This window comes from Lolium rigidum, chromosome 4, assembly GCF_022539505.1.
Source record: "Lolium rigidum isolate FL_2022 chromosome 4, APGP_CSIRO_Lrig_0.1, whole genome shotgun sequence".
Classification (NCBI taxonomy): domain Eukaryota; kingdom Viridiplantae; phylum Streptophyta; class Magnoliopsida; order Poales; family Poaceae; genus Lolium; species Lolium rigidum.
The window spans coordinates 67,201,829-67,268,565 of NC_061511.1; the positions used below are offsets into that span (position 1 = coordinate 67,201,829).

Below are 66,737 nucleotides of genomic sequence, written 5' to 3' on the forward strand. Positions count from 1 at the left end.
ACGCATGAAGTATGCATAGTATCAAATCAATGAGAAAAAAGGGGACCAAATTACTTCTTGCTCAGTTGCTAGCTAGTAACTACCTAGGCAAGGCTTGATCAAGACCAAAGTGGAAACTAATTGCGTTCATAACAAATAGTACGGAACTAGACCAACGACACAAAATCAGTCAATCACAGTGGCTTGCCATAAGTACTAGCATAAGAACCTCTAACAACTAGGCTATATGCAAATACAGCCACGCTGAGACGAAAAAAAGGCCATTTTAAAAGTTTCCCATGCTTGGTATTCTTGAAGCCAAAATAGTTACCAAGCTTCACCTGAGGAGAGACACAAGTTAAATTCCAAACAGAAAAGGGCAGCAATAAGATGTTTAAACAAAACTTGGGATAAAAATCAATATGGTGAATAGCTGAATTACAATCTTGGAAGGAAAAATAATTTGTGAAGAATGAAAACTTGTCATAGTAGTTGCAATACCTACAAATTGGTACATGTAGTGCTAATGCTGCCTATAACTGTAGTGCTACTAGTATTCAGCAATTCAAAACACAAAATAATGGCAAAGGAAATTAAATTGTAACCAATAAAAGAAAAGGGCAGCCGTTCTATTTGAATGAATGAATAGGTCACACAACGTAAACTCTGAAACATCGGCACCAACAATTTTACATGACAATTTTCCAATAAATTGGACAAAAGGAATTGAATAGAAATAAGTCACAGCAAGGCATCTACGCATCAAGTATGCATGATATTAAATCAACGAAAAACAGAAGAGCTAATTATTGTTTGCTCGGTTGCCAGCAAGTAATGGCAACATACCAACCTAAAGTGAATATTTCAAGCATGGAGAATTTTCAATGAAAGCAAGACGACAGGCTTTGAGGTTTCCAGATGCTACAAAATGCACGTTAGCAGGCTCCCCCGACCTGCTCTGTACCCAGATGATCCGTGGATGGGCGGATGCCGATCTCAACCTGCTGCACCTCCTAGCGCTGCTGCTGCTGCAAGATGTGCTCGATAAGGCCACCGCTCCCATCTATCTATTAACAATTAATTGCAGGCAAAAAAATTGTGTTAGTATGAAGCTAAAGGCATGAAACTAGGATGATAATTAGCTGATACCCCCTATGTAAAATGAGAGCGCTAGTAATAAACATAAATGGGTATGTGTCGTGAAACCGCTGCCTATATATGCAATGCTATTTGCATGAGAACACTCACCTGGAAGGATGTTGCCGCTGCAGTTGATCGTTGGGGTTGTGCACGAACAACATGGTGTGGTGGCGCTTTGGTAGCGACGCGCAAGCCTGAGACACATATGAATATGATCAGAAGGGAATGTGTAAAATCCTGAAACAATTGGAGGGCACTGTTTGTTTGTTACCTTTCGGATGGCGTCGAGCTCGGTAAGTAGAACTTGGTAGACCTGGCCTTCACTGACACCATCCCTGTGAAAGGCAGACACCTTTAGTCCCAATGCTCAACAGCTCAAATATATGTTCACAAATTTTCAAAAGAAGCTTCTGCTAAGGAAAAAAAGAAAAACAAGTGAGAGTGCTAGAGCATGCTCAAGTATATCGTGAGATATTTTCTAATCAAACTTCGGTCTAGACACCATAGGGAAAACAAGCAAGCCAACATTACCAACAAGTTGTGTATATGGGATTCCCATTTTTCATCTTAGACAAATCTTATGTTCCCATCATAAAAGAAAACTCAAACAATGTCACCTTAACTCAGTAAAAACATGATTAACTAGTCAATTCCATTATAGCTGTCCACAATTCAAGTGATTGGCCAGCTTAGTGCTGGTATTTTTGCTTACAAAACAACATGAGTGTAAGTTTCCGCCATGAAGCATACATATATAACTTTTCTCTAGTTGATCTTTTGAAGGATATGAGAAAAACCTCCCTTCCAATGCATGCGACCGAATGTTTAATGTGCACTAAAGATGCATATGCAAATAAATGAGTGCAAGGATCCAGACGCGCATGATGATCTTACCTATACATGGGATACACGGAGAAATGAAAATTTATGAATGAACCGCAAAATTCATGAGTGCGGGATGGCGTTAGTGAGGCCAGGTAGGATGCACAAGAGATTGATATTTGTGTCATCACACCAGGCTCACTAGCGACACCCCGGAGTGTACGAGTGATCAACCAACCATCTAATCATCGACAAGTACAAAAACACCACCAAACCAGCAACCATGGTGACATAAGTCAAGATGCTCAAACACACATAGCATGCATGGAGCAGATGCTCCAAAGGGATTATTCATCACTTGGTAGTAACCAAGTGATGCTAGCAAGAGAGAGGCCAAGCCTGAGCTAGTCAATCCAGTAGAGATGGATATGCATAAGTAAGGAAGAACACATAGCCTATCCAAGTTAACCAGATAAAACCAACCTTGACAGCCAACTGAATCACCTAGCACCACCTAGCCTTTTAAAACCATCAGAAACAGTCCTTTTTCTTCAAAGGATACCACAGTGGCATTCATTTACATGATCCCCTACAGTGGATATCTCTAATTTCATCAAAGCCAACAAGAAAAAGAAATATATATCATTACTCAGTTGAGTTCAAAACAAAGCTAGGGTCCATAAGGGATTACTCATCACTTGGTAGTAACAAAGTGATGCTGGCAAGAGAGAGGCCAAGCCTGAGCTAGTCAATCCAGTAGAGATGGATATGCATAAGTAAGCAAGAGCACATAGCCAATCCATGTTAACCGAGATAAAACCAACCTTGACGACTAACCGAATAACCTAGCATCACCTAGTCTTTTAAACCATCGAAACTTCCCATTTTCTTCAAAGGATACCATAGTGGCATTCATTTACATGATTCCCTACCGTGAATATCTCTATTTGGATAACATAAGCAATCCACACCAAGTAAACAAGTCCTCATCACCTTATACGAGGTTCAAACTTTGGATTTGTTTCCAACAAAGGTTGGAAAACAAATCAAATCCATTTAGTTTAACTGAATCATCACCAACACATGGTTCATTAATAAGAAGTGACAAGCATAGCACCAATTAATCAAGCAATATAGCAAGCATCAAGTAACAAACATAGCACCAATTAATCAACTATAGCTCCATCGAGTAACAAGCATAGCAGCAATTAATCAAGCAATAGCAAGCATGACCTGCACATGACACTTTACTAAAGCCAAAGCTTCAAGTAAAGCAATCAAGGCTTTCATGCGAGTTCTTGACGAGCAACAATCGCAAGCAATGGGATCATAATTCAATCCCTGTGCACATACAAGGTGATAAGCGAGTTAATTACAATTGCATTAGACATCAATTGCAACCTGGCACATGTGAAGATTGAATCACCCAATGTCCAGAACCAAGCAATTGCATGGATTCGAGTTACCATAGCAAGACAATCAAAGTAGCGAGATAGCTTCACTTGGCTGCATAGAGGAGATACTGAGTAACAAACCAAGCCAGACAAAGGAGGGGAGAGAGTTCTCCCCCTCTCGCATAGAGGAGATACCGAGAAACAGAGCATCCGAGCATTTCATCGAGCACCTTGCTCGCGCGGGAGAGGAAGAGGGATGGGAGGGCAGAGGTGGAGCTCACCGAAAACGAGGGTGGAGGAGGAGTTTGACGACGATGGCGGGGGTGGAGGAGGTGGAGGACGCGGTGGCTCGGCCTCCTCCTTGATGCGGCGGCGCCGGACCCTCCTCCCCGCACGCCTTGGCCCCTCCTCCTCCACGCCGCGGCGGCATGTGCTGCCGGTGGCGGGGATGGGTGGAGCGTGGGGGCATGCGCCCCTCGCGGAGGAAGGCGGCGGCGACGGCGATGGCGACGGCGGACGACCATGGCGGCGCGCCTTGGTACGGATCGGAGGGGGAGAAGGGAGAGAGGCGGCGCGGCGGTAGAGGGGATGAGGGCGCGGGGAGGGGTACGGGGATAATATAAGTTCCCCTATTTCTGTGGCGCACCAGCTCAAGTGCGCCACAGAATCAACAACTTCTGTGGCGCACCAGAGCAAGTGCGCCACAGAAATTGCGCCACAGAAATACCTACGCTAATAATTGGGAGTGCCAGGATGTGGGCCCCACATAGTTTCTGTGGCGCAAGGTTCAACAATGCGCCACAAAAATAAGCTAGTTTTGTGGCGCACACAGCGCCACAAAATAAATTTCTGTGGCGCATTCAAAACGGTGCGCCACAGAACTAAGCTTCCCCTATAAGGGTTTTCCTACTAGTGGATATCTCGTCGTTGTGGTAGCTTGCTAGGAATTACAAGTCTGCGGAGATTCCGCATAAATGTCTTTTTCTACAAGCCATTATTGAGGCGATCTTGGATTCATAATTACTCTTGGTTTCTAAGCCTTCAACTTGTTTTTGGATCTTGTTGCTTCGTCTCTACTTGCTAGAGGTCGTCAGGGCAAACATATCAAACCACTTGCGGCTCCTTTCCATTTGGACTTCTCACTCGAGCCATAATAGAACTGCGTGTTGGTGGAGTAGTTGTGATGCTTCCGTGTCGATTGAGGTTGGCGAAATATCATGTCCCCCAGATTCTCAATTTCATGCCGTCGTGGATCTCTAGCACTCGCATAGGGGCAAGCGCATTTGCACTCATGGGATCTCATTATCTCCTCCTTCAGGATCTTCTTGTCGTGGTGTCGATGAGGTGATATGGGTGGAGTCACACCAATCAGATGGTCGCGAGGTGTGGTGATGTGAATGTACAGTTGCCCACTCGGCCGCAAGTCGCTCCATCTGGCGGCATCCTCCTCGCGTGCAGTCGACCGTCGTCTCATTCCGGCCATGCACACCTCCCCGTCCGCCCGTAGTCCGAGTAGCCGGAAGAGGTGCTCGCCCTGCACCGAGACCGTCATCTCGGCGTCTCCTACGAGGGCGGCGCGACCTCCGGCCAGCAATCGCAGAGGAGCGGCTTGGCGCCGACATCCGACGCATACAGATGGCTACCTTCGGCCAGCAGTTGTAGAGCACAACGACGGACGAAAAAGTGACTCGGCCATGCATGTGGAGTTGAAGCGCACGCGGTTTCATCTTCCACCACATGATGCAAATACTACGTTGGGTACGTACAGAGAAGAAGACCGCATGACGCACGATGCAGTAAAAATGCGCGCACGCGCGCCCGTCCAGCTAATCGATCCGTGCAGCCTGGGCATCACTTTCCCAACGACCCTCCAGGAAACGAGGAGAGAGACATGATCTTGTTTAATTCGCGCTGCCATTAATTAAGCTGACCAAGTTGGCCGCTCGGTCTGCTACCATGCGCATGCGCGCGGGATGGAGGGACCACACACGGAACGGAAGGTCCACGGGCCCTCCACGCCTTGTCCCCCAGCGCGACCACCTGCACCTCGGGATGCCACGTCGCGTCCCCGAGCGTGAGCACCTGCCACGGTCTCCAACCGTTCTTTGCTCCACGGGATGGCCCGCCTCGTCCCACCTCATCTCCTCCCTGCGGTGGCTCCCCACCAACAGGCAACAGGCCAGCGCCTCGCCGTTGGCTGGGTGGGTGTAGGTTGGTTGGGGGAGCGGCGGCGGTGTACGAGGACAAAGCGACCGTCTTGGCGGTGTACTGCTCCAGCTCCAGGTGCACGTGGAAAGACGACGGGGACGCGTGTGCACGAACGTGTCGAGCTCGCTCCATTTCATGCATGCAGTTGCGGCCGGCGCAATCTGTTTGTTGGCTGGGCCGGGAAGCTAAAAGCTTGCTGGGCCTCTACCAGAGAGAGTGGAGGGATTGTTTCCTGTGCGGGAGTCGCGAATGGGAAGTAGTGCGTCGTCCAGCAATAGTCCCACACCGCTAGCTGAAGAGCTCGAGCACCGGCTTAAAAGGAGCCGTGCCGGCGGCGACTGCGGACAGCCGGGCGCTGTCGCGGGCGCCTGTGACTCCTGCTTCACGGAGGGCGGAGCAGTTTGTGATCTGGATTTTGGGCTTGAGCCCCTGCATGATGACCCCATAACCTCGCGGTCTTTGTGATCTGGATTTTGGGCTTGAGCCCCTGCATGATGACCCCATAACCTCGCGGTCGTCGCCTTCCTCCGCATGGAGAAGGTGGCGTTGCTCTGTGTGCTTGTGGTCAAAAGCCCAGGCAAAATATATACTCTACTATCTACTATTTATCAGCTGAAAAATCCCGCGAGGTTGTTGGGTCTACACCAAAGTGGTGTTTGGTGGTGTAGGGGCTCGCTCATCAACCAGGTTACAAACTCTTTTTCTCTATCACATTTGTACCACAAAACCTGGTTTTTTATTTATTTAATACGTGACACAGATTTTGTTTTCTCTATCACATTTATAACACAAAGCTTGGTTTTTTTCATATAATACGTACTCCCTCTGATCCTGTTTAATTGACGAAGAGTTTGTGCGTATGTATATGTTTTCCACCGCCTAGCTTGTGACAATCTTATTCAACAGGAGAAAGTAGAAAAATATGATTTTTTATATAATACGTAGAAAATATAACTTTTTTTACTTTCAGCGTTTGGTTTTACACCCGCGCATGTCATGGAATCATTGGCTAATCTCCGCTGCAAGGCGTCGGTACCTCCCGGCGAGATTAAATTTGCCGCCTAAGAGCATCTCCAGTCGCGTCCCCCAAACCGTCCCCAAACCGCGCCGGATCGAGCGTTTGGGGGACGTGTTTTGTTCGTGCCGCGTTTGGGGGACGTCGCTCCCCAGCCGCGTCCCCCAAACGCCGCCCCCAATCGAAATTCAAATAGATGCATTCAAAAGAGATCGTTCCCGCCGATTCGTCGCGATCGCAGTAGCGGCGATCGATCAAAGTACCGAGCGCGCGATCATATTACGAGACCGGTGGTGCATGCAAATTAGAAGAAGGGGAAGGGGTTGGGCGACGGCGTCGTATCCCGAGTCGACGCAGGCCCGTCGAGCACGATGACCTCGTCGCGATATGCCCGTTGTCGTGCATGGTGCGTCTCGCTCCGTCGCCGACGCGAGGCCGACGCAGGTGTAGCGATAGAAGACGCGTCAGCCTGCTCTTGCCGCTGCCGCCGCTAATGCCGCTGCCGTGGCCGCCGCGTCCGCCGCCGCCATTTTGGCTTCGATGTCGTCGAGGATCCGGCCTTTGAAGAAGTTGTGCGCCGCTCGCGTCCGGGGAGACATTCCCTCTGTCGACGTTCTCGGCATGGGACATGTCGTCCTCGCATTTCTTGAGCTCCAGCCTTCTCCTCTTGCCTCTTGAGCAGCTCGGCCCACCTTTGGTCGGCCTTCTTGTTGCGGGAGATAAAGGTCGAGGAGACGTCGGCGAGGCATTTCGTGATCGACGCCTGCGTCTTCTCAGACGACGCAGCGTCGGCCAAGGCGGCCTTGGCAGCCTTGTTGCCAGTAGGACGCCCTGTCGAAGTTGCCAGCGGCGCGTCCAGATCAATGGCGTTGACCGGGTCCTGGCTCGCGCTGCTCGTACACCGGGGAGTAGAGGTTGTTGGGGTTGAAGCCGCCGTGTGGCAGCGCATCCTGGTAGTGCGGCGACAAGTTAGGCGTCACGCACCCGGGAGTGCCGGAGGGGCCGTCGTTGTAGTAGGCGGATGACGACGGAGAGAAGACTCCCGGAACGTACACCGGCACGTTCGTACTATATGGGCTCGCGTTGGTGGCGGCGATACACCCGGCCAATATGTGCTGGTGCTGGCGCGCCGCCAGCGCCTTCTTCTCCAGCTCCGCCGCCCTCCGTCCTTTCCGCTCCATCGTCGATAGCTTCCGGCGCAGGCAATGTTGCTGCCATTGATTGTCGGTCCATCCTTCAGGCTTCTTCTTCAAAGCCGGCGCCTTCCGCGGCCTCGCGAACGGCGCTGTCGCCCCTTTCGTCCCATTGCCCAGCGGCTTCTTGGCCGCTTTCTTCGTCATCTTTTTGGGGGCTGTCGGCGGCGTCATGTGGAGAGGTAGCGCCGGCGGGTGGACGGCGGGTGGACGGCGGGAGGGAGAAACAAATCGGCGGGATAGGAGAAATGAATCGACGGCGGGATATGTTTTGGGAGGCCTGAAATGCGCGGCGGTATAGGCGCGATTTGGCGGGAGCGGCGGGATTTGGCGGGAGAGTGAGACGAATTTTCCCTGTGCCGCTGACGGGTCGGGCCCGCGTCGGTTCGCCTCGCTTTTCGTTGTGTCCGGCGTCCCCGGTGCGTCCCCTGTGGGACGGGGACGGGCTCGGGGCGCCGGACACCGTATGGGGGCGCGCCGGACAAAAATGGGCTTTGGGGGACGCGGCTGGAACGGTTTTTTTGTCCGGCGTGCCCCAAATTCCTTTGGGGAACGCTTTGGGGAACGCGGCTGGAGATGCTCTAACTTTTTTCGATCATCGTCATTACTACTACACTCTTTGGTCTCTTTGATCTGAAAATACCCACGTATAGCTAGGCCAGCATCAAAATTTAAATGCCTATTAACGAAACTATAACAGCCACGTTTATTCAGCCAATTCGAACGTTTGATAGTTTTTTCTTTGGAAAATCTTGAGCGGATCGATCCGCACGTTTGCCTCCTCCCGTGAGGCAAAAGTAAAGTTGACATGGTATTTTCACGTTGAGTCCAGCAATTTCCTTATTTTCTTTTTTTTTTCAGAAAAAATCATGGCCCTTTTGATCGGCCAGGATCCAGTCGCGCTCGCGTTTCGGATTTCGAACGTTCGAACAATCTTCGTCCTGTTTTTTGTGCATGATGGGTAGCTTTAGTTAGTATAAGTTTATTCAACAAATGGTTAGTGGCATGTTACTAGTTGGTGCCCTAGGAGGACGGCTTATAGATCTTTAGCGCCAAAGAAGGAGGCAAGATCCCGCTGCAGGGTGGCGCCTAAGGGCTTGAGACGGATAGGAGAATCTTCTGAGGGATGTATACGAAAAACAGCTCTAAGTGTCTGTTTGGTACTAGTGTGAGAAGGGTGAGCACTAGGGTGTCTTTGGTGACGGGCTGATAGACGTTGCCGATTGCAGCGGCGAGGGACTTCGACGACATTCTTTCCCCCGAACTTGACTGCGGTAGCCTCGAGAGGGATGTCACACACCTTCTTGTTGTCCCGGAAGAGGTTCTCAAGTTTCGTCCATATTCCTGCAGCCTAGGACAAGGACAAGGAGGATGCCACAATGGTGAGAATCTCCATGGAGATGGAGCCATACATCCATGATTTAACCGTAAAGTCATCGCGAATCCAGTTGTAGTCGACGTTGCTGGAGGAGCCACCAACTACGTGAGCATTTATCTCGTACTTCCCTAGCGTGGTGAGGAAGAGCTCCCGCCAGAGCCCATAGTTGGAGTCGGCAAGAATGAGCACAATGGGGACGCGAGTGCGGATGCAGATGACATTGACAACATGAGTGGGAAGAGAATGCAACAACGTCATTCCCCTTCTTGAGGGTGGCCTGGCGACCGCGCTACTCTTGCATCTGGTGGTGGGGCTCCGATACCATGTAAAAAGGAAGAGCTGGAGAAATTGCCACACAACAAATCAAGGTGCTGGACTATCGGGTGCATGTACTTATATAGAGATAGTACATATTTACAAGGAAGGTTTTGGAAAACTTTAAACTAGCCAGCTACGAGTGCGCCATTATGCACATGAAGTTTGCTTGGCTTACGGTGGGTCAAACAACAGTAACTATCCCGTTCAATTAGCCAAAAGTGCTACTATTAATTATGGAGCCCTTTTATTTTTAAAAATAAACTTTATTTCAAATAATTTTGACAAAAAAACTTTTTTTAGGGAATAAAAAAATAACTGATTTTTTGAAGTTTGAAAAGATGAGCTTAGTGAAGCTCTGGTTCAAAATGACGCACTCGTTCAGTTAGGACATAATACTACCTAGTTCATGGTGAGCAGCCCACCGAAATCGTTAAAAAAAGGCCGACCTTCGCGAAGGGAAGGCAACTCGCTCCGCACGCGACAAGTAGCGCGCTGTGGTGCCAGAAAATTCCTGCGAAGTGGTCTCCCTGCTCGCCACGTGTCGCAAGGGGAAGCAAGGTGGGGATGGGTGAGGAGAGAGAAGACTGGGTTGTGTCAGTTTTTCCCTTTTTCCTCTAGATTCATTTTTTCAAAATGAAATATCTTGAGAACCGTAAGTCCAAATTGCTAACCGTTTTCATTTTGGAGATCCTCGCGTCGAGATCTTCAAAATTAGATCCCATGTTGATAGGTTTGGAGATACTTTTGTTTTCGTACTTCCAATAATATTATGATGTACCTGTGGTGTGTACATAACTGTACTCGTGTTTTAACTGATAAGTACTTCTATTTTTAGTGTATTTGGTGCAGTTTTTCCCTTTACTCGCTAACTGTACTCGCCCGTGTGCGGGACTGTACCTGCACTTACGCGCGATCATGTACACTGCTCGTGTGCGCCATCGTACTTATGTACATGTACTTGCTTGTGTTCACGATCATGCACTCGCTCGTATGCGCGTTTGTACCTGCTCGTCTGCGTGACTGTACTTATACTCGCTCGTGTGTTCAACTGTATTCGTGTGTTGTGCGTGACTGTAGCTGCTCGTGTGCACGACTGTACCTCCTCGTGTGCGCTGTATCTGCATTTCAGCTACGTGTGCGTGCCATCTGTACTTACTCGTGTGGCGATCGTACTCGCCTATGTATGCGATCGTATCTTTACCGTGTGCACGACTGTACCTGCCTATGTATGCGATCGTACTCTACTCGTGTGCGCGACTGTTTTTGTACTCGTTCGTGTGTGTATAATTATACTCCTATTTCCGATTTTACTTGCTAGCTAGTTTTCCCTTTGAATTTGATACAGTTTGCATCGTGCTGGATGCATGCCTACAGCCAAGCACGGCCAGGTGCGATTGGCAAGTACGCCGCGGCTCGGCACTCGCGGGAGACGTTCCGTACGATGCCACGCGTCGTACATACGTGGGCTAACCAGACCTTTAAGAAGGTCGACACATATGTGGAAATTCTTTGCCTGGGCCGGAAGCTAAACGCATGTTGGGGCTCCACTAGAGAGAGTAGTAGAACGGTGTAGTTGGGCCTCCTGTTTCCTGCGTGGAAGTAAGTAGGGAATGGGAGATAGCGCCGATAAATAGTCCCACATCGCTAGCCGAAAAACTGAGCGACCAGCTTAAAAGGAGCCGTGTCTGCGGCCACTCCGCCGAGCGCTGTCGTGGGCGCCTGTCACTCCAGCTGCGGAGGGCTAGGGAGTTTGTATTCTGGATTTTGCGCTTGAGCCCCTGCGAGATCGTTGTTTACTGCTCACGTCCGCGGCCGTGATAAGTAAGCTTTGATCTGGCACCAGACCAGATAGTCGCGGCATCCGCCTATCCTTCGGGACTGGGGGTGGGATGCCAGCTTCGGGGCCTGAAAACCTCCAAGCGGAAAGTTCCGCGTTGTCTGGCCTGGTGTGTCCACCGACTGTGGTGCGCAGGAGGTTCGCTCATCATCCAGCTTACCAACTTTTTTTTTTCTCCCGTCTCATTGTAGCAGGAGCTTAGCTTTTTTTAATTGTGTTAGAAGAATATTTATTCTCAGAAATTTAATTCGATCCCCGGGTGCATAATGCTGACTCTACAAAAAAAACATATTTCTAAGTGTCTAAAACTTGTGACATTCTTTGCTATAAAATAAGAGAAGGGTGCTGCCCATTTTACCGCATTATACACGTGGTTGACTATCTCGATTCTCGAGAAAAGTATAACCACCATTCTATGTTGAACAAGTGTGTGTTTTGCGTTCAAGAAAAGTATCATGGTTGTACCAATGTCGAATTTTACCCGTTCTGACCCCGACATTATTTAGTGGTGAATTGACTTGCCGGTTGCACTAGTAATTTACGAAGATTACACAATGTAAAGTAATATGATAAGGCTGGATAGTATGCACTTGGATTCTCCGACTAAAGTCAGAGTGACCGTAAGTCAGTGACAGTTGGGCACCCCACATACTCAAAGTCACCTAACTTAAAAGTCAAAGGATATGTGCTCGAGTTGTTCAATCGTAGTGGTGGTTAGCATTTATAAAGTCTCAAATTTACTATTTTAAAGTCTCAAATTTAGTCAAATCACATGCGTAAACTTATATATATATCTATGTGTATTTGATTAAAAATGTCTATTTTTGCTACTAGATTTTAAAAGTTAATTAATTCGAAAAAAAATTATATCTTCCAAACTACATATTAAACAAAACAAACATAATAATTGCCGTGACTATGTTCAAGAAATCGTTTATCTTAACTTATCGGTCGGCCTTAACATGAAGATTAATCGCTTATCCGCTGATTAATCGATTTTATCGGTCAGCCATTTATCGGCTTATTTTTATATAAATCCTAATTTTCGACACTAAATTTTCTATAATATGTTATGAAAAAAAATTGAGCATTGCACATAAGTATTACCTTGATTCCTTGCATTTGAATAAATAATAATGAAAATTTTGAGTTAATGCATAATTCTACAAAACCATATGACGAAAATATCGACAACCATACCAAATTTCATTAAAATTTCGCTAACAACCAGCCGAAATATCGGCCATGAGATTGAAAATCGGGCGAAATATCGGCTCTCGTGCAGAAAATCGGCCGAAATATCGGTGGAGCGATAAACTGGCCGATATGCTAAAATCTTATCGGTTACCACCGATTCACGATAAATCCAAATAAAAAACTCTTACTTTCGCAAAAAAAAAAATGCATGTGTTATTATATCGTCCAAAAGAAGATCTAGACACCGCCTCCAACAAGCCAGAGACCGCCAAAATCAACAACCTATATATACGCCTAGTGGCAAACTATGTACTACCCTAACTCGGGCGCCTCCCCTAGTCCATCTCCAGTTTGGGCGGTTTCTTAGGCATGCGTTATGCCACAGGGCCTCCTAGTCGGGCTTTCAAGCGTTTAAAAAACTTTGATCTAGTATTGCAAGCACAAAGACTTTGGCTGCTGATATTATTGACAACCTCGAGGAAATCGGCGTGCAATACCTGAATGTTCTGACGATACAAATCCGATGCTTGAATGAGTGCAACCTGAATATTCTGAAGTGTGATGCCGAGGGGTAGGTCTCCGCTCACAGTGTCCTATCCGGGACGATGGAGCAAAGCTATAAAGAATCAACGATGATCGATCAGTCGGGTGCGGATTGCTGAATCACGAATTGACACCCTTTTCCAAACATCGCTCAGGTTAGTTTAAGGCTACACTGCAAGGCGTGGGTAGCCCGTGGGGAAAATAAATTCGCCGCCAATATTTTTTCATAATTGTCAGTACTGCAACCTTCAGTTTGAAAATACAAACATATAGCCAGGCCGGCAAGGACACATTTTATATGCCTAGTAACCAATCTATGACGGCCGTGTGTATTCAGTCCATTCAGATGTTTGAGTCACGAAGTTAGCTGCCATTTCTATATATTTTCGCGCATGATTGATAGTGTTAGTGTTAGTTAATCTAAGGTTTTTCAATAGAGGGTTGGTATCATGTTACCATCACAAGTAGTAGTATATAATTTTCTACAAAATGGTACTGTACCATCATACTGCATATGGCGTGGTGATAAATTAAACTCGTTGCCATCGCAGCGTGAGCAGAGCACTGAGCACCATCAAGCTTCGCCGAGCTCCTGATCAGCCTAGCTTGGCAATGGACGCCGGATCCTCAAGTACGAGTGAGCCCCTGAATCATGCTGATTTGGTTAGCCGTGGTGATCGAGACGAAAGCGACAGCGGCTGGAGCGCCGGAAGCAGAAAGTCTTCGCGCGCCTCCTGTTGCCGCCAGCCTGGCACTCCTGCGGCTGGAGCGGAGACCAGACCGTTCATTTTCCAGTCGCGCGCGCGGCCAGCACGTGGATGTGAGCACCGTAAAATTATGGATATATGCCGTCACGCTCACGCGACTCGGTTGGGAGAAGAATTAATCCGCCCGAAATGTACGCTGTCGATTATGCGCAAACGGCGACCAACACGGAAGCGCGCGCTGGGAGAAGAATTAAGCGGTCCGTTCCTAGCTACATGCAAATAATGCACAGCTTCCTTTTCGTTTCCGTTCCGCGCCGATCGACTCTTTTGGCTTTCCTTCGCTCGCTAATTAAAACTGCTTACCTAATCTTCCTCAGCTCATTGCTAAAACCAGCACGAGACTCATCTCCTGAGTCAGTCAATTGTTTATCACTTTGTCCAAGCATGAGATGAGCACTTTACGGTGCATATATCAGCATGCCTAAGTACGTCCTCAAAATTCACCACCACCATTTTAATCCCAAGTTTCACTCTATATATCCTCTCCATTCAGGAAGCAATGACGGCATCTCCAGCATGCCGATACATCCGGTCCTAAGCTTTTCATTTCGGTCCGCGCGGACGGGCGCTGCAACCGGCGCAAGATTCAGTCCGTTCACCAAATTTGGGGAACCGATGCGTCGGCGCGGACAGCGAGAACGTCCTCCCGTGTCCGCCCGCGTGCATTTTAGGCCCGCATGGAAGCGGCCCAACAGTCTTCTACCTCTGGCTATCAATGGAAATACTCTGGCCGCCACCCGACGCCTGCGGTTCGCCTCGATCATCGATGGGCAAGAGCCCCACCATGTCCTCCCGCATGTGTCCGGTGGCGCGGCCGGCATGTGGCCCGTGTTGAGGTGATGTTCGACGGCGAGGGGCACATGTTCCTCCATAACATATGGAGCCGCTTCGCCCACTCGCACGCCATCGACGTCGGGCACTTCTTCGTCTTCAAGTACGACATCCAAGACGACTTCAGCATCAAGGTTTTCAACGAGACCATGTGCCGCCGCCACTACCACTACGACGAGGACAACTAGGCGACGCTAAGACGAAGACGAAGACGGTGTAGTTTCTACTATGTTTTTAAGTTCTATTTGCTTCAAGCTAATCTTCCAATATGTATGCAACATTTGATAAATGCAAGATGATTGGCCAGCACCGGACCAAATGGGTCGTGCTGCTACGCGCGTTGTCCGGGCCGTCCGGACCACGCGATACATCCAGTCCACGGGCCGATCTAAATGGATAGAAACAGACCGTTTGGGTCGGCCCGCTGGAGATAGATACCCTGAGGAAGAAGATGATGTATCTCTAACTAAAATGCATCTACATACATCTGTATCTAGGCAAAAGTGAGACACATATTTTTAGAAGAAGGGTAGTATATATATGATGAACTTATGACATGTGACACACGGTGGATTTTGACATCTAACTCACTGGTCACCTCACAGGGACATGCAATCGCGCATCCACCATTGCTTTCGGTGTTAGACTTTCATCTTTTGTCATCCTTAGTATTAGAATCGTCATAAAGTTTGCTTTCATATTGAATGCATTTGATATTATAGACGTTTCCTATATTTTTAGTCAAATTAAACTTGATGAAGTTTGATTTTGACTAAACCGAACTCAAACAAAATAGAAATGAAGGGAGTAGGGATAGTCGACCGAAGTTCTTTTGTTGTGCTTAGCTAGTCTACGGTGTCTTATTTTATTTCCCGGTCGATGAGTTACTCTGCTTGTTCTTGACATGTTGTTGGGGGTGGGTGGTGGTGGGGGAGGGGGTGTTTTTCTTCCCGCCCAACCTAATCAGACTAGCTAGCTAGTTTTTTGTTTTTCCGTCGGATAGCTAGCTACAATATTGTACTGCTAACTAGGTAGTAGCTATTTTGTACCGCAGCGGGAAATCATATGCCCGCCATGTCATCGATCCATGACATCTGCCCTTAGAGCATCTCCAGTCGCGTCCCCCAAACCGTCCCCCAAAAGTATTTGGGGCGCGCCGGACAAAAAAAGAGTTCCAGCCGCGTCCCCAAAGCCCATTTTTGTCCGGCGCGACCCGATACGGTGTCCGGCGCCCCGAGCCCGTCCCCTGTGGGACGCTCCGGGGACGCCGGACACAACGAAAAGCGAGGCCAACCGACGCGGGCCCGACCCGTCAGCGGCACGGAAGGCTAAAACCCCGTCGTCTACCTTTGGTCAAGCGACGTTAATGGCGTCCCTGTTTTCCCAGGCGACGCAGGGACGCGTCTCGTCGTGCATGGCCGCGTGGCCGTCCGCGCCGGAGTTATTGCGTGCAACCACCCGCTGCCGCCGCCTGTTTTAAGACGCCCTGCGGTTATCGCCGCTCATAATCCTTCTCGTCGCCGCCGCCTCCCCCTCCCGGATCCTCTCCTCGCCGCTCAAAAAATGTCGAGCTCGTCCTCCCGCAAGATCGCCGCGGCGAACGGCTTCGGACGCGGCAGCCTCACCGTGGCGGAGGCGTGGGCGCTGTACCACGCCCGGTATCCACTCCCGCCGGACATGCGGCTGCCAAGCAGCGGCGGCTGGAAGATGGCCGTGAACGGCATTGGCGTTCCGCCGCCGCCGAAGCCGAAGACGGACCAATGGAGGGACGCCATCAAGACCCGTCGGGCTCAACTCACCGCCGAGGAGCGGTTGGATCCGACGTGGGCGGTCAACGACAACGACGCCTGGTGGACGACGTACTTCCAGGCGAAGTACGACGTCGAGATGCACAACACCGACAACCTCGTCGGCGGCCCCAACAGCTGGAACAGGGAAGGCCGCGCCCTGTTCTGGGGAGTTCCGGGGCGCACCCTCGAGAACGTCATCCGCGGCCTCCGCAACGGCGCTCCAAGGCTGGATATGCCGTCGTCGCCGCCGTCTCCTCAATGGCAGCCGAGGAGGACGACGTACTCGTCCTCCTCGCACTCTTCTTCCTCGGGACCGGTGCGATCGACGCCGTCCTCGTCGTACCGGTAGGCGCCCTACACCGTCCCCAAACGGGAGGTCAAGGAGGAGCCGGCGACGCCCGTCAACACGAGGCGTGGCGGTAGCGGCAGCGGGCGGCAGCAAGGGAGGCGCGGCGGCGCCCTCCTCATCCCGAAGCCGGAGGTGAAGGAGGAGCCGGAGGAAGCGTCGCAGGCGGCGCTGCTGGCGGAGTACGAGCGGCAGCAGCGGCTCATCGGTATCAGTTAGCATTTCCGGGCATATCACTGGTACACCTTATAATACTATCTCTCTCTTGTTCCGCTCAACATAACCGTTCGCCCTTGGGGGTCTATGGAAGCAGTCGCCGCTCAGGAATCCGACTTGCTTCACTTTGATCTAGTGTTTGGCCGGGGGTAAACTTGCAGCCTTCGCCTTCACCGGCCTAAACTCCTGGTCAGAGCACGACATACACATGATGGCTAAGGGTGAGCAAACAGAACAGAGATAGAGATACAAGAACTTGTGCAATCCAGAGTAGCGATGCCTGCTTTTATAGGCAAAAATTCGACAGCAGAGTAGCGATGCCTGCTTCATTAAGGGACGCCACATCCATGAAGGGATTGTCTCCCTTCAGGAGATCATTCATGAGACTAAGTCTAAGAAACTCAGGGGAGTTTTCCTTAAGCTAGACTTTGAGAAAGCCTACGGTTGGGTGGATTGGATGTACCTGAGAGAGGTTCTTCTCAGGAAAGGCTTCGACCTAGGTTGGGTCCATCGTGTGATGAGTCTGGTCTCGAGGGGCCAGACGGCGATCACTATCAATGGCGAAGTTGGGAACTATTTTCGTAATGGTCGGGGAGTGCGTCAGGGTGACCCTCTCTCCCCTCTCCTCTTTGATTTCGCGGCCGAAGCCCTGGCTACCATCCTCGACGTGGCTTCAAGGTCTGGACACATCTCTGGGGTTATCCCGCATTTGCTTCTTGGGGGGTTACGCACCTGCAATACGCAGATGACACAATCATTATGATCCAACCGGATGCTCGCGCGATCGCGAACCTCAAATTCTTACTCCTCTGCTTTGAGAACATGTCTGGACGTCGTATCAATTTCCACAAGAGCGAGGTCATGGTACTGGGAACCTTGAAGCGGCGGCGGTCGAAGCTTCCCGTGAGCGAGCTCGCGGAGTTGAGCGGCGCTGCTGGAGGAAGAAGATGGAGTAACTGGTGCGGTGAAACGAATGGATGACTTACCATCCCATGTTCCAAAACACCACTCCCTGACTGACGACACAAATTCGATGGATGGTTGTAGTTCAGTGCAATCTGAATATTTTGAAGCTTGGCACCGAGCATGAGGGGCACGCAGGCTCACTCATTGTTGTCCGAAGAAGTCAGGGGTGATAGGGCCAAACTAAATTGCGAATTAACAACGCAGATGTCTAGTTAGAAACTGCTAATCACTGCTCCCCCTACGTTCACTGCCAAAGATGCCGGTCAGGAATCCGACTTGCTTCACTTTGATCTAGTCTTAGGCCCGGCCAACTATGGCCGTCAGGCTGGTGCCCCTCCCCGGTACGGTGGTCGACGGCCCTGATCTGGTGCTGTGGTGGAACATGGGTCTTGGCAGCTTGGCCACGTCGTTCCAGAGCGGGCGGCGCTCGCGGGTGCCTGTCGGCTACCTTCTGCGGTCGCGTGGCCGATGCGGGGGTGGTTGGGGTAGCACCATTCTCTCGCCGCCGCCTCGTCACTTCCTTGGCGGGGCGCCGTGCCTGTGCCGCGGTTGGGGTGGCATGGGCGGACCACTTCGAGATCTAGTGGCTACAGCTTTCTGGATGTGCTTGACTGGTGTTGACGATGAGCTTGACACAGATGACCGGGGTCTTGGTCACCTAGTCCCCTTGGGCTGGCAATACTCGTGGTTGTGTTGACGGTGTTGTTGGATCTGCTCTCCCTCCGCGGGCTCATGGCGGTGGCTGGCTTCAGTTTTTTGATGGGGCATTGGAGAAAGCCGTGCAAGGCCTTGGCCAATGCGGGTGACGAAGATGTCCTCGACGCCGTGGTTCTTCTTGGAGGCGCCACCAAATGCTGCTCCTTTCTTTAGGCACATGTTCAACTTGTGCGCTTCTCCGGTGGGGCAAGGTTCTCTTCATCGTCTTTAGGCACATCCTTCTCACCTTGTTTGAGCTTGTCTCCGTCATTGCATCCATGTTTACTTTTACACGGTGAACTTTCCGGTTTGGGCGGCCTCCTAGATGCCACAGGTGATGCCGATGATTTCTTCCTTAGGACATGGGTTCAATGTGCTATTGGATAAGTGTCAAGGTTGTGTCTCTAGGCTTGTGATTAGGCTAGGGCAAAAGCTATGCAAGGCCTCCGCCGATGCGGGTTACGACGACGCCCTTGGGCGCCACTTTCCTCCTTGGAGGCGTCTCCATCTAGCCCCTCCTCCTTCAGTATCTCGAGGCATGAAGACAACTACGCTTTGCCAGTCATGAGTGCGCTCTGCTTTGGCATGGGAGTTCTGTTGGTTCGGGTCAGCTTCGGCGCCATGCCCTTGCAACAGAGGATTGCGCCTCCATCGACAAGCTCAAGCTCTCTGCCTAGTGTAGCTAGTGTAGTGTAGCTTTGCTTTTCTTCTTTTTTGTTGCTTCCTGTGCTGCCTTGTAAGCTGGTATCCCAGCAGCTCGTTGCGTTGTTTTTTTCTAAAAAAAATATAAGAGTGGATCATAAACATACCTACTTTCATGGATTGCTCATTTTGCATCCAGGGGAGAAAGTAGATACCAGTTCACCCATCATGCATAGGACAAATGAACTTCCAGGGTTGAATATAAGAGTGGATCATAAACATACCTACTTTCATGGATTGCTCATTTTGCATCCAGGGGAGAAAGTAGATGCCTGAGTATGACCATTTTTTGTTCATGCCTGAGTAGATATTGGTTGGAAATTATATTCAGAGTATTCTTAAACAATATAAGTTTGATTATTACGAAAATTAGTGACATGAGGCAGTGGAAACAAAACCCACACGGTGCACTGTTTAGTACAGCCTCGTGTCTCTAGCTAGCTGTGAAGTTTCCCACAAATTGATAGTAATATAAACTCGTTTTTGTTTAGTCCACCCAAATATATTGTTTGCTACCGATCTACAAACTCTAGCAACAAACTAATCTACATAGACAGAGAACACATTCCGCAATTTGTTAGATATTTGGTCAACGTACTAGGGTCAGAATTTTATGTTTGATTGAAGAGTTGCCGGTTCGGCTTTTTTGAACATTCTCAGATTATTCTTACATTGTGTACTCCTATAAAAGACCTTCCTGGATTTGATATGAATGTTGGATGCTATATTTACTTTCCCTATTTTTTTATTCTTAGATATTTTATGTCATCAATTTTTAAAATGTGTATCAACTTATGCCTCTGAATGTTATTAAAGATATGCCATTGTGAGGATGATTCTGTTGCCATGAGGTTTTGATTATTCAAAATGATGCACCGAAGTGCAGGACATGCTGTTGCAAAAGTAAGGTGTGCAGATCGACCTTTATAAGTATAGTAGTAGCACTAGAAACAAAGAACTCTACCTCCACATACTGTCGAAATTGATGTAGAAGCATCAGAGGCTTTCATTTCTCAATTTATTCGATAAGTATATGAAAAGAAGTGTTCATGACGAAGCACAACAAGAGTGCCTGCAAAAGAGTATAAAGCACCTTGCTGAAATGGGTGATATTCTTACCTCATCACACTTTCTGTGTAAGATAAGACTGAAGTTAATCAAAATGAGCTGGCCACAATCAGAGATAAGTAGCCTGAAAATATTGCAGGAAAAAAAGAAAGGCTTTTCTAACCATGGTGAGCCAAGTTCCCTAACATCCGAAAATCCAGTGGTAAAAAAAAGGCTATTCTAACCATCGTGAGCCAAGATACCAACGATAGATTGCAGAAGACTCTTAATTATCTCCACTGTCATTTGGTTGAAATAAATAATGGCATACATGGGCTGGCTTATAATCTGCCAACTTTACACAGAGGTAATACACAACTAGAAAGACAATAAACCACTACCAGAAAAACCTTGATTCAAATTTGTCCAAGATTGAATCAAATGACAGTCTAAGGAGTACATAGAAGATTACCATTGAAGCTTAGTTCACCGATTTTGCTTCATGTTAATCAATTGTATTGTCAATCTGTTCCCAATCCTTCAAGTCCCTTCTTTTCATTTTATTATTATTTTCTTCTGCCTTCACTTTTATATCCTGCAAATCGGAGCAACAAAATACCCAAATTAGTGAAATTCTCATACATACAATCAGCCAAATGTGCAGAAGTAACCGAAGTATCATAGATGAGAGACTCATGCATCTGAGTAAATACCAAAACAATCATCATATCTACAGAATAAGCACACGGCATATCTTTTCAGTTTGGTCGCAGGATCGAATGAAAATTTAGTATTTCAAGCAACATCGAACAAAACAATTCTAGCTTGGCCGCAGGATGAGATTAACATACCTCTTCAAGGAGCAGCACGAGAACGAAGATGTGGATGACCTCCGTCGGCGCCTAGCTCAGTGTCGCCTGGCCCGCCAAGAGCATGCAGAGCTTGAGCGATGCTTGCTCTCCCCAGGCTCTCTGGTGACCAGGATCTTTGACGAGGGCGAAGCAGAGAGCGGGGAGTGCTGCCGGAGCGAGGGCAGCGGCCGGGAGGCAGGGGAGGGGGTAGGTTGTCGCAGCAGCGGTGAGGAGGCATGGAAGGGGGCAGAACTCTCTGTAGAGGTAGGAGCACAGCGGAGGAGGAAGTCCTCTCGTTGGCGGAGGGGAGGCACGGGAGGGGGCATCCCTTGGCACCGGCAATAGAGAGGTAGTGGAGGGCGGCTTGTGGATGAGGCAAGAGAGAGTGGGAGCATGTGAGTGTGGATTTGTCCACTTCGTGGCATGGGCTTTTTTATCCAAGTGAGCATGATTTTCATCTGAAAAGAGCATGCACGATTTTCACCTTAAATAGTGCCCCGATTAACACAATATAAATTGACCAAGAGAAAGATTTCTCCTGTTCCAATTCGGATGAACTAAATGTTAGACTTGTTTTGGTCCAGCTAGCATTAGGACTATAAAAATATATTTTAAGCATCTTTGTTTTAAAAATAATCTTATGATATCTTTTTGATAATTGGTTTTATTTAATTATGCTGAAAATCATCATTTACTTAAAAATTGCATCATTCATATTATCGTAATGAGTTAAGTATCCTTTGGTTTGTGGTGGTTAAAGTTTATCAAATACATGTCGAGAGATATTTTATCCAATAATTTTAAATAGGTATTTCGTTTGATATAGTGATAATTACTATGTTTCCTATTATTATTGGAAAAGCCAACTCTGGTTATTAATTTTCACGTGGCACATTTTAAGTCAAAAGCTATTATTTTAGTCAATGCGGAAATGAGTGATGAGGGTGTAAGGAGTTGAAACTTCGAGAATGATGAAAACAACATGGATCCCTCACATTTCAACTGATGTTGTGTTTTGTGGATCATAGATTGCATGTACTCCGAACTCGCTCCAATTCACAGCCGAGATCGGCTAGAGGAGGATAATGTCGCAGTATGCCATTGAATGGCACTCCGCCTCCGTTGGCTGCAAGCGCAGGGTTGCCGGGTTGACGCGACCGGCGAAGAAGAGCGGGACCGTTCCGCCCATGATAGAATATGGCGGAAGCGGTGGAATAAGGAGGTCGTCGACCCTAGGCGTGAGGAGGGAGCGGAGCAGACAACCAGGTCACCGGCGGTGGTTAGACAGGGTCAAGACATGGTCGCTAATGAATGGTGAATAGAGAGAGTGGAGAGTGGAAGAGAGTGGAATGCCGACTGTGATGGGATTTTTTTTCTATAGATTTGGGCAAGTGGTTATTCAGTTTAAGGGGGGCTTCCATGTATGTATGGTGTTGTAATTTTAGTGTTCCCTTGGATTCAGCTAAAATTAGCAAGCAATTCCTTTCTTCCTTATTTTTGAAAAAGGCACATCTTTGACTCATTTAATAAACAAGATAGACCACCCTTACTATGTCTTCGCTTCGTCCTCCACCATCATTCGCCGGTGCACCATCATCTGCCGGTGGCTAGGGTTCGTGCGTTGGGTGCTAGGGTTCCTGCGTTCGTGCGTGTAGATGGTCGAAGCTAGGTGTCGTGGGTGAGGACCTAGGTGAGGATGGTTGCATATGGGATGGTCGAAGCTTTGTGCCGTCTGGCCCCGAAGGTTGCTGACCATTAGAAAAACGAGATGGATCGGCCCATTTAAGTGCCATCGTTCGTTCGATCAATCAGGGAGACACAGACATTTCATTTTTTCGGTTTTCTAGGTCTTTTATGTTAATTCGACTTTTTCTGTATAGATTTGAAAAATGTTCAAATTTTAAAAAGTTTAAAATCTGAAAACAATCAAATTTGAAAATTGTTCAAAACTAAAAAAATACTTTAAATTGAAAAAAGTTAAACTTTTAAAAAATGTCAGGTTAACAATATTCAAATCTACTATCATTCTTTTGAATTTTCACATGTAAGTGGTAAATTATATATGTGCATTGAAAAATAAAATTTGATGATCCGTGGCAACGCACGGACACTTGTACTAGTTTTTCCCAAAAAATCATGGTCATTGGCGCCCTTTCGCTCGGCCAGGATCCAGTCGCACTCGCGTTTCGGATTTTGAACGTTCGAACAATATCTTGGTCCTGTTTTTTTTGCACATGATGGGTAGCTTTAGTTAGTATAAGTTTCTTCAACAAATGGTGCCTTAGGAGGACGGCTGATAGATCTCCAGCGCCGGATGAAGGAGGCATGATGCCGCTGCAGGGGAGCCTGCTGCTGGTACTAGTTGAGATGGAGGCAGCGGACATGCACCAAGACCGCTGGAGGGGCGCCAAGGGCTTGACCATGAAGACCATGCTTCAAAGTAACCGACTATAGGATGGGATGCATTCCATGAATGTTGTTGGTCGCAACCCCCGCCTTTGTCGTCGCCTTGAGTGTTGGTGTTGCCTCCTCCTTCATTGCCATCGCCACGAGTTCCTTCCACGGCCACCACCACCACCACCTTATTGATTGAAGTTGCCTCCACCACCTCCATGGTTGCCACCACCAAGGGAATGGTTATCGTTGTGGGGGCATCTCTTTATTAGAGACATCCACAATTCAGAACCGGTTGGGGGTGCAGTTCTTTCAGCCTCGCAGGGTGGCGCTATTAGAGACTGAGGGCTTGAGCCGGATAGACGAAAACCGGCTCCAAATGTCCGTTTGGTACTAGTGTGAGAAGGGTGAGCACTAGGGTGTCTTTGGTGACGGGCTGATAAACGTTGTCGAGTGCGGCGGCGAGGGACTTCAACTAAGCACAATACTCGAAGATAGGCATGTTCCCCTGAGCTTGACCGCGGTAACCTCGAGATGGATGTCACACACCTTCATGTTGTCCCGGAAGAGGTTCTCAAGCTTCGTCCATATACCTGCAGCCTAGGACAAGGAGGATGCCACCATGGTGAGAATCTCCATGGAGATGGAGCCATACATCCATGATTTAACCGTGAAGTCGTCGCGAATCCAGTTGTAGTCGACGTTGCTAGAGGAGCCACCAACTACGTGAGCATTCATCTCGTACTTCCCATAGTTGGAGTCGGCAAGAATGAGCACAATGGGGACGCGAGTGCGGATGGAGGTGACATTGACAACATGAGTGGGAAGAGAATGCTACGACGTCCTTCCCCTTCTTGAGGGTGGCCTGGCGACCGCGCTCCTCTTGCATTTGGTGGTGGGACGTAAAAAGGAAGAGCTGGGCAATTGCCACAGAACAAATCAAGGTGTCGGACTGTCTGGTGCATGTATTTATATACAGATAGCACACATTTACAAGAAAGGTTTTTGAAAACTTTTTTCAAACTATCCAGCTACCAGTGTGCCATTATGCACGCGAAGTTTGCTTGGCTTACAATGGGTCAAACAACAGTAACTAGCCCGTTCAATTAGCCAAAAGTGCTACTATTAGGGAGCCCATTTGTTTTTTAAGAAATAAACTTTGTTTCAAATAATTTTGAAAAAAATAACTTTTTTTTAGGGAATGAAAAAAATAACTGATTTTTCGAAGTTTGAAAAGATGAGCTTAGTGGAGCTCTGGGTCGAAATGACGCACTCGTTCAATTAGGACCTAATACTAGTTCATGGGGAGCAGCCCACGACAATATGTGGAACCTGTTTCTTTTCCTGGGCCGGAAACCAACCGCTTGTTGGGGCTCCACTAGAGAGAGTTGTAGCGTTGCATACTAAGGTCCAGCGGTCAAGTTGGGCCTGCTGTTTCCTGCGTGGCAGTCTGGAACGGGAACCACGTCGAAAAATAGTCCCACATCGCTAGCCGATGAACTGAACGACCTGCTTAAAAGGAGCCGTGTCTGCGGCCACTCCGGCCGAGCGCTGTCGTGGGCGCCTGTCACTCCAGCTGCGGAGGGCTAGGGAGTTTGTATTCTGGATTTTGCGCTTGAGCCCCTGCGAGATCGTTGTTTACTGCTCTCGTCCACGGCTGAGATAAGTAATCTTTGATCTGGCACCAGACCAGATAATCGCGGCATCGCCTATCCTCCGGGACTGGCGGTGGGATGCCAGCTTCGGGGCCTCAAAACCTCCAAGCGAAAAGTTCCGCGGTGTCTGGCCTGGTGTGTTCACCGTCGCTGGTGCGCAGGAGGTTCTTGAGCGGATCGATCCGCACGTTTGCCTCCTCCCGTGAGGTAAAAGTAAAGTTGACATGGTATTTTCACGTTGAGTCCAGCAATTTCCTTATTTTCTTTGTTTTTTCCGAAAAAATCATGGTCATTGGCGCCCTTTCGATCGGCCAAGATCCAGTCGCGCTCGCGTTTCGGATTTCGAACGTTCGAACAATATCTTCATCCTGTTTTTTGTGGATCATGGTATTTTCACGTTAGGCTTGAGGTGGAGGCAGCGGACGTACGTGCACCAAGACCGCTGGAGGGGCGCCAAGGGCTCGACCATGCTTCAAAGTAACCGACTAGGGGGTGGAGTGCATTCCATGAATGTTGCCACACCGAATCCCTCCGGTGGCCGCTTTAACAACGTCGGCCGCCGTGCCTGGTGGTACGGCCGCGACATCGATGCCACGCTCCGCGAGTACGGCTACTGTCCACGCCACCGCGGGCAACGGGAGCCGGTCTACTTCTCGCAGGCGGCGACCATGGCACCGACGCGCGCGCCGTAGAGGTCGCCGGAACGAACCGCGGGCAACGGGAGCCGGTCTACTTCCCGCAGTCGACGACGACGAGGAGGACTTCCCCGCCCAGAGCTTTATCATCGGCCGCTCCATCGACGAGGACTACAGTCACATCGTGATCGACCCGCGGCAGGCGGCGGTGTGGTCCGCCAGGGACCACGGCGCCAACTACGTCAACCTCGCCGGACCATCGGAGCTGCCGGCGCCAAAGGAGGAGAAGGCCGACGAGGAGGAGGGCGACAGCGCCAACAGCTGGTCCTTCCGGTCGTCCAGCGGCGACGACCTGGACTTCAGCGCCTTCGACTCCCCGTTCGAACTTCTTATGAATATCGTTTTCAATATTTGAATTTGATTTTCTAAATATATCGGGGCCGCCTGTTTGGGGGCGCCGGTGTGGGAGCAGCGTCCCCACGCGAGCCGACGACCAAGTCACCCAAGCAACCAAAGCCGACACCCTTATGCCTCGACGCAACACGGCGGAGGCGATATCCAGGAGCCACCGCTCCGGCATCCACGCCAGCCCCAGGCCGCGCACCGCCTAGCCGAAGACGAGAAGCTCGCCGACACCAACCACCAAAGCGCTCCACTAGTCCCTCCGACCGGCGGCACATCCAAAGCGAGGCCCCAACAGGAAAGTGACGCAAGAGCGTCACCCTCGCCCGATCCCAGGCGGTCGCGGGCATCCGCACGTTCCTCGCGAGCCCCTACGGGCCGCCACCGCCGGGTACTGTGGCCGTAGTTACGCCATTTCCGCAGCCGTCCGTGGCACCCGGGCCGTCTCCTTCGGCCGCCGAGGCCGGTCCAGGCCAAAGCCTTCGTCGTCTCCCTACATGCGCTCGCAGGCATCCGGCGGGAGGAGACCATGTTGCTGCTGGTGACGATCAACGGCGTGCGACTCATCGTGCTCCTGGACTCGGGCTCCACGCTGTTTGTGGCCACGATGCGCGCCGCCTGGGGCTACAGGCGTCCGGCGCGGAGCAGCTCAGCGTGACCCTCATGGTGCAGTCATAACCCTCATGGTGCAGCCTAGAAACTTCTCCGTCTAGGATTCCAGCAGGGCAGTCATAACCCTCATGGTGCAGCCTAGAAGCTATCGATTACTCCCAGAAGAAAGCGACTCTCCTTTGCCGTGTCGTCCAATTGAGAGAAGAAAAGAGCGACGGCAGCACAAGGAAAACAAGATGGATTGATTACCTAGTGCTGGATCCATCGATTTGAAGAGCAAGTACATGCTTGCTTCCCACAGCCACGCCACACCACGCTGAAGTCATCGGAGTTCCATGGCCACACCCTCTCCTCTCCTCGCGATGCCAATGAAGCATGGCGGCGCCCTCGGCCTCGCCTCGCCAAAGTCCAAAGTCACAAGTCACGCGAAGCCGACACGCGGCATGTGGCTATGAGGCTTGTATTTATAGAGGAAGGCTCGGTTTGATTTCTGGTGAGTGAAAATAAAGAGCAGGAATGAGATGATTTTTCGTCTATCTAATCTTGGTTCATTGCTTGATGGAAAACAGATGGATGAACAAGATTCATTGTGCCACGGATCAGTGACGTGGAGCAGGAGCGGCTCTCTATAAATGAAGAATTAATTGTGTTACTGCCACTGCATCCTAGGAGTTGCGCACGTCCCCATTATTTAAAGGTACAGGATGGCAAAATCTCTCTCACATGCATTATCTCTTATTTTCGGGGGGCGGGATGCACGGGTGGTTTTCCTTTAACATGTACTCCAGAACTCATTAATTGCCCAGTTTTGCAGACTTCCCGATCAGCGCTAATGATGACCTCTTTTTCACTGGAAACGCTTGGCATCTTGTCATGCACGCTGCTAATCAAATAAAATACACCTGCTAGTATAATGAACCAAGATAACAGTCCCTAAGATTAAGAAGAACCTTGATAGCCATGATTGACGTTGGAGCTTGAGTGTTGTATATATTCGCAAAAAAAAAAAAAAAAAAGCTTGAGTGTTGTATATACTACCTCCCTTTCCATGCATCAGACGTACATGTATTTCAAATCAAACTTTTGACTGAAAAAATTAAGCAGCAACATCTTAATTATATTGTACCTAATTAGTATCGTTAGATTTGTATTGAAAACAGTTTCTTATAATGTTTATTTTATACCTACAATATTTATATATTTGAAGTACTTTTTGGTTAAAGAAAAAACATGGAAATGGTGCACCTTATTTATTAAAATGGTGGGAGTATGTTTCATGGCTGGTGTGATCAATCCAACTAGCTAGGCAGGGTCAAGGTACCGGTCAAGAAAAAATAAACTTGAACCAGCGATGATGACGATTTGTGTTGGCTCGGGAAACCAACGGTTGGACTCGGTTCAATTGACATGCACGGTTCCAGCATATCAATTCAGCTGCCTCTGCGCCGGACGTTAATTGATCCACCTGTCTCGAGGTTGCTAGCTTGTTAATTTGGCCAAAGTAATCCTGCTATCTCAAGGAAGCTAACACGCTGACTAGGTAGGTAATCCTGCAATCTTTAGAAAATTACACTAGTAGTTCAGCTACTTAAACAGTTCGCAAATCCAAGATGACATTTGCTCTTTTTCAGACATTTAGATCACAACAAGAATATATATTCTTCAAAACTATACTAAGTGCACATAGCACACAATCATACGACACTAAATCTCAACAAGATGTCTAATCAAACAGATATACCAAGATACCCAACAGCAAACATCAACAAAAGCTGGGATTATTACATACACCACAATCATTTTCCGACTTGAAACCTCAGCTGCTCATCCGATGCAACCATATATACCGCACAGTTGACTAAGGCGACAGAAATAAAGCTAGCGCTGTTGCATAGAGATGGCCTGACAAACAAGGCGCTAAATGATGACTTGTCTCCTTCTAGCCCCGGGTCTTCCACTTTCCATCCAAGGCACATCAGGCTGCAGGTCCCAGCTGCTACTCCGTCATCTGGCCCCCTGTTATCCTGGAACTAGAACAAAACATGACACGACACGAACAAACAGATTAGCGGCAGAGGTTCAACTTAACAACCCACATGACACGACGAAACGAGGCAGCAGCATATGTGCATCTAACCAACAGGCTTTCCAGTTTGTCTCCTCGAAATGACACCTATGTGGAACTACCACGGTTTTCTAGCTATCAGGAAATATATATTAACGGATCAAGATTCTTCTCTACTGACTATAATGCAGAGTAGAAGCACAAACAAGAGATACATATCATTTATGCATGTGCATGATTACAACTGCTCAAGATTGATTTGTCACGAGGTTAAAAAGTAGGCCTTTCATGTGTGATTACAATCCACACATGACAAAATTATCAGGATGGACATGACATTGCTTTAGAAACAATAGCAATCCATCAACCAGTTGCTACTAGAAACATAATAAAACTTGCACTATCAGGATGGACATGACATTGCTTTAGAGACATGTTCATGTAAAAAAATTAACCACTAGCCAGCAACTCACACATCATATATACCTAGTGTATAGACTCAACCTGAGCAAGTCAATATTTAACAAAAGCTGGGAATTACATCCATGACTACTAAATCCTACTAAAGCCAGTAGCTCCACTAATAAGCCAATATAGTGTCATTGACCACAACAAAATAGTATTAGGCATTACCATGAATGAGCCTTTGATCAAAGTGTGAACCAGGAGCTCGCCGGAGATGTTGTAGCCGAGGCCGAGTTACACAGCCACCGCATCATACAACTGTCCTAGCAACTACAAAGATGCTATCGGATGCAGCAATCTTGGACCAAAGGTTCCCTCAAGGAAGATGCTATCGGATGCAGCAATCTTGGACCAAAGGTCACCACACAGATCTGAGCATGTAACTCCTGTTCATCCATGATTGCATCAAATGGAACAAACAACATTAGTCAGACAAATTTAGACGACGAAAGTAGCAAAGTTAGGTTGATCAAATCAAATTTCATGCCACACTACAATGCATATTGGAAGTGCTCAAACCAAGAGAAAGCGAGTGCATTCCGAAAAGCCAAAGGGGGAAATAAATTTAAGAGGCAATTGTGTGAGTACTGGAACTGCTCAGGTGCTTGGAAAAAACAGGGGGGTGAATTCTAGCCGAATCCAGTATCTAAACTCTTGCTCAGAATAAAACGCCCTCAACAATAACAATGTTTTGCTTCAGTGAGTTAGTGATTCTGGTTGTGGTGATAAAACCGAACAGCTAATTGTGTTGATTCTGCAATTACCAGGAAAAAAGATGTTGATACAGACCCCAACTAGGTATTCCAGCTCCTATAGAAAAGCTAAACCATACCGAGCGACACACATTGAACAATCATGCATGGCAAAATGTACTAGACCAAACAGAGATTATTCATTTGAACAAAATTGCAATAGTAGTACATCAATGCTCCTATCCCCGGTGACTACTTTAAAAAAAGTGCTCCTGTCCAAAAATTTAATAGTTAAGCAACATCACATGGTCACTATTGAGTATTCATTTGATATTATGCATGATGCAGCAAGACAAACAGCAACTCCTATATCTAACTTTGCCAATGTGGATCATTGTACCCTGTAGTAGTTTGCACTTTTTCTTTACATGATAGCCACCTTAAAGCTTTCCCAAAAGAAGAAGGGCAAACAAGACAATTGAGATTTTTAATATTTATCACTTACAAATAGATGATGAAGTGTCTTCTAAAGCTAACTAGCCAAACTAAAAACATATGATTAATTAAAGAAGCAAGATGTTCTTCCAGCATTCATTCATTTATTTTCCTTCTTCAAAATGCATTCTCAATGTTGTTGTTATTTTATGGGAACCTCCGGTGACATGTAACATCATGAAAGTAGAGAGTAATATAAGTACAACTACCAAATTTTATAAGACTAGTGAGCAAAACTGTGTAGCAAATTTCTTCTCTGGGATTATGACATAGGAGTCTTGCAAGTAATAAGCAAATTCCATGACCCCAATCTTCAAACATGAGAGAAAATAAGAAAGGAAATACCTGGCTACCTGGATTGCTTTGTAACACAAAGTTAGCGCTTACAAAACTTACCCAAGTAACACGAAGGCTCCTTATTCATTTCAAACAAAAATTCCATGGTTGTTTAATTGAAAGGAAATGAACTATTAATATTCCAGGAACGTAGAAATAGCTGCGGAAAATTCTGTCATAAGGAAAAATAAATTCTTTCCACACAGATAGAAGGTAAAGCACACAATTTATAATAGAAAAATACCAACACTTCTTTGATGAATATGCATAAGATGATTTTAAGTGCTAAACACGCTCACAAATAAAAATATATTTTACGATTGAAAATAGATGACCAAGAGAGACAACTTTCTTGGGAGTTGGGACAAAAGGCTTTCCTTTTATTGTCCACGACGGACAATTAGTCCGAGCCATGTTTTCATCCATATATAGAACAATAACCGAGAAGGGGTACATGGAGTTCTTTTCAAATCCATAAGAACGACAAAGAAACTAAAAAAATATAGCATATCAAGTATAGAATAGTCGGAAAGATTGTGTTGTTGAGAACATACCCATATGCATAACAATGTCATGGAAGGCCTAAGTAAATTTGTTTGTCTGGAAGGAGGTTCTTTTGTGTTAAGAACTTGAAAAATTGAGCCCACTTGGGATTTGCTCTCAAGAGTAGCACGCTGAAGCGCATCCTGAACCTGAGAATCAGGGTAGCGCGAGCACATAATCAGGCATCAGGCTTAGAGTGAATTTTATTACGTGACTAGTTGTGAAAACTGGACTCCAACCCTCACCAGCTAAGCATTTCTTTGTCACTTCAACACTCAACATGTTTAAAGTGTGGTAAATTGATTTTTTCCTTCTAGAAGATTTGAGTGCTAATTAACAATTTATGATGGAAAATGAAAAGAATATAAGTCCACCACACACCGCTAAAATAACAACCAAACTACATGCAACATATTTAGCTTTAAGAAATATAGCTAATCAAATGTAGGAACAAGCAATAGAAGCTCACCACATGGTTCCGAGTGCTCAAACTTCATTGCAAATAGATTAAGTATAGTGTAATGCCATGCCAATTGTTGCCTTCAACTCCTTTATATTTACAGATGCCTGCATGGTACCCAAGTACTTCAGTACATGATATATCTTTCCTGTCCAATACAACTGATCTGTCAGGATCGAAATAGGCAAGATGATCATACTTTTATGAGGGATATAGGGAGCAATGCAAGTATATAATTAATTATGCCATACAAATCATTGTTGAATACCAGAACGCAGAAAAACCTCAGCTTTTCAATGAACTCGAGTGATTCGAAGAGCACTACATATTCCAGTGTTAGTAACAATGCATTGTTAAAAATGCCAGAACAAAAAAAGTTCTATTTTTTAGTGAATTCAAGTAATTCCAAATAGCAGTACAACAACAATAACATCTATAGAAATATAAAAATTATCCGACCACCTGCCAAGAGTATTAATGTGCACTAAAGATGCATATGCAAATTCATGAGTGCGGGGATCTAGACGTGCATGATCTTATACGTGGGATACAGGGAGGGATGAAAATTTATGAATGAATCACCAAATTTAAAATATGTGCACCAACAAGTATACATGACCAGTTTCGAATAATATGGACAAAAGGAATTGAATACAAAAAAGAAAGATCACTGCCAGGCATGTACGCATGAAGTATGCATAGTATCAAATCAATGAGAAAAAAGGGGACCAAATTACTTCTTGCTCAGTTGCTAGCTAGTAACTACCTAGGCAAGGCTTGATCAAGACCAAAGTGGAAACTAATTGCGTTCATAACAAATAGTACGGAACTAGACCAACGACACAAAATCAGTCAATCACAGTGGCTTGCCATAAGTACTAGCATAAGAACCTCTAACAACTAGGCTATATGCAAATACAGCCACGCTGAGACGAAAAAAAAGGCCATTTTAAAAGTTTCCCATGCTTGGTATTCTTGAAGCCAAAATAGTTACCAAGTTTCACCTGAGGAGAGACACAAGTTAAATTCCAAACAGAAAAGGGCAGCAATAAGATGTTTAAACAAAACTTGGGATAAAAATCAATATGATGAATAGCTGAATTACAATCTTGGAAGGAAAAATAATTTGTGAAGAATGAAAACTTGTCATAGTAGTTGCAATACCTACAAATTGGTACATGTAGTGCTAATGCTGCCTATAACTGTAGTGCTACTAGTATTCAGCAATTCAAAACACAAAATAATGGCAAAGGAAATTAAATTGTAACCAATAAAAGAAAAGGGCAGCCGTTCTATTTGAATGAATGAATAGGTCACACAACGTAAACTCTGAAACATCGGCACCAACAATTTTACATGACAATTTTCCAATAAATTGGACAAAAGGAATTGAATAGAAATAAGTCACAGCAAGGCATCTACGCATCAAGTATGCATGATATTAAATCAACGAAAAACAGAAGAGCTAATTATTGTTTGCTCGGTTGCCGGCAAGTAATGGCAACATACCAACCTAAAGTGAATATTTCAAGCATGGAGAATTTTCAATGAAAGCAAGACGACAGGCTTTGAGGTTTCTAGATGCTACAAAATGCACGTTAGCAGGCTCCCCGACCTGCTCTGTACCCAGATGATCCGTGGATGGGCGGATGCCGATCTCAACCTGCTACACCTCCTAGCGCTGCTGCTGCTGCAAGATGTGCTCGATAAGGCCACCGCTCCCATCTATTAACAATTAATTGCAGGCAAAAAAATTGTGTTAGTATGCAGCTAAAGGCATGAAACTAGGATGATAATTAGCTGATACCCCCTATGTAAAATGAGAGCGCAAGTAATAAACATAAATGGGTATGTGTCGTGAAACCACTGCCTATATATGCAATGCTATTTGCATGACAACACTCACCTGGAAGGATGTTGCCGCTGCAGTTGATCGTGTTCTGGTCGTTGGGGTTGTGCACGAACAACATGGTGTGGTGGCGCTTTGGTAGCGACGCGCAAGCCTGAGACACATATGAATATGATCAGAAGGGAATGTGTAAAATCCTGAAACAATTGGAGGGCACTGTTTGTTTGTTACCTTTCGGATGGCGTCGAGCTCGGTAAGTAGAACTTGGTAGACCTGGCCTTCACTGACACCATCCCTGTGAAAGGCAGACACCTTTAGTCCCAATGCTCAACAGCTCAAATATATGTTCACAAATTTTCAAAAGAAGCTTCTGCTAAGGAAAAAAGAAAAACAAGTGAGAGTGCTAGAGCATGCTCAAGTATATCGTGAGATATTTTCTAATCAAACTTCGGTCTAGACACCATAGGGAAAACAAGCAAGCCAACATTACCAACAAGTTGTGTATATGGGATTCCCATTTTTCATCTTAGACAAATCTTATGTTCCCATCATAAAAGAAAACTCAAACAATGTCACCTTAACTCAGTAAAAACATGATTAACTAGTCAATTCCATTATAGCTGTCCACAATTCAAGTGATTGGCCAGCTTAGTGCTGGTATTTTTGCTTACAAAACAACATGAGTGTAAGTTTCTGCCATGAAGCATACATATATAACTTTTCTCTAGTTGATCTTTTGAAGGATATGAGAAAAACCTCCCTTCCAATGCATGCGACCGAATGTTTAATGTGCACTAAAGATGCATATGCAAATAAATGAGTGCAAGGATCCAGACGTGCATGATGATCTTACCTATACATGGGATACACGGAGAAATGAAAATTTATGAATGAACCGCAAAATTTAAAACATGTGCACCAACAAGTATACATGACTAGTTTCCAATAATTTGGACAAAAGGAATTGAATACAAAAAAAGAAAGAAATCACCGCCGCACATGTATGCATGAAGTATGCATGATATCAAATCGATGAGAAAAAGGGGACCTAATTATTTCTTGCTCGGTTGCTAGCTAGTACTAACTCCCTAGGCAAGGCTTGATCAAGACCAAAGTAAGAACTAATTGCGTTCATAACAAATAGTACCAAACAAGAACAACAGCACAAAATCATTCAATCTAGTGGCTTGCCATAAGTACTAGCATAAGAACCTCTAACAACTAGGCCTAGATGCAAATACAGCCACAGTATCACAGAGCTCATAGAGGGGAAAAATTGTAACCCAAAATCTTACCTAAAGCGCGGAGACGAAAAAGAGGCCATTTGATAAGTTTCCCATGCCTGGTATTCTTGAAGCCAAATAGTTACCAAGTTTCACCTGAAGAAAGACGCAAGTTAAATTCCAACCAGAAAAGAAAACAATAAAATGTTTAAACAAAACTTGGGATAAAAATCAATATGGTGACTACCAGAATTACTGTCTTGGAAAGGCAAAGTAATTTGAGAAGAAGAAAAACTTGTCATAGTAGTTGCAATACCTTCAAATTTGTACATGTTGTGTTACTGCTGACTATAACTGCAGTGCTACTAATATTCAGCAATTCAAAAGATAGAATAATGTCAAAGGAAATAAAATTGAAACCACTAATAAAAGAAAAGGGCAGTCCATCTATTTGAATGAACGAATAGGTCACACAACATAAACATCAAATATGTCAAATAAGTCACAGCAACTCAGCAAGGCATGTATGCATCAAATATGCATGATATTGTATCAACGAAAGACAGATGAGCTAACTATTGCTTGCTCGGTTGCCAGCAAGTAATGGCAGCCTACCAACCTGAAGTGAATATTTCAAGCATGGAGAATTTTCAATGAAAGCAATGCGACCTTGAGCTTTCCAGCTGCTACAAAATGCACGTTGGTAGGCTCCCCAAACCTGCTCTGTACCCAGATGATCCGTGGGTAGGCGGATGTCGATCTCGACCTGCTGCAGCTCCTATCGCTGCTGCTGCAGGTTGTGTTCCATAAGGCCACCGCTCCCATCTATTAACAATTAGCTGCAAGAAAAAAGCCTTTTCTGTTAGTATGCAGCTCAAGGCATGAAATTAGGATGATAATAGCTGATACCCTCTTAGTAAAATGAGAGCACTAGTATGGTTATATGCCATGAAACCGCTGCCTATATATGCAATGCTATTGGCATGACAACACTCACATGGAAGGATGTTCCCGCGTGGTCGACTTTGTTCTGATCGTTGTGGTTGTGCACAAACAGCCTGGTGTGGTGGCGCTTCGGTACCACGATGAACGTGACCTGAGGCTGGTAGTTCGCCTCCAGTGACGCGCATGCCTGAGACACGTATGAATAGGATCAGAAGGGAGTATGTAAAATCCTAAAAAAATTGGGGGGAATTGTTTGTTTGTTACCTTTCGGATGGCGTCGAGCTCATGCAGTAGAACTTGGTAGAACTAGCCTTCACTGACACCATCCCTGTGAAAGGCAGACACCTTTAGTCCCAATGCTAAACAGCTCAAGTACAGTATGTTGTGTATATATTCACAAATTTTCAAAAGAAGCTTCCGTTAAGGAAAAAAGGAAAAAAGGAAAAAAGGAAAAAAACAAGACTGAGAGTCCTAGAGCATGCTCAAGTATACTGTGAGATATTTTCGAATCAAACTTCAGTCTAGGCACCATAGAGAAAACAAGCAAGCCACATAACATTACCAACAAGTTCTGTGCACGGGATTCCCATTTGTCATCTTAGACATATATTATGTTCTCATCATAAAAGAAAACTCAAACAATGTCACCTTGACTTGGTAAAAAAAGCAACACTAACTAGTCAATTCCATTATAGATGTCCACGATTTCAAGTGATTGGCCAGCTTAGTGCTGGTATTTTTGCTTACAAAACAACATGAGTGTAAGTTTCTGCCATGAAGCATAGATATATAACTTTTCTCTAGTTGGTCTTTTGAAGGATATGAGAAAAACCTCCCTTCCAATGCATGCGACCGAATGTTTACATGACTTGTGCCAGAAAGTAGGACAGAAAAGGGGAGACTTGAGGAAATGAGGGATACTTGGTCACCTTAGGCGACAAAAAGTAGGATCATGGGTGACATTGCACAGATACTCCATCAAATTTTGCCAGTGAGCTTGAGCAGGGACCATGCCGGCATACTTAGTCACCTCACGTGAATTCTGGGAGGCCACAACCTGCATGGAAAATGGTTGCAGATCAATGTTTTTTCGCAAACACGTAGTGTGGAGTGGTATCGACAAGAACAATCACTAAACATGGAGCACGAACGAGATTTTTCAACTTACTGCAGCAATGGAAGGGCTACTGTCTTCACCAGGGTGGGGATGGGTAACATCGGTGCCAAATATGATCATCGGCATGTCGGTGACCAAAGGGATGCACCTCGACACCGCATCAGCCAGTAAAGTGTTCCTTCCACAACCTATGAAAGGAAAACAGAAGGTCATGTTAAACTCGACAACTGAAGAAATGCACAACAACAAGATGACTAACCTTGGCATTGATCTTTAGAGCAAGGTTTGCCAGGATCTGCTTGTTCATCTTAAACAGTTGCTTGGTCAGATAAACTGAGATATCAGCCCGAGGTCGATCTCGCAGACGCGCTTCAGGTCAGCCAATACATACATGCACCATATCCATGAGCATTCAGCTTGAACCTCAAAGCTAATAGTGATAAATTGATGCGGTTGAAAGTTTACATACCATAGAGTGATCCACTGTCATCAGGAAATATTCCAATGAGCAGTTTGAGCTCCTTGTAGTGCGGTCCGAGTACGGTCACCACATCGTGGAACCTAGCTTTCAGAGCTCGCTCCACCTGATCCGGACACACGTATATAGCCAGAAGAATAGGCTCCAGAGCAAAGTCCTACAATTGATAGTAATGTTGTTACTGTTGTAAACAACAAGTACAAGGAAAGAAAATGTCATGTACAATGGGCAAAAGGAATTTCAGGGAAACTTGCCATTCCTGAGACCTGCCACATGCGAGCGAGTTCACGACAGAATCCCAACACTGTCTTGTACATCCAGCTCCTGACTTTACCACCATTGACCATTTCTACATAAGGAAAAATAAAAATGAACATTAAGCCTATAGCTACAGTAAACAGAGTGCATATACTTGAGATACAGTAAACAGAGGCCAAGACTTGCATTATTAAAATCTGTTCCGCGTAGTATTATTACTTTGTTCATCATGTTCCACTGGCCAACACTAGGCAGGTAATCCTTCTCTCTACCGGCCGTGTTGTACTTAAGCTGCACATTTTCAGAAACAAAAGGAGAAGGCAGTAAAGATGTTGCATCCACTTATGTAGTGTTCTTAAGCATAATATTTTTTCATAAAACAGGATTACTAGCAAAGAAGGGACAATAAGACAAGATAAAAAAAAAAACTTCAATAGACATTGTCTCAACATGATTGAGGTACTTCAACTTACCCAAAGAGCAGGTAAAACCCATGCCTCAAGCTATGCACGCCGCTCACTGATGTTGATGCCAAACTCTTTTGTGTAAGGATCATCGTGATAAGACTTGTGATTCACCATCTGCAGACACACAAATTAAATTGTGTTTTGCATAAGCATCTCAACTTGCTCTCTTGTAACTCCAACAATATTGTAATAAGAATAAACGCTATATATACTTGAAGTAGGTCACGCTACCGATCATGTGGGTGCTGGCATGTCCTCTCTAAAAGAGCTCTTATCTGACTCCAGGTCAGTCTCTTGGAGTATCTTTGTCCCTTCCACTATTTTGCAGACCTCCATGGGGGAAAATTAGACGCTTTTGATTGCGGACTTCCAGAGATAAGAGGTAGGTATGCTGGATAGCAAAGCCATATGTCTTCCACGGAAGTATTGGACAACAGACTTCATTGTGCCCCCTTGATCGACAGGAAAACTGTTGCAAAAGAAGATCATTTTTTAGGAGAATAAGAATATTGTACCATATATAGGATTTAAAATCTACAAGAATGAAAAATAAAATGGGAATTACAGTAGTGCATGAATGAGTTTACAGAAGAGTTGTTTGATGAAAATTGTTCAAGCATGAAGAAACTTTATGACATAATCTAGAGGCCATAACCGTGATCAAACACTCCTGAAATATGATCAAATCCTAAGATTTGGGAGGCAGAGTTCTGGACATAAAAATTCCAAAGTTTTGTCAACATACAAGTAAGTCTAGTACTCCTACATCATTAAAAACTATAAGATGTAGACAACAAAATCTAAAGTTTGGAATCTGAACAACAATATTGCAATCCTACATCACATATATGTAGGACACCTCCTGAACCAAGAGCCGGCGGCACGCGGCATGCATCCGATTGCAAAACACCGTAGCGGTCTTGCAAGATCGGTTATTTCCACAACCGTGCAGCTAGCGTCGTGCAAGATGTGTTTGTCCTGCAGCACTACACAAGACTGTGAAGGCGAGGGACGAGAGAGGGCTCACCATTCGTGTGGGCGAGCACCCTGCAGGCAGGGGATGAACGGGGCGGGTCAGAGGGGGGGGGCGTGCTGCTGGGGCGGAGTGTCCTCACAGAGGAGCAGGGGAGGATGCGATGCGAGGAGAGAGCCACCGACGGCAGCGACTTGACGTCTTGGTGGGCTTCCTCGACCACGGACGCACGCGTGCGAACGCCGGCAGGCGAGCTCGACGGAGCGGCGCGCGTCGTGCTAGCGACGCACGCGCGCTCCGGCGAGCAAAGCCGCCGTGGTTCGACGACCGCGCGAGGCCGGGCCCTGTCGTCGTCGCCGCCGGTGGATGCGGCGCTGGCGAGGAAATGAACCGGTAGGAGGGGCGGCGGCGGGTGGGGATGCTGGCGGAGCGGCGGATGAGACTGAGAGCGAGGGCGTTGGGTTGGATACTTACTTGGATGAGAGCGTTGGTTGCGTTGCGTGATTTCCTTTTCCTTTTTTCTTTTCTTTTTCCTTGCGTTTGCGTGTGGTCGGTGATTGGATGGATACGGGTATCGAGGAGGCTGTTTCGCGAGGCACTGCATTCAATTTTCGCAAAGCTTTGTTAATGCCTTGTTTTTTCTTTTTGAAATAATAACCACACACTCCGTATTTTATTAGACAATTCTTTTACAGAGGTCATATAATGTGTGCCAACTGCCAACCAACTTTGCACAAGGAACCCACACGAACTAAAATTACAATTTCATCTTTGAGAAACATGTGTCTCGCCAAAATATCGTCCATCGTCCTCCGTCGCCACCATGGTAGCGTCGAAAAAAGAGGCGAATAGTTGCCATACCTAGATCTAGGAGAGAACCATCGCATTCAAATATGCTTTTCGAGCCGATGAACCGGACCCGAGACTTTGTGGCACGTCGGTCGGAGATCTTCCCGCGGTCGCCAAACCCCAACGACGTCATCTTCACCTAACATAGTCGAAGAAGAGAAACGCCGCCGCATGCCGTCATCCGCGTGCCCAACTGCAAGACGCTACACACAACTGCAGTAGTCGACGCGACTGTCACCCGCGACCGCGAGAGTGTCGAACGCCAACCACCGAACGCAAATCTCACCAGATCTGGAGGGTGGATTCTTTAGTACGAGTTCGTGCATGCATGTTTTGGTTTTCGCAAGCTAGCTTGATAAAAAAAAATTGTTTGCCTTTCTTCGTCTTACCTATTGATGCATGAGCACACATAGCCAGCTTTTTTTTTCACTCCAAATCGTGTTAAGCAGACTGCTAGCGACAAAAAAAAAAAGAGACTAACTTCTTACAAAAGGGAAAAAAAGTAATAGGAACATCTGATAAAACCAAAAGGATATCAACTTTGAGGCCAATGAGACAACTCTTATAAACAGCTGGCATCTGGGTATCTCATGTTTGTATAACCTATTATAAAAAAAAAGTAAAGTCACATGATATAATCACTTTTGAGGAAAAGCTATTTGGGTAGAAGTCGTGAGGTCCAAAGATGAAATCGTACAAGGAAAGGTCGGAAACCCTTCCAACTTTGCACGACGTCCTAATATGGGTATAAAAGGGTGGTTTAAATACAAAAATGTCAAATGACAGAACTTTCCAATGGACGTTACAATGAAATGTTCAATGTCCTGATGGCTATACGTACATACTAGGGTCTAGTTTATACCATAAGAGCATCACTAGTACTACCCCTAAACCTTCAAATCTTCAAAACATTTTAAGGGTTGAGAATTGGCATTTTGTCACTTTTGAGGGGTGAAAAACAGGGACAAAGACTAGAAGCTTCAAACTTTTAAGGATTCGAGGGTTCTAGTCTTTGCCGCAACCCTCAAACCGTGTCTTGGAGAAGCCCCATGAACGATGTCGTCGTTGTGGGCATTACATCGAGCACCTCGTGCACGACGGGTGGAGGGTCGGCGATTGTGGGCGCTGGCGCGGCCTTTTTCCGCGAGGTGGTCGTCTTGACGGCGGGCTTGGCGCCTGCAGGCTTCTTCGGCCAAAGCGTCGCCGTCTTCCGACAGGCCTTGGTGGTGGGCGGCGGGGCGGCAGGCGGGGCGTCCGGGGCGACGGGCGGGGGCGGTGGCGGGCTGCGGCTGGACGACGTGCTGCCCAGCACGCCGCCATTTCGTGCCGTGGGTGGCGGTGACCACCGCGGCCACCTCCGCACCGCTCGGGAGGGATGGGTGCTCCACCGCGGTCGCGGGAGCGGGGATTGGGGGTGGGGCCGCGAGGGAGGCGGCGACGGAGGAGGCGGGCGGGAGGGTGGAGGTCGGGGGCGGCTCCATGGCGCGCGGCGGCCGGCATGCTTGGAGGCGGCGGCGAGGGAGGAGGCGGGGCTGAATTTTCCCTCCCGCGGGCGCTTGTGGAGGAGTAGGGGTTGAAGGGGTTGGGCCTCTCCAACCCTCAAATGTACAGGTTGGGAGGGGGAGTAGGGGTTGGGCCCTTAAATTTTTTTTAGGGTTCGAGGGTTAAGAAATTCTAGTCTACGTGTTTTTTTGGTCGCAAACAGTAAACATATGGTTATTTTCGAGGATTTAGGGTACTACTAGTGATGCTCTAAACCAGTAGACCATAGATTACCACACTAGCTGTTTCACATGGAGGTGGTTTTTTTTGTGTTCACATGCCCAATTTTATGACTAAGAAAGAGGAAAGTCACACAAATTTTCATGTGAAAGGGTGTATCCGTTTCAAGGGTCGTACAACAGCGACACGTGAAATCATGCCTAAAACCGCCAGAAACCATATATTTTAAATGTGGAGTCCTAATATCGGTATGTAAAGATCGATGGTGGTAAGGAGGAAAATTCAATCTACAACTTTTGAACTGCTATGCCCTTCACAATTAGGACCATCATGCGGCAAGCTAATTCTATGGCGGTAAACTCCCACTTCGAAGCAACCGAACAAAGTTTTAACAACTTGGCATACTTTTGATCAATTTTTCCATATCCTTATCTCTACTACTTATAAAGGCACGAAGTACCGTAGGAAAATATAATCTCAGCCGTCCACATACATCCATCCAACAGTCTACATCTATCCGTTCTCCCCACCAAAACTCACGCGCCCGTCCAGATGAAAGAAGGAAAAGAAAACTGTCTCCCAGGATCTAGATCGGAATCGCCCCATCATTTTCGAGCGATCTCCTGCCCTGCCGCCTCCTCTCCACGCAGCAGCGCATATGGTCCTCGACGCTACCTCCCCGCGCGGCGCCGCCGTTCCAGGCCAAGGCATGCACCTAACACGCGCCCCTGCCACCTCCCGCTCCTCAAGATGCACCGGGGTACTTCACCTCGCGCCATCACCATTCGCTAATGGAGGCCACTGCCGCGTCCGGAGTAGGATACCCAATAATTATCATGTCTATGCAGCGAGCAGCTCACACTGAGATGCCTAATGATTTGGTTACTTTTGATTAAAGCAACACGTTTACCGTAACTGAACATCTGAACCAATGTCACCTTGTTCTGAATTCTGATGCTTGCTCTGGTAGAATCATATTTATCCTGGAGATTGCTCTTGCTGACTAATTTATTGGATATTCTTTTATTGTTAGGCCTTATTACTGAAAAGTCAGTATTAATACTTCTCATCTTGTATTTCGAAGTATTGGGAACCCTTGTTGACCTCAGTCACTTATGTGATATGTGCACATAACATCATCCTTTCACCGCACTAGCAGTCTTGATCACAGAAGTTCCTGGTTTGCGGAATTGTTCTACTGGTTGAAATTCTTATATGACTGATTGTTAGCATATTTAGGTCTAGCCTGAATAGTTAGTTGGGTTGGAGTCTCTGCTGTAGTGTTTATAATCACATTACAACAGTCCCATATACATATGTCTTGTTATTTGCTGCCATTTGTTGTGTAGCTATGTTTACGTGAGGCAAAAATACAGTCTGCAATATGATTAACATTTTTTTGTTAGATTGTTTAACATTTTTCTTTTACATGCAGTGACTGATATACATGGGTACCGTTTGAGGTCTCTGGACACATTTGACCTGCATAATGTGCTTCTTGTGTGCACTAAACCTGAAAAGTAGTCTTCTGTGTCTAGCTATCTTTCTGCCATTCACTTATGGCCTTGATCATTCTCTCCCTGAATAAGCAAACATGAGAATAGTTTTTTATGGAGATGTACATGTAAACTTTTTTCGTGAAACTTGACGAACACACATATATTATGGAGATGTACATGTAATTTTTTTTGTTAAAATCTTTTAACACTTGGAAATATATTTTTATGGTACAGGGATCATACGCACCCGGAAGCTGAATTGAGTTTCTGGCTTTTTCTCAGGTACTGAACTCAGACTCTGAGTGCCCCCATTTGTTTCACTTCCACATTGGTCACCTTTTTTCTATCGGGCATTTGTCACCTATTTAGTTCTTCCATAACATTATTTGCTTGAGTATTGCATTATGCACTCACTACAGTTATGCCAGTTAACCTATTCCAAAATGTAGGAGGTGTAAACATGACACATTTCTAGATCAAATTAGGTCACATTTGGGAGGTATAAAGAGAGAAAGAAAGAAATGAATATTGGGGAAGTAAAAAGATCACTATTCCTTGTGGATTTTTTTCCTAGCTTCCAAATATAACGGGATTTGAACTAGAAACCTCCCATATTTGTAGAGCATTACCTCATGTAGAGATGATATTTTTTTAAAGAATTTTCTAAAACTTCTACACACATTCTTTATACGGAGTTGTTGCTGTAATCTTGGATTCCACTGCATATATTATTTGAATAAATGAACAATACATTCTTGATTCTTCTCATAAAATGCAAATCTATCTGTTCTATTTCATTTATGTTTGTGTCTGCGTGTCAGTTCTGTTCCATGACACTGCAGGTCTGCTGTGATAAACTTCATATACTTATTCAAATTAAACTTTACAGCCAGCTTTAATAACTCAGTTGTTTAGATCACCCTTTATAAGATGGTTAGTGCCTGCGAGAATTGTGTGTGAGAGAGAGCAACCCATACATGATTAGTATGTACAAAGCTCCAAGTGCAGGTTTAACTGAATACAAAGTTTGATACTTTATATGTAACTCACGAGCATATATTTTTATTTGATTTACAGTGGTCAAACCTGCATTTTTGTGTTGCGGCAACTATGTACTACGATGCCAACGTGGTTAATTTTCCTGTTTGATACTAATTGTATCTTGTCATGCTTCTTTTGAACTAACTTCTGAAGTTAATTTCGAACTATAAATCGCAGCTGGAAAATCAGGTTGTTCCTCTTGGAGTCCGCCTAACAAAAACATTATTCACCACGATCTTTGTGCTCCGGAGAACTACTTTACTGGGCTTAAATCTAAGGTAGTAATTTCATAACTATTCATTACTATGTTTTGCAGCTCTGCCCAATTTATGAACTATATGCTACCTTTGCTCATTTTTGCAATTCCAAATAATGTATAATATACTACTTTCTAAACTTATCAGCTGTGTGTGCTCAATTGGCCTTATGATGACCGTCAACCAGCGTCTGACGCGGGGTGGAGGTGGCGCTGGCTGTCTGTCTACGAGGCGGCGACACTAGGTATGAAGAAAAAGCACTTGGTCGATCTTTTCTTGAAGATTGCTGCTTTTAAGGTCTATTCAGTTACATCATTAATGCAATATGTGCTATTGACTAAACTATTTTCTTTCCCAAAAATACAATCTTTTTTGCAGCCATGTATTGTTGTTTTGGGATATATGTTGTGGTTGAGGATATAAGTTGTTTTCTTGGGATTAGTCATTTGACTACTTAATTGCCGTCCATTATTCATGGTTTTTGGTTATAAATTTATTTCCTAAGATACAGATTACACTTGGCGTGCGTTGCACGTGCAGGCTTACTAGTTTTAACTTAAAAGAGAGAGAAGTTACATAAAATCACCACAAATAGGTGAAAAGGTTAGTGTGCTTCCTTGTCGTGGTCCCTAGAACAGGGGAACAAACCATTAATTTGTTGGTTCCATCATCATTAATTAATTAATGGGCGGGTTAATTAGTAATTGGATGTAGTAGTAGTAGAATCTATGGATCCATGCATGTGGAGTTGAAGCGCACGCGGTCGCATCTTCCACCACATGATGCAAACAAATACGTTGGGTACGTACAGAGAAGAAGACCGCATGACGTCCAGCTAATCGATCCGTCCGTGCTGCAGCCTGGGCATCACTTTCCCAACGAACGACCCTCCAGGAAACGAGGAGAGAGACATGATCCTGTTTAATTCGCGCTGCCATTAATTAAATTAAGCTGACCAAGTTGGGCGCTCGGTCACGCTACCATGCGCATGCGCGCGGGATGGAGGGACCACACACGGAACGGAAGGTCGTGGGTTGTGAGTGAGGAGGTCGTGGTTGTGGACGCCGGCGGGTTCGAGTTCGACCTCGTCGGGATCCATGGTCGCGCGCGGACGTGGCTGAGCTCGGTCGGAGGCGGCGGGGTTGGGTTGGGCGGTGAGCGGACGGAGGTTTTGGGCTGTGACGTACTGCTCCAGCTCCAGGCGCGCGTGGAAAGACGACCGGGACGCGTGTGCAGCAAGGCGCAGACACGTGTCGAGCTCGCTCCATTTCATGCATGCAGTTGCAGCCAGGAAATCTGTTTCGTGGGCTGGGCCGGGAAGCCAAAAGCTTGTTGGGCCTCTACCAGAGAGAGTGGAGGGATTATTTCCTGTGCGGAAGCTCAAAAAAAAAAAAATTTCCTGTGCGGGAGTCGCGAATGGGAAGTAGTGCGTCGTCGAGCAATAGTCCCACACCGCTAGCTGAGCTGGAGCACCAGCTTAAAAGGAGCCGTGTCGGCGGCGACTGCGGACAGCCGAGCGCTGTCGCGGGCGCCTGTAAGAGCAGGTCTAACAGACCCCGTAAAAGGGGCAAACCCGTATAATAACTGCCAGAATACGGGTTTGAGCTCTACCCGGCCGTCTAGCAGAACCCGTAAAAACGGCCCCCGGTTCGATTTTTGCTGTTTTCGATTACGGGGCGGGTCTTCGCCCCTTACTTGTACGGGGTGGGAGAGCAAATACGGGGCCAACCCCCGCTCGTGGCGGGCTGAAATTTCGGAAAATCTAACCGTTTCGCGATTTGCCTCGCGGAGTCCGGCTAAATTCCGGCGAACTGCGGCGAGGGCGAGGCTGGGCGAGCATCGCCGGGGCCAGCGCGAGCACGGCCGGGAGCGGGCGGGTCCGGCCGGAGCGAGGGCGGGCGAGGGCGGCCGAGGCGGCGCGCCATGGCCGGGCGGAGCGAGGGCGGCGCGGTCGGGAGGCGAGGCGAGCGAGGCGGCCGAGCGGCCAGGCGAGGCGAGGCGAGCGGCGGCCGGGCGGGCGGCCATGGCCGGAGCGGAGCGGGGCGAGGCGAGGCGAGCGGCCATGGCCGGAGCGGAGCGAGGCGAGCGAGCGAGCGAGCGGCGAGGCCGGAGCGAGCGAGGAGAGAGCGGCCGAGCGGCGCGGCCGGGCCGGAGCGGAGCGAGGAGAAGGCGGCCGGAGGCGGGCGGCCATGGCCGGGGCGGGGGAGCACGGTGGCAGACTAGGAGTTGGCTAGAGGAAGAAGATGAGGGGAGTTTTTTTTTCGATTCGGCATATTTTGGGAATATTCCATTTTACAGGGTGAGTTTACAGGTTCTGCTAGATTGGACGCGTTTTTAGCCGATGAAAAACGAATACAGGGCCCTCTACTCGCGTTTTAAGGGGCGAAAAAATACGGGGCCTGTTAGACATGCTCTAACTCCTGCTTCACGGAGGGCGGACCAGTTTGTGATCTGGATTTTGGGCTTGAGCCCCTGCATGATGACCCGACCCCATAACCTCGCGGCCGTCGCCTCCCTCCGCATGGAGAAGGTGGTGTTGCTCTGTTTGCTTGTGGTCAAAAAGCCCAGGCAAAATATATATACTCGCCCAAGCAAATATATACTCTACTATCTACTATTTATCAGCTGAAAAATCCCGCGAGGTTGTTGGGTCTACACTAAAGTGGTGTTTGGTGGTGTAGGGGCTCGCTCATCAACCAGGTTACAAACTCTTTTTCTCTAAAGCCTGGATTTTTTTTTAATACGTGACACAGATTATGTTTTCTCTATCACATTTATAGCACAAACCTTGTTTTTTTTAATATAATACGTACTCCTTCTGATCATGTTTAATTGATGAAGAGTTTATGCGTGTGTAGTTGTTTTCCTCTGCCTAGCTCACATCAATTTTATACAATCGGAGAAATTAGAAAATATGATTTTTTTAATATAATACGTAGAAAATATAACTTTTTTTTTTTTTACTTTCAGAGTTTGGTTTTACACCCGCGCATGTCATGGAATCATTGGCTAATCTCCACTGCTAGCTCCTGACAAGATTAAATTTGCCGCCTATCTTTTTTCGTCATCGTCATTACTACACCCTTTAGTTGGAAAATACCCACGTATAGCTAGGACAGCATCAAAATTTAGAGCATCTCCAGCCGCGTTCCCAAAGCGCGCCGGATTGAGCGTTTGGGGGACGTGTTTTGTTCGTGGCGCCTTTGGGGGACGTCGCTCTCCAGTCGCGTCCCCCAAACGCGTCCCCCAAACGCCACCCCCAATCAAGAATTCAAATTTTGCATTCAAAAGAGATCGTTCCCGCCGAATCGTCGCGATCAGAGTAGGGGCGATCAAAGTACTAGGCGCGCGATCATATTACAGACCATAGTGCATGCTAAATTAGAAGAAGGGGTTGGTCGACGGCGACGTATCCCGAGTCGACGCGGGCCCGTCGATCACGATGACCTCGTCGCGGTGCATGCCAGTGCTGTGCATGCTCCGTGCTGCTCCGCCGCCATCGCGTAGGCCGACGATGGTGTAGCGATCGAAGACGCGTCGGCCCGGCTCTTGCGCCGCGGTTGCTCGCCGCAGCCGCTTCCTGGGCCGCAGCGTCGGCCGCCGCCATTTTGGCTTCGATGTCGTCGAGGATCTGGCCTTTGAAGAAGTTGTGCGCCGCCCGCGTCCGGGGAGACATTCCCTCTGTCGACGTTCTTAGCAGGGACATGTCGTCCCTGCGTTTCTTGAGCTCCAACTTCTCCTCTTGCCTCTTGAGCAGCTCCGTCCACCTTTCGTCGGTCTTTTTGTCGCGGGAGAGAAAGGTCGAGGAGACGTCCGCGAGGCATTTCGTGATCGACGCTGCGTCTTCTCACACGACGCGGCGTCGGCCAAGGCGGCCTTGGCAGCCTTGTTGCCGATGGGACGCCACTGCCGACGTTGCCAGCGACGCGTCCAGGTCAATGCCGTCCTTCCCCTTGGACAGCGACAGGCGCGTCAACCGCCATTTCTCGTTCCCTTTGAGCTTGGTATAGCAATGCATCAGCGCGAACGACTTATGCCCATCCGAGTTCCTCGCGTAAACCTCCATGGCCCTATCAAACTAGCCATGGGAAGCGGAATCATTTCATCGAACACAATGTAGGCGCTACACATTATGGAAGAAAGAGTCGTACCATTTGGGAGAGGTCGGCGCCGCTCTTGGCTCTGTTCAGTAAGTCCTAATGGTATCCATGGAAGGAGTTCACCGACGCCTGGATGATGGCCCATCGCGTCGACATTGCCTTTTGGTTCCTCTTCATTGTCACTTTGTTGTAGTCGCTCTTGATGAGCTTGCGCTCATCGAACTCGGCCTTGATTCTCGCCCAATACTTCCCGTATTTTTGGTTAGCGCCGATGATGGAGTCATGGCTCACCATCGCCCACGACTCGCACAGACAAAGATCCTCCAACACCGTCCACTTGGGGCCTCGTGTGCCCGACGCCTTCTTCTTCTTTTTCTTCTTCACGCCGTCCGCGTCGACCTCCACGAGATCATCGTCACCGGCACCCTCCTCGTCTTCTTCCTCGCCGCCCTCTTCGTCCTCGTCGTCGTCCTCCACCCCCTCCTCTTCATCGTCCTCCTCGTCCTCACCCCCGCCCTCTTCCTCAGCACCCTCAGCACCGGCGCCGTCGAATTCGAGCGGCCCCCTGCGGCCAGTGAAAGGGTCGCCGTCCGCACCGGGTCCTGGCTCGCGCTGCTCGTAGGTCGGGGAGTAGAGGTTGTTGGGGTTGAAGCCGCCATGCGGCAGCGCATCCTGGTAGTGCGGCGACAAGTTAGGCGTCACGCACCCGGGAGTGCCGAAGGGGCCATCGTTGTAGAAGGCGGATGACGACGGAGAGAAGACTCCCGGAATGTACACCGGCACGTTCGTACTATATGGGCTCGCGTTGGTGGCGGCGAGACACCCGGCCATTATGTGCTGGTGCTGGCGCGCCGCCAGAGCCTTCTTCTCCTGCTCCGCCGCCCTCCGTCCTTTCCGCTCCCCCGTCGACATCTTCCGGCGCAGACAGCTTTGGTTGCAAACGAAGAGACAACAAGATTCACACGCGGCCTCTCTTCTCTTTTCTCTCTTTTGCTTAAAAGCTTATGACACTCTTTTGTATATGGTGGCACTTGCACTCTTTTGTATCTATGGTGGCACTTTGTACACTTTTGTATGTATGATGGCACTTGCACTCTTTTGGTGCTTTGGCGGCTTTTTCTCGCCCTATGTTAGCGTTAGCTTGCTTTTGCTATCTTGCCACACGAGTTTTGCTTAGAAGCTTGACTCCACACTACACACACACCTCACAATCGGGGCCACGTGCAATGTCTCGCAACACTCAATAAGCAATGCTCGATAGGATAGATCGCAAAAGAAGAGGGGTTACAAGGTGGGGTGCAAGTTATACCTAGATGTTAGGCGGTGTCGGAACACACAACTTGCGATGAAGGTGGTGATGTCAAGAGTACGGTTGCAAGTCCGGGGTGCCTCGGATGTCGTCGCTTGCTTCGGAGCTGCGTGTTAGTTTCACAAACAAGGCACTCAAACCGGAACAAGCAAACACAAGTTAGCGGAAGAAAACGGTCAAAGTAGCTTGGCGGCGGTGGTGGTGGTAAGCCGGTGTTGGGTGGTGTCGACGCCCTTGCGGTTGCGGCGGAGGTTATGGAGCCGCGGTGATGTTTCCCGGTGGTTTGGGGAGGGTGGCGGTGCTTGCCGGCGGCGGAGAGGGTGGCGGTGGTTGGCGGAGGTGGCGTCCGGTTTCCGCCCGGTTGACCAGGCCCTGGACCGGCCTGCCCGGTCTACAGCCCGGTTGACCGGGTTCTGGCCCGGTTGGCGCCCGGTTGGCGCCCGGTTGGCGCCCGGTCAGGCGCCCGGTCTGGCGCCCGGTTGACCGGCCCTGGTGCCAGGCTGTCCGGTCACTGGCCCGGTTGGAGCCCGGTCGACCGGATTTCGCGGGGCACAGATTTTCTCTCTCCTGTTCTTGAGCGAAATCAAGCCAAATCGACCAAAACGAAGGGGAATTGATGGAATTGGGGGCTAAAAGTTGGGGAGATAGTAGATCAAGCACTCCAACACCAAATCCATGGACCAAAACCACTCAAAACGCAACCAAATCACAGATCGGTCAAGAGGCAATTTAGGACTTTTTTTTTGGGGATTTTTTGGAAAATTTTCTAGGGACGAAATTGGGTGGGTGGAGGGTCAAATCCGCGGAAACCAAAGGCTGCTGATACCATATGATGAGGTCTAAGACCCCGTGTGTGGCCCGATCTTGCGGTTGACCCGAAATCCAAGGAGGGAGAGAGGGAGAGCGCGAGGAACACGATGAACACGAAGAACACAAAGAACTCACGCACGCACACCAACCCGATACAATCGATACTTACCCCCGTGGCTCGATGGACCACGCCAATAGAATCAACCCGGGAGAGACGCGCGGTAGAATCCCGGAGTGAGAGATCGGTGAGGGAGATGAATCTAGGAGTGGGAGAGAGAGTGGGTAGCACTAGAATCTCACACTCACAAATCCAATCATCCAACAAGGGTAGCCTTGATACAAAGGGGATGAAACCCTAGGGAGACAAAGCTCAAATCCATGTCTAAGCCTAAATCTTGTCTAAAGAGGTAAGGGGGGTGCCTTGGGTCTATATATAGGCATACAAGGCCAGCAAGGGCGAACAGGTACGCGAATGGATAAGTTAAGGCAGTTTGGTGGGTCATTCCCGTCGAGATCCGGTTTGGGGTCCGGTCGGCCGGGCCTGTGACCGGGCTGTCGGTCAAGGGTACGGTCGACCGGTCGGAAACCGGGAAACTGCGAGGTTTCCGGTCTTCGCCCGGTACGAGGGAGCTGCGCCCGGTTGGGCGCCCGGTTGACCGGACCTGGGACCGGACGACCCGGTTGTGGGTCCGGTCTGACCGGGTCCTGGACCGGCCAGGCTGGGCCTCTTCCTCCCGCCTCTTCTTCCTCTTCCTTCTTCTCTTCTTCCTTGCACCATGGGAGTTCCTTCTCTCTTGGTGACGAGGGATCACCTCGGCAATGCCTACGTATTGTAGACTAGGGTTTCGGGAGAGAGCGACGATGGAGATTCCGGGGACGAGATTAGGCACACGACGTACCCAGCTTCGGGTCCCCTCGGTGGAGGATCCCTACGTGCTTGCTAGCAATCCGAGTATATGATCATAGATGTGTTTACGGGGTGCCGCCGTAGGCGGAGCTATGTTGTCTATCTCTATGTCTATCCGTTGTCCTCTTTATTTCGGGTGCCACTGGCTAGCTTTATATATGCAACCAGCCTAGGGTTTTACAAGAGTCCTAGTCGACTACTTCTTCGGGTTGCCTTGTTGGGCCTTCTCCATATTTGGTCTTCTCCATATTGGGCCGAGCCAGGTATACTAATAATGGTTACCCGAAGGGTATGCCCATGTCAGTAGCCCCCGAGTTTATAGGGAAGTCAAAGACTTGCGTAGAAACTCCAAGCATAACCATCTCCGAAGTCTAAGAAAATACAAGGCGAGGTCCATGTCATAGATCATGTGTAGCGTAGATGATGTCGACGATTCTTGAAATTATCGGGTGCGCGGCAGCGCTCCCGATGGGAGTAGCCCCCGAGTCTATGGGCAAGTGCTTGCACTTGGGCATAGACTCAAGTTGTACTACTCGATGAAGAATTTGACTGTACTTCTGGGCGCAGCCCCTCTTTTTATCGACTCCTGTTAGAGGACTTAATGAAATCCACCACTCCCGATGGGAGTAGGCTCCACTCGAGTCGTAGAATCGAGTTGAGTCTATAAACCTTGATTGTCATAGATGCTGTCGAAGTTATTTTTCTATCGGGTGCGCGACCAGCGCTCCCGATGGGAGTAGCCCCCGAGGCTACAGCCAAGTGTTTGCACTTGGGTGTAGGCTCAACTTGCTTGTAATTTACTCCACAATTTTTCCTCTTTCTTATCGGGAGGGTGAACAATACTCTCGATAAGAGTAGCCCCCGAGCCTATGAGAAGGTGTTTGCACCTAGGCATAGGCTCGAGTTGTACTACTCGATAAAGAACTTGGCGCAACCCCTCTTTTTATCGACTCCAGGCCGTTGCTATTTTTATTTGACATCCATATCTATATTGTACAGGGATAATGGTAATTGGGGCTAGTTCATCCGACGGATCGGGTACTAGTTAAGCTGCTCTAGTGGCAATCCGCAAAAACCTACTTCAAGATCACGTCCCTGGACATGATCTCGGGATACTTGGTGCAAACTTCGACGGAGTGCCGCTTAAGGTCTTACCATTCCGTCGAGTCCCGGTCAAATTTATCGAGTACCTAACGCGTCCGTTAGGATTTTTCTTCGTATACTGTTGATACGGATAAAAGTAACGAGAGCGCGATCTTCGGCGATGCCACGCCCGGCGAACGGATCTGGGGTCTTACCTTCGCAAATTTGCGGCATTCGAGAAATTGATCGCAACTTTGGCGTTACGAGAATATATTGTCGAGTGCCTTGTTCGGCTGATGCAATGACCCATTTTGCGGGTTCTTCTATATTTTTCTCTCGGGCTTGATGAGACAGCCGAATATATTGGTTCTTCTATATTGTCGTCAGGCACATCGCCGATGCTCTTGCTCAGAACAAATGACGAGTCAATGGACCCGAAGATTTGTCCATCCTATTTTTTTTCTCCCTTTTTTTTCTACTCCTCTTTTTTTTTTTTTTTTTTTTTTTTTTTTTAGTTTCTCCTTGACGATAATTTCGTCGAGTTCCTCCCTCAGAAAAATTTCTTCGGGTCCTCCTTGAGGACAATTCTTCGGCATCTCCTTGAGTATAATTCTTCGGCACCTCCTTGAGGATAATTCTTCGGCACCTCATTGAGTATATATCTTCGGCACCTCCTTGAGTATATATCTTTGGGTCCTCCTTGAGTATATATCTTCGGCACCTCCTTGAGTATATATCTTCGGCACCTCCTTGAGTAAAATTTCATTGGGTTCTCTTTTGAAGAAAAATTTCGTCGGGTGCTCTCAAGATTTCGTCGGGTTCCTCCCTGTCGTCGGGTGCTCTTTTGATTTCGTCGACCTGAGATGTAAAGTGAAGAAGCATGGCGCAGCCCCCGAGTGTCGGGTGCGGCGAAAGTAAATGATAATCAACTTTATGTGAAATAAAGGAGCACTTAGCTTATTGGGCACGACGGAATCGATGCGCGATGAGGTCTTTGAGTGCAGCGAAAAAGTCGAGCCGAAGTAGAAACCACCGAATTAACGAAAGTGGATACCACCAAATTATTGATGAAGAAATAGCCGAGCCCCCGAGCATTGCTGGGGTGATGTCATGATTATTGCTTAGACGCCGTGTCACAGTTGTTACTCGAGGCGAAGTCGTTGTCGAGCCCCCGAGTGTTTAACCATGATGTCGAAAGAAGTTGACGGAATCGCGGCGCCATATAAGGTGACGCCATTTAGGATGAAGCCATTGTCAATAATATAATATGAATCCATGAAGATGAATCCAAGATGAAGTATTTGAGATGAATCCATATTGAAGATGACGCCATTAAATATAGAGCATATATTGAAGAGGAATCCGCCGATATCATAGAGGATGAATCCATTGAGCCGAAGAAAATATTTCCAGTAATAACCATCAAAGATGAATCCATTGACATCATAGAAGATGAATCCATTGATCCGAAGAAAATAATTCCAGTAATAATTATAGAAGATGAATCCAAGATGACCATATAAGATGAATCCATTGACCCGAAGAAAATAAACCCAGTAATATTCATAAATCCACTGACCCCGGAACTGCGTCGGGTATTATTGTATTAGAGAAAACCAATTATAACCTTATAAGATGAATCCAACGAAGACAAAATCCAATAAGCCGAAGAAGATGAATCCACTGAGCTGAAGAAGATAATTTCACTAAGCCGGGGAAGATATATCCAGAGCCGGAGAAAAGAAATTCACCAAGTAACCAAGTATATTTGTGGTAAAGAAGTAATGGCGCAGCCCCCAGTGTTTGGATGAATTTGTTGTAATAATGCAATGGCGCAACCCCCGAGTATTCAGGTGTGGCGAAAGTAAATAATAATTAACACTCGGGAAAGGAACACTTAGCTTTTTGATCAGGTGTGACGGAGTCAACGTGGAAGTAGGTTGTCCGACAGACGCAGTCGAAGAAGTAGACGCAACCAAGGCAGCGGAGCCGTACGCCATTTAGCCGAAATTATTCGACAAGGTGGAAGTAGTCGGCATGGAGGAGAGAATCGTCGAGTTCGCGGCGGGCGAGCCCCGGGCGAGGCGAGTGCGCTATGTCGAGTCCGCGAAAGGCGAATAGTTCGAGCTGGCGTTCTTTTTGTCGGATGTACGCAGTGCCACAACGAAGCCCAAGTTTGGATCGTATAATCGGGCTCTCGTCGGAAATACCAGTATAGTTTGTGTACGCACCGAGATAGCCTGAGGAATATGTAGCGTCTTTGAAACTTTCTCAGATTGATGCTTCGTTTCTCCCGACATAAGCGCTGCAATTGTCTATCACCCGAAACTCTTTTTTTTTTTTTTTTTTTTTTTTTTTTGCTGATTCATATGGCCGATCGAGTCGAGGCATCTTCAAGGATCCAACAATTTAGATTGTTTTGACGTTGGCTCCTTTAGTCACCCAATCAAGGCACCAAAAATATTGATGATGAGCTCCGTGATGAATCAGTGCAACTTGCCGTGATGCGACTGATCCTTAACTGATACTAGCAGTACTACTTCTATCTGCCATGATTACATAAAAAGTACCCCGTGAACGAATCATAAAAGCTAATAATACGTATGCACGTGCAAGGGTAGTAAAACTCAGCTTTGCCTCTTTTGGAAGAAACAAAACTATGCGATGAAATCTTGGATTGCTGAAACTTATCTGGTTGTACACGCGCAGCGACAGGGACGGAGTTAGCGTAGAATCCTTGGCTGCCATCACGCGGATGCGATCTAGCCGCCATAGAATACTTTTGTCGATGAAGTGAAACACGCTGTAGACGAGGGATCTCGCCCGGATGACAAAATCCAGTCGTCGCAGATTCCCACAGACGGCGCCAAATGACGAGGGATCACCTCGGCAATGCCTACGTATTGTAGACTAGGGTTTCGGGAGAGAGCGACGATGGAGATTCCGGGGACGAGATTAGGCACACGACGTACCCAGCTTCGGGTCCCCTCGGTGGAGGATCCCTACGTGCTGCTAGCAATCCAGTATATGATCATAGATGTGTTTACAGGGTGCCGCCGTAGGCGGAGCTATGTTGTCTATCTCTATGTCTATCTGTTGTCCTCTTTATTTCGGGTGCCCTGGCTAGCTTTATATATGCAACCAGCCTAGGGTTTTACAAGAGTCCTAGTCGACTACTTCTTCGGGTTGCCTTGTTGGGCCTTCTCCATATTTGGTCTTCTCCATATTGGGCCGAGCCAGGTATACTAATAATGGTTACCCGAAGGGTATGCCCATGTCACTTGGTCCTTGTCGATGTCGGCACCTATACACACAATGATGATAGGCATGAGGTAGCATACCATTCACGTTGGTGTTGAGGTCGACCATAGAGAGGAAAGGGTTCACCTTGACATATATAGCGGGGGTTTGTGTTGTTGGTCCACTTGTGGGACTCCTTGGCCATGGTGTAGCGTCGACGATAGGCGGGGCTGCACTTGACGGTCTTGAGGTGGAGGTGTCCGAAGGCCACCCCGCATCATCCCCCCCCCCTTGGGGAAGAGTCGTCCTCGACTCTTGTTCCTCCTCAACGATGATGTAGGCCAAGACGGTTCTCCCATGTAGTAGTCGATGGACAAAGTCGCGGTCGAAGAAGAACTTGGGGAAAAACAACTTGCGAATGGAAAGCTTGTGGATGCCAATTTGGTGATCGGCGAACAAGAGGCTCTCGATAAAATACGAAGCATCAAGTCGTTTCTCCAAGAGGCATGTGCCAAAAATGGGAACCAAAAGAGTGTCGATGTATCCAAAATTTGGTAGGGCAAAAATTTGTGCATGTAAGAGTTGTAAGGTGTCAAAAATGTGACGTGTAGCATTGTCCCACACAAATGGAACAATCAAAAGGCAAGTATCGGCAGCAAAATTTGGGGCAAAATTGTTATGTGCAATGGCAAAGCGATGGAGACTTCGAGCTTGGGAGAGTATGGTTGGCGTGAGCCTAGTATGGGTATCCTCAAGTGTCAAAGAATCCAATGCCAATGCCAAAGATGAAATGAAAAATCCAAAGAAGAGCAACTTTATGAGTGACATGTGGCACAAGATGCATAAGGTGTCTCTCACATGTTTGACATGGTCATTGAGATTCTCGGAGTGTATGATGATAACATCAAGACATACAACAACCATTGTGCCAACAAGATGTGTCAAGATATGTTGCATAAGAAGCAAGAGAGTTGACGAGGAGTTGGACCAAACCGGAAACTCGACAAGGCAAACCGGAAACACATGAGGGCGAAGGCTTGTGGGAACATACCCTTTGGTGTGATCCCCGCGGGTTAGGTCCTTGTTGGGGTAGCTCTCAATTGCGCGTTTCGTGAGCTCATGCTCCGTAGCGGTGGAAGTAGTCATTCGGGTACCTATACACACAAAAGAGAAAACAAAAAGCGTGTGTGCATGGTAGAGGAACACATCATCCATCATGATGTTCCATGTCTTGTGCACATCACCATTAGTGTCAATCAAGATAGTATGAAATGCATGGCGATGGTGCATATGGTAAGAAGGTGCATTCATGGCATGTGGTAACTCATGATCATCAAAAATAGAGAAGGCTATCGGGGCCATCTCATGGACAATGAAATAAGCATTTTTGCATACCAAGCATAAGAAAGAGCAATTGTTCACAATCTTGGATGCAAGGATCATGGAGTAGTGCAAACATTTTGGGCAAAGCAAGTTCAACATGTTATCATTGTTGTCGACAACCCTATGTAAAGAGCAAGTGTTCATCAAGGGTGTCACAACACTAGCATGATCATAATCATTATCATTGCAAGCAATACATGGTAACGAGCAAGTGGTCGACATATTGCAAGGAATGGTGGAAAAATTGAAGCTCTCATAGCATGGCATGGTCATGGTATCACAAACATTCACTTCCACATGATCAACAATGTTATCAAGCAAGGCATCACATGGGAAAATGAAAGTAGCATGTGACGTAGCAAATGTATCATCAAGATCATGCATGCACTCATAAGTCATCATGTCCACTAGTGGGATCATGGCATCATCAACACCTATGTTGTTACCTTTGGATGCCGACTCATTTGAAGTAGGTGTTGTGGAAGTAGGAGGATCCATGTGGTCGACATGTCCATCTTGGAGCAAGCATGGTGAGATGTCATCATCTTCATGCACCATGTACATCGTCTCCATGAGCGGGAACTCATCCTCCGTGGAACCTAGTGCAACATAAGAAGACACAAACGAGGGAGAGGTTAATGTGTTAGCAAAAGCGATGTCCTCCATGGACCTATCATCTCCCTCTCTCAACTCGCTTGGTGTATCACTCATGTCCTCCAAACGGAAGCACTCAAACTCACATATGGGGTGGAAGTCACTCAACTCACTATCACTCTCACTCAAGTGGGCTAAGTGGCTCTCATTCTCACATGGGATTGGTACCAACTCATCAATGAAGCATAGGGGAGTAGGCTCGACTTTCTCATCTCCATGCGCCTCCTTGGTTGAAGGGAAAATCCCATGCTCACCATGCTCAACTCCATCGCCTCCCAAGTCATCCTCAAGCGGTGGCGCCGTAGTGATGAGGAGAGCTAGGCTCGGATCCACATCCTCCTTGCGATGGCCTTGGAGTTCTTCATCTTGAAGTGTGGGCGCAATAGGCATTTTGGGGACTTGTGCTTGTAGCTTGTCGAAGTAGAGCGTCTTGGCACTTGGCGTTGTGCATTGCCATGCCACGTGACCCTTGGCCTTGCACACCTCACATAGGAGATTGGGACATTCCCGTGGAGGGTGGCCTTGTTGCTTGCACTTGTAGCATCGGAGTCCATAGGCACGTGACGAGGTAGAGGCCATTGTGGTGGTGGCACAAGAGGTGGAAGTCGCCTTATGAGGAAGGTATGCTCGATGTGCACTTTCCATCCTTGGAGTGGTAGGCACCCTATCATGGTGTTTGTCGCCTTCATGTCGAGGCTCTCGTCTTCGTGCATCATCACCATGGCTTGAGTGGTGTCGTCGAAGACTCGTGGAAGATGTTGGTCGATGACGATCATGAAGTGGCTTGTGGCGGCGAAGCTCATGTGGTGACGTATGTCGATGTAGACCATGAGGTGGTAGTGGTCGACGACTATCATGAGATGGGGTGAGTCGATGACGGTCCTTGCCATGCCGAGATGATGGCTCATGCGACTTGGCATGTTGCTTGCGGCGCCTTGTGGAGCTTGGAGAAGAGTGTCGATGACGCTCATGATGAGGGCGCTCTTGATGCTCCATATGATGAACTCGCCGTAGATGATCATGTGCATAAGCACTCTCATGGTGACGCCTCGTGGAGCTCGAAGAAGTGTGTCGATGGTGATCATGTTGGGGACGCTCTTGATGATCCATATGATGGTGCCATCGTTGAGGTCCTCTATCTTCATATGTAGCTCCATTGGCCAAGTAGGTGACTAGGTGAGGCTCCGCCATGGTGTCGATGTCGTAGGTGTGGCGTTGCTCCACCATGTCGTCCATGCTTGATGAGCCATTGTCGATGTAGAGCTCGTCGAAGTCGTCCTCAAAGTGGTGCTCCACCATGTCATCCATGCTTGAGGAGCCATTGTCGATGTAGAGCTCCTCGATGTCGGAGATGTCGGTGATGCTTGGGGAGCCATGGTCGTTGTCGAGCTCCTCGATGTCGGAGATGTCGGTGATGCTTGGGGAGCCATAGTCGGAGTAGAGCTCCACATGTTCCTCCACATCCGCGGTGCTTGAGGAGGTATCTTCCTCGAAGTGCTCCATGTACTCCTCCGTATCTTCATCTTCGCTATCCATGTTAGCACGATGGTATCTATATGGTGTATGTTAGTGGAAGGAGACTACCTCGCAATCTTACCGTGGTATGACAAGATTGGGGTGATCCAACAAACCGAGAGTTAGAACAATTGTATCGGGCACTCACACAAAGACACACGCAAAAGCTAACAAATATGGTTGTAGGTGAGTGTGGTGGAAAGCCAAAAGACGAAATCCGAAATCAAGTGTATTGTCAAGAGTGGTGGAAATCCAAAAATCAAATGTTAAAGCGATGATCACTATAAACACGGAAAAGATGTGGAACGCACACACGAGATGAACGGGGTTAGTGCGACCAAGGAATGAGCGGAAAAGTGTATGAAGCCCTTAAGAAAGGGTGCTCGGTGTCACACTAACACAAGAAGAGATCAAAGCTTTGGTTGCAAACGAAGAGACAACAAGATTCACACGCGGCCTCTCTTCTCTTTTCTCTCTTTTGCTTAAAAGCTTATGACACTCTTTTGTATATGGTGGCACTTGCACTCTTTTGTATCTATGGTGGCACTTTGTACACTTTTGTATGTATGATGGCACTTGCACTCTTTTGGTGCTTTGGCGGCTTTTTCTCGCCCTATGTTAGCGTTAGCTTGCTTTTGCTATCTTGCCACACGAGTTTTGCTTAGAAGCTTGACTCCACACTACACACACACCTCACAATCGGGGCCACGTGCAATGTCTCGCAACACTCAATAAGCAATGCTCGATAGGATAGATCGCAAAAGAAGAGGGGTTACAAGGTGGGGTGCAAGTTATACCTAGATGTTAGGCGGTGTCGGAACACACAACTTGCGATGAAGGTGGTGATGTCAAGAGTACGGTTGCAAGTCCGGGGTGCCTCGGATGTCGTCGCTTGCTTCGGAGCTGCGTGTTAGTTTCACAAACAAGGCACTCAAACCGGAACAAGCAAACACAAGTTAGCGGAAGAAAACGGTCAAAGTAGCTTGGCGGCGGTGGTGGTGGTAAGCCGGTGTTGGGTGGTGTCGACGCCCTTGCGGTTGCGGCGGAGGTTATGGAGCCGCGGTGATGTTTCCGGTGGTTTGGGGAGGGTGGCGGTGCTTGCCGGCGGCGGAGAGGGCGGCGGTGGTTGGCGGAGGTGGCGGTGGAGGTGGCGTCCGGTTTCCGCCCGGTTGACCGGGCCACTGGACCGGCCTGCCCGGTCTACAGCCCGGTTGACCGGGTTCGGCCCGGTTGGCGCCCGGTTGGCGCCCGGTTGGCGCCGGTCGGGCGCCGGTCCAGCGCCCGGTTGGCCGGCCACTGGTGCCGAGCTGTCCGGTCACTGGCCCGGTTGGAGCCCGGTCGACCGGATTTCGCGGGGCACAGATTTTCTCTCTCCTGTTCTTGAGCGAAATCAAGCCAAATCGACCAAAACGAAGGGAAATGATGGAATTGGGGGCTAAAAGTTGGGGAGATAGTAGATCAAGCACTCCAACACCAAATCCATGGACCAAAACCACTCAAAACGCAACCAAATCACAGATCGGTCAAGAGGCAATTTAGGACTTTTTTTTTGGGGATTTTTTGGAAAATTTTCTAGGGACGAAATTGGGTGGGTGGAGGGTCAAATCCGCGGAAACCAAAGGCTGCTGATACCATATGATGAGGTCTAAGACCCCGTGTGTGGCCCGATCTTGCGGTTGACCCGAAATCCAAGGAGGGAGAGAGGGAGAGCGCGAGGAACACGATGAACACGAAGAACACGAAGAACTCACGCACGCACACCAACCCGATACAATCGATACTTACCCCCGTGGCTCGATGGACCACGCCAATAGAATCAACCCGGGAGAGACGCGCGGTAGAATCCCGGAGTGAGAGATCGGTGAGGGAGATGAATCTAGGAGTGGGAGAGAGAGTGGGTAGCACTAGAATCTCACACTCACAAATCCAATCATCCAACAAGGGTAGCCTTGATACAAAGGGGATGAAACCCTAGGGAGACAAAGCTCAAATCCATGTCTAAGCCTAAATCTTGTCTAAAGAGGTAAGGGGGTGCCTTGGGTCTATATATAGGCATACAAGGCCAGCAAGGGCGAACAGGTACGCGAATGGATAAGTTAAGGCAGTTTGGTGGGTCATTCCCGTCAGATCCGGTTTGGGGTCCGGTCTGACCGGGCCTGTGACCGGGCTGTCCGGTCAAGGGTCCGGTCGACCGGTCGGAAACCGGGAAACTGCGAGGTTTCCGGTCTTCGCCCGGTACGAGGGAGCTGCGCCCGGTTGGGCGCCCGGTTGACCGGACACGGGACCGGACGACCCGGTTGTGGGTCCGGTCTGACCGGGTCCTGGACCGGCCAGGCTGGGCCTCTTCCTCCCGCCTCTTCTTCCTCTTCCTTCTTCTCTTCTTCCTTGCACCATGGGAGTTCCTTCTCTCTTGGTCCTTGTCGATGTCGACACCTATACACACAATGATGATAGGCATGAGGTAGCATACCATTCACGTTGGTGTTGAGGTCGACCATAGAGAGGAAAGGGTTCACCTTGACATATATAGCGGGGGTTTGTGTTGTTGGTCCACTTGTGGGACTCCTTGGCCATGGTGTAGCGTCGACGATAGGCGGGGCTGCACTTGACGGTCTTGAGGTGGAGGTGTCCGAAGGCCACCCCGCATCAGGCTTCTTCTTCGGGGTCGGCGCCTTCCGCGGCTTCGCGAACGGCGCTTTCGCCCCTTTCGTCGCATTGCCCCGGAAGAAAGAGTCGTACCATTTGGGAGAGGTCGGCGCCGCTCTCGGCTATGTTCAGTAAGTCCTAATGGTATCCATGGAAGGAGTTCACCGACGCCTGGATGATGGCCCATCGCGTCGACATTGCCTTTTGGCTCCTCTTCATTGTCACTTTGTTGTTGTCGCTCTTGATGAGCTTGCGCTCATCGAACTCGGCCTTGATTCTCGCCCAATACTTCCCGTATTTTTGGTTAGCGCCGATGATGGAGTCATGGCTCACCGTCGCCCACGACTCGCACAGACAAAGATCCTCCAAAACCGTCCACTTGGGGACTCGTGTGCCCGACGACTTCTTCTTCTTTTTCTTCTTCACGCCGTCCGCGTCGACCTCCACAAGATCATCGTCACCGGCACCCTCCTCGTCTTCTTCCCCGCCGCCCTCTTCGTCCTCGTCGTCGTCCTCCACCCCCTCCTCTTCATCGTCCTCCTCGTCCTCACCCCCGCCCTCTTCCTCAGCACCCTCAGCACCGGCGCCGTCGAATTCGAGCGCCCCCTGCGGCCAGTGAACTGGTCGCCGTCCGCACCGGGTCCTGGCTCGCGCTGCTCGTACGCCGGGGAGTAGAGGTTGTTGGGGTTGAAGCCGCCATGCGGTAGCGCATCCTGGTAGTGCGGCGACAAGTTAGGCGTCACGCACCCGGGAGTGCCGGAGGGGCCATCGTTGTAGAAGGCGGATGACGACGGAGAGAAGACTCCCGGAAAGTACACCGGCACGTTCGTACTATATGGGCTCGCGTTGGTGGCGGCGAGACACCCGGCCATTATGTGTTGGTGCTGGCACGCCGCCAGAGCCTTCTTCTCCTGCTCCGCCGCCCTCCGTCCTTTCCGCTCCGCCGTCGACATCTTCCAGCGCAGACAATCTTGATGCCACTGATCATCGGTCCATCCTTCCGGCTTCTTCTTCGGGGTCGGCGCCTTCCGCGGCTTCGCGAACGGCGCTTTCGCCCCTTTCATCGCATTGCCCCGGAAGAAAGAGTCGTACCATTTGGGAGAGGTCGGCGCCGCTCTCGGCTCTGTTCAGTAAGTCCTAATGGTATCCATGGAAGGAGTTCACCGACGCCTGGATGATGGCCCATCGCGTCGACATTGCCTTTTGGCTCCCTTCATTGTCACTTTGTTGTAGTCGCTCTTGATGAGCTTGCGCTCATCGAACTCGGCCTTGATTCTCGCCCAATACTTCCCGTATTTTTGGTTAGCGCCGATGATGGAGTTATGGCTTACCGTCGCCCACGGCTCGCACAGACAAAGATCCTCCAAAACCGTCCACTTGGGGCCTCGTGTGCCCGACGCCTTCTTCTTCTTTTTCTTCTTCACGCCGTCCGCGTCGACCTCCACGAGATCATCGTCACCGGCACCCTCCTCGTCTTCTTCCTCGCCGCCCTCTTCGGCCTCGTCATCGTCCTCCACCCCCTCCTCTTCATCGTCCTCCTCGTCCTCACCCCCGCCCTCTTCCTCAGCACCCTCAGCACCGGCGCCGTCGAATTCGAGCGGCCCCCTGCGGCCAGTGAAAGGGTCGCCGTCCGCACCGGGTCCTGGCTCGCGCTGCTCGTAGGTCGGGGAGTAGAGGTTGTTGGGGTTGAAGCCGCCATGCGGCAGCGCATCCTGGTAGTGCGTCGACAAGTTAGGCGTCACGCACCCGGGAGTGCCGGAGGGGCCATCGTTGTAGAAGGCGGATGACGACGGAGAGAAGACTCCCGGAACGTACACCGGCACGTTCGTACTATATGGGCTCGCGTTGGTGGCGGAGAGACACCCGGCCATTATGTGCTGGCGCTGGCGCGCCGCCAGAGCCTTCTTCTCCTTCTCCGCTGATGTCTACGGGAGCTTCTATTCTTGTAGACAGTGTTGGGCCTCCAAGAGCAGAGGTTTGTAGAACAGCAGCAACTTTCCCTTAAGTGGATCACCCAAGGTTTATCGAACTCAGGGAGGAAGAGGTCAAAGATATCCCTCTCATGCAACCCTGCAACCACAAAGCAAGAAGTCTCTTGTGTCCCCAACACACCTAATAGGTGCACTAGTTCGGCGAAGAGATAGTGAAATACAGGTGGTATGAATATATATGAGCAGTAGTAACGGTGCCGAGAAAATAGCTTCTTGGCGTGTAGTTGATGGTGGTAATATGGTAGCGAGTAGTAATGCGGTAAAACGAGTAAACAAGCAGCGATAGCGATATTTAGGAACAAGGCCTAGGGATTAGACTTTCACTAGTGGACACTCTTAACATTGATCACATAACGAGAATAGATAAATGCATACTCTACACTCTCTTGTTGGATGATGAACACATTGCGTAGGATTACACGAACCCTCAATGCCGGAGTTAACAAGCTCCACAATTCAATGTTCATATTTAAATAACCTTAGAGTGCATGAAAGATCAACACGACTAAACCAAGTACTAACACAGCATGCACACTTGTCACCTTCACACTATGTAGGAGGAATAGATCACATCAATACTATCATAGCAATAGTTAACTTCACAATCTACAAGAGATCATGATCATAGCATACGCCAAGTACTAACACGGATGCACACACTTGTCACCATTACACCGTGCGGGAGGAATAAAACTACTTTAATAACATCACTAGAGTAGCACATAGAATAGTAGTGATACAAAACACATTGCAATCATAAAGAGATATAAATAAGCACTTCACTACGCCATTCATAACGGTGAATAAGTATTACGTGAAATATAGCCTAAGAGACCCACACGGTGCACACACTGTCACCTTTACACACGTGGGACAAGGAGTCTCCGGAGATCACATAAGTAAAATTCACTTGACTAGCATAACGACATGTAAGGCAGCTCATGAGATACCGGTACAGCTCCGAGCCTCGATCATATGAATCTCAATCATGTAAGGCAGCTCATGAGATTATTGTATTGAAGCACATAGGAGAGAGATGAACCACATAGCTACCGGTACAGCTCCGAGCCTCGATGGAGAACTACTCCCTCCTCATGGGAGACAGCAGCGTTGATGGAGATGGCGGTGGTGTCGATGGAGGAGCCTTCCGGGGGCACTTCCCCGCTCCGGCAGGGTGCCGGAACGAGAGACTCCTGTCCCCCGGATCTTGGCTTCGCGATGGCGGTGGCTGCGGAAGGTTTCTCGTATCGTGGCTTTTTCGTATCGAAGATTTAGGTCGGGGACCTTTTTATAGGCGAAGAGGCGGAGTCGGAGGGCGACGAGGCGGTGCCACCATAAGGCGGCGCGGCTAGGGCCTGGGCCGCGCCGGCCTATCATCGCAGGGCCCTGTGGCCCCCTGCGCGACTCTCGGGTGTTACGGAAGCTTCGTGGAAAAATAGGATCTTTGGGTCTTGATTTCGTCCGATTCGAGAATATTTCCTTACTAGGATTTACGGAACCAAAAACAGCAGAAAACGAGAAACTGGCCCTTCGGCATCTCGTCAATAGGTTAGTTCCGGAAAACGCATAATAATGACATAAAGTGTGTATAAAACATGTAGATATCATCAATAATGTGGCATGGAACACAAGAAATTATCGATACGTCGGAGACGTATCAGCATCCCCAAGCTTAGTTCCTGCTCGTCCCGAGCGGAGTAAAACGATAACAAAGATAATTTACTGAAGTGACATGCCATCATAACCTTGATCATACTATTTGTAAACATATGTAGTGGATGCAGCGATCAAAACAATGGTAATGACATGAGTAAACAAGTGAATCATAAAGCAAAGACTTTTCATGAATAGTACTTCAAGACAAGCATTAATAAGTCTTGCATAAGAGTTAACTCATAAAGCAATAAATCAAAGTAAAGGTACCTCAAGCGGTAGTACCGCTATGTGTCACGTGGACAAGTTACGTAGGGATTCGAACTCATAGCGGTAGTACCGCTTCCCGAAGCGGTAGTACCGCTTAGGCAAAAACAGCACATAACGGTTGGATTTGGAGGGACCTATATAAAGGCCTCTTCTTCCCCAGCTCGTTTTTAGCTCTTCTCTCTCTCTCTCTCCTCCATTGTTGCTGAGCTCAAACTGAGGGGATCTCCCTCCCTACCCAATCAATCTTGCTCATACTTTGAGGAGTGGTGGAGGAGACCCCGATCTATCGTTCTACGGAGAGAAATTTCACCAATTCGTGGTAGTCCTTAGTGGATCTTGGTGGTAGAGTTCCTATGGTGGAATCTTGGAAGAAGTGCATCCATGGAGGCTAGCTTGGTGTTGTACTAGCCCCATGGGTTGTTGGGAGCCTCCTTGTGGTGTGGAGCTCGCCCCAACCTTGTGAAGGAATCACCGCCTCGACCGGTGCCTTAGTGGAGAAGGGGGAGCA

General features: G+C 48.0%; 2 protein-coding genes and 2 long non-coding RNA genes across 6 annotated transcripts in view; all 4 read right to left on the reverse strand.

The window, feature by feature from the left end:
- The window catches only part of LOC124649619, a 1,501-nt gene extending 38 nt beyond the window's left edge, over positions 1-1,463 (reverse strand). The window contains exons 1-3 of the long non-coding RNA XR_006986712.1: positions 1,391-1,463; positions 1,228-1,313; positions 1-1,042 (exon numbers count right to left, since the gene is read on the reverse strand). The exon at positions 1-1,042 is cut by the window's left edge and continues 38 nt beyond it. This is a non-coding gene — a long non-coding RNA (uncharacterized LOC124649619). The remainder of the gene's footprint in view (positions 1,043-1,227; positions 1,314-1,390) is intronic.
- A 27,118-nt stretch (positions 1,464-28,581) lies between these two features.
- Positions 28,582-31,677, reverse strand: LOC124649461. Its single transcript, XR_006986648.1, has 3 exons — positions 31,542-31,677; positions 29,633-29,850; positions 28,582-28,964 (listed from the first exon to the last, which is right to left on the reverse strand). It is a non-coding gene; the product is annotated as an uncharacterized LOC124649461 (long non-coding RNA).
- Positions 31,678-32,015: 338 nt separating this feature from the next.
- On the reverse strand, positions 32,016-37,253 carry LOC124649462 (protein argonaute 1D-like). 3 transcript variants are annotated; one of them, XR_006986650.1, is made up of 10 exons: positions 37,176-37,253; positions 36,937-37,064; positions 36,272-36,335; positions 36,060-36,194; positions 35,732-35,901; positions 35,135-35,218; positions 34,071-34,134; positions 33,897-33,993; positions 33,606-33,715; positions 32,016-32,097 (listed from the first exon to the last, which is right to left on the reverse strand). XR_006986650.1 is itself a non-coding variant. In XM_047189089.1 (5 exons), the coding sequence occupies exons 1-4, from the start codon at positions 35,161-35,163 to the stop codon at positions 33,666-33,668; spliced, it is 240 nt and encodes a 79-aa protein (XP_047045045.1). In that variant the 5' UTR covers positions 35,164-35,661; the 3' UTR covers positions 32,016-32,097; positions 33,606-33,665. The 3 variants fall into 3 exon arrangements, 1 of the variants encoding a protein (XP_047045045.1); XR_006986649.1 differs by having other exon boundaries at positions 35,682-35,901; XM_047189089.1 differs by lacking the exons at positions 35,732-35,901; positions 36,060-36,194; positions 36,272-36,335; positions 36,937-37,064; positions 37,176-37,253 and having other exon boundaries at positions 35,135-35,661.
- An 8-nt stretch (positions 37,254-37,261) lies between these two features.
- On the reverse strand, positions 37,262-38,662 carry LOC124647199 (protein argonaute 1D-like; the record flags this gene model as incomplete). The annotated part of the gene is made up of 7 exons (XM_047187171.1): positions 38,559-38,662; positions 38,334-38,441; positions 38,080-38,151; positions 37,857-37,951; positions 37,594-37,759; positions 37,384-37,493; positions 37,262-37,312 (listed from the first exon to the last, which is right to left on the reverse strand). Coding segments are annotated over exons 4-7 (420 nt in total), but the record flags the coding sequence as incomplete, so codon positions are not given.
- Between the last annotated feature and the right edge of the window lie 28,075 nt (positions 38,663-66,737).

Coding starts and splice junctions, on each gene's coding strand:
- LOC124649462 (XM_047189089.1), bottom strand. CDS start 35,163: ATGGCCTCTTTTTCGTCTCCGCGCTTTAG. Junction 34,135..35,134: donor TTTTCGTCTCCGCGCTTTAG/GTAAGATTTTGG, acceptor TGCCTTTCACAG/GGATGGTGTCAGTGAAGGCC. Junction 33,716..33,896: donor CAGCGGCAACATCCTTCCAG/GTGAGTGTTGTC, acceptor AATTGTTAATAG/ATGGGAGCGGTGGCCTTATC.